This window comes from Colius striatus, chromosome 2, assembly GCF_028858725.1.
Source record: "Colius striatus isolate bColStr4 chromosome 2, bColStr4.1.hap1, whole genome shotgun sequence".
In the NCBI taxonomy this organism is placed as follows: Eukaryota; Metazoa; Chordata; class Aves; order Coliiformes; family Coliidae; genus Colius; species Colius striatus.
Window position 1 is genome coordinate 93,892,125 of NC_084760.1, and position 71,716 is coordinate 93,963,840.

Here is a 71,716-nt window from a genome sequence, read left to right on the forward strand (position 1 = left end):
TTAATATGAAAACACTGGAAGCTTGATACAAGGGATACTGCATTAAAGCACTATCTTGGAACTCTTTATTTACTCTCTACTTTACTGAACCACTTATAAATCCCTCCCCAGAGCTGCCTGTACTTTCTTCCCTCTCATTTCCCACAAGAGAAACATAAGAACAAAGCAACAAATGTTCTCACCTTTGTTTAATACTTGTGGCATTGGTTTGTTGTTGTACTAATTCTGGCAGTAAATTCATTAGGCAAGAATGGTTTTTCTGTAAATTTCACTGTATAGAGCTATGCATATGATCACCTGTGGAACAGATTATCATTATGACTGCAACAGCCAGGTCTGTGTGGTTAACCAGTCTGAGTGAGAAAAGCCATCTGCTTTTTAAAAACAATTTTTATTATTCTCAACCAATGCCAGCTGTTTCTTGAGCTCTTTAATGAGTGAGACTGCAGGGAACTTTGAACTTCTAAAACATACCCATTTCTGAGCTATGAATGGGCAAAGGGATCATTTCTAAAATGGGAAACCTGCTAGACTTTAACTACTCAGTAAGTCAGAATACTTTGTCTTACATACAGTTTGTGTTTGATTGACAAAAGGGTTTCATTTTAGCTTACTTAAGGGTGTTCTATGCTAATGGAGATGTTCTTATGTTTTACAAGTTTACTAAGGGTTGGGATTGATTGGGGTTTTGCTTGTGTTTTTTTTCACTTTTCTGTCATTTCTGGTAATCCTCTATTCTCCTTAGGGTGGGATTTGCATAAGCAGCTAGGAGGCTTCAATAGCACAAGCTTTGAAGCTCCAGAGTTATTTAGAGGATTTGTGAAATTCCTATTCTATGTGTCTTGGTTGAAACGGGTATAGACTGTCCTGTCAGAGTAGTGAGAGAATGAATGAATTTGGTATTGCACGATCAGTGACTGTTGAGCTGAGGTCCAAAGTTTTACATTACTGTGTAATCTACATGTAGAGGTAACTGTCATGGAAGTACTTATCTTTATTTTTAATTTACCTGTGTAGTAGTCTTATGGGTCAAAACCAAACATTATGATGGACTATTGTAAGATACTGTTTACTGATTTAGCAGAAAGGGATAATTTAGCTGCAAGGTTATCACCAAGACTAGGCAAAAATTTATGCATGGGATTCCTTAAAAAAGAGATGACATGATTCCAAGTGTTCTTTAAACCTAATAAGAACTTTATGCATGATGGAAAGCAGATTAGGAAACGAAATGTGTTTGATTTTGGTGTTAATGCTGTAATGGCTACTTGCTTTAAGATTGCTGTAACATGTTACCTGTGGTTATGAGTAATAATTATTATTTAAAGTATTACAAAACTATTTATGAGCACTAAGCTTGAGTACACTAATTTTGAGATTGATGCTTGCTTTTTGAGAGTAGAGCTCGTGTAAATTTGCACATTGATTTCAAAGCAACAGCGTTAGAGATTTCTTGGAGAAAAATGTTGGTTTCTAAAACTCTTGTATTACAGAATGGGAGGTGCCAGACAATAGGTGTCAGCACTGGTTCAGCTATGCACAGCTTCACTGCAAACATAGATTAAGGCAACTGGTGTTAAGCACAAGTTTACTGTGAACTATGTTTTCAACAAACTGAATGCCTGTAAAAAAGTGCTGGGATGACATTTGACACTTGTTATAAAGCAGCAATTCTAGGGGAGTGGCTGGGCAATAGAATACATGAGTCAGAAGATAAAAGCTGGTTGAAATAATGTATGTATTGTGTTCACTCTGATGTATTTTCTAAATACTGAAGGAAAGCCGCTTTTGGAAAATGACAATGTAATTAGGTTTTGTTGGTTTGTAAACCATTCAGAGAGGTCCCTGAGAGGGAGATATAGTGCTTTCCCAGAGATTATAAGAAGAGAAAACAAACCCAATTTAAACTAATCAACGTGGTATGCTGAAGAGGAAAAGAAAAGTCACAAAAATCAGAATGGAGCAGACAGGATTAAGTACTAGGAAACTTCCATGAGGCTTTGGAATTGTACTGTTTTTTGGAGGAATTTTAAACTGGATGTGAGAATTTACATATCTTGTTCTAGGGGTCTGTGGACAATTCTGTGACAACTTTGGAAGAAAAAACAGGAAGATTTAAACAATCCAAACTGTGCGCTTGCATAATGGAATAACCAGAAGAAACCACCACCAAGGAAATGGAAAACAAAAAATTGTCCAAAGAATTGCCTTTCTTCTGTGTTTCACAGGCAACATGCACCTAAAATCCAGGATATGAGGATTAAGCCAAATGAGGTAAGCTTATATCAAGAGCCCAGTGAAAACATTACCATCTTAGCCCAGCACCTCTTTTGAGGTGCTGGATCAAAATGTCAGTTCTCTAGTTTTATCTGCTAAATATCTAACTGTGTAAATGATGGCCTTGCAGGTGTATGGTACTGTAGCTTTAAGACTGTAAGAAAAAATGGTGACATAAGTCTTGCAGTCAGTCTGCTAGCTGAGGAGTTTTGAAATAAGCAGGTGCTCTCATTCGTGACCTCTGTGTGGTGAATGCCAGGTGGATGGCGATGCACAGAGCAAGGAAAACAGAGCTTTTTCTTGTCAATATTCAGTGAGAGATAGTTGAGAGAACTTCCCCCTCCACTGGAGTTTGCATTGTATTGCAAAATACTGTGAATTCCTGGCAGCCGTTGCAGTGGCACACTCAGAGTGGTGCCCCAAGCCTGGCAGTATAATCTAAAGGGAATGCAGTTGAATTATGATCTATTGCTATATAAAAGGGGGCGGGTCCCTCTGCTCATTCCAGCTCCTTTTCTGTCATAACTGCTGCAGAAGCACCAACCAAATGCAGCTGGCACGCCTCTTCCTTGGCTCTTATATAATATGGGGTTTCACAGGGCACTGATGTAGAAATAAAGTCAAACATTCTTGAGGAAGACTCATATTACTTGTCATATTGCTGGTGCTGACTTCACTGTGGGGAGTAGGGCTGCTCTCAGAAGGGTGATCTATGACCCTACTTGAGTGAATTTTGGAAGGTGTGCAGCATGGCTCCAAACCAGACAGGAGATGAACTTGTTTTCTTCGTGAATGGCAAAAAGGTAAGGAGGATTCCAGCTTTCTGTCTGGCTTGCTTCTGGATTGTGGCTTGATTGCTTATTTTTCTAGTCAACTTTTTTCTTCCTCTGAAGACATTTTCTAATGCCAGCACAATTGTCATGGCTTTTAAATATCAATTTGTGAAGACTATTCATTGCTTTGCTAAGTGGCTTTTTCTCTTCTTTGACTTTACCTCGTGAGTTATTCAAAGAGTAACACAACTTTATAATATTCTTTTTACATTTCAGATTTGTTGGCAATTATCTACTGCAATTCTGAAGTAACTACTTCTAAATAAAGGTGCACAGGCATTTCTACTAGAAATAATTTCAATAATAACAACAGATCTATGTAACTCAAATGTAATCATCCATATATATTTCATATGTTCAGTAAGTAATTCTGACACTTGATTTTTAAAAGGGATTTAAGTAAACTGTTCACTCCATTTTCATTTCAGAAGCCAGAAAACTTTTAAAATCAAAGCCCATTAACTCATACTGTTTCCTAGATCAACTGCTGACAATTGCCTAAGAACTGACTGTGTTTCACAGCAAGGTGGGGTGGTCCTTGTGTACACTGGACACCTTTGAACAATTTGTCCCAGAGTCCTGTTTCTCAGTTTGGATTTCTCCTGACTAGCATTGCAGCCTTGACTCTTGAAAAGCTTGTAACAAGTTGAGGCTGCCTATTTTTTGAACTATGAGTACTAAGTGAGTTCTGTTTCTGAGCTCAGCTCAATATTCAGTCTTGTCCTGCTACCTTCTCCTTGCCTAGATACTTGGCCAGGTAAACTTGTGCCAAAGCAGCTTCCAACTGGGAAATCTGGCGACGGGAGAGGGTTTTGTATCCACTGTAGAGCCAAGTTTGTGGACATTCCCTGTGCACTGCTTAGGGGTAAATCACATGCAGCAGTAGTTTTGAGCTATAGATTTTTTTTTTATTGTTATATTTTTTTATCCCATGAGGGACCAGACAATATTCTCAGTTGGTTAAAAAGCTCTGTGTTTTTTAACCTACAGACTGGCACAGTATTGCTATCAATTTGGCTTTTGTTGATCTTTCATCCTAATTTAATGAAATGTAAATGCGAATGAGATTGTTGCTACAATTAGGGTGTTTCAGTTATGAATTTGGATCCTAAATTAGATTGGAATTTGAACTTTCCAAGGTGCATTTAATATCAAAGTTTTGTTTTATTTACTTATCAATAGTTGAAGAATGAAGTTTATGTAGTGTGGACTACTTGTTATTCAAAGAGCTCTTGTATGTAATGACGTAGAACCCAGCCCTAGTTCTGAGGTTTGGTAAAGAAGGATGACAACTCAAGACTTGGTCACATAGATCAGTAGTGTTAATCTTAAGTGACATATCAGCCATTAATTGTTTCTAGAGGGAGGTGAAAACTTGAAGCTCCAAGTTAATCAAGACTAGCTAATTGAGCCTAGTAATCAAGATTGTGAAGCAGTGACACAGGATGATCTTTGAATTTCATCTGACGAATTTTCTGCTATCATGGGGGCACAAGCGATGTACCATTAAATTGTTTTCCTCCCTCTTTGTGAAGGTTTTAATGACTTCAGATCCCTTCTCTGTGAACCATGATTATTAGAGGATGATCTGGGAGCTTTTTGAGACTTGCAACAGGAGGTTGCCAAAAACATGTTGAGCAATCCAGACCCTGGTACATGCCAAGTGTACTATCTTGATTTCTTTTTCTGATATGCTCTAATGAAAGAAGATTGTAGTCCTGGTGCTAGACCAGCTAAGGTTCAAAACCAATATGCCACTCATGGCAGATATGAAGAGTCTATAAACATGACAGAGCCCTGGCACAGGCTGCCCAGAGGGGTTGTGGAGTCTCCTTCCTTTTGAGGTCTTTAAGACCCGCCTGGACATGTTCCTATACGACCTGATCTAGGTGACTCTGCTTCTGCAGGGGGGTTGGACTAGATGATCGCTAAAGGTCCCTTCCAACCCTACCATTCTACGATTCCTATATACATTAACAGCTGGTGCTTTGTCATTGGTTGGTGCTCAGGTATCACAGGAGCATTGCACCATAGTAAGTCCATAGAAAAGCCCTTCTTCCTGGAGGAGGCTCTTGATTAACATGAAAATGTGTATTAGACAAAGCAAAACAAGAGGCTGAACTGAATAGAACGGGTTCTGTAGGACTCTTGTATGTGTGTGGAAAGAGGCAAAGAAGGGGAGAAACAGCAGCCCAGACCCTGAAGACTAGTTGCAGAAGACAACCAGATCCTGTTGTATCTGCTATCTGTTCTCGCTATGTCCTGGAGCTAACAAACATGCTGTGAATGGCATTGACCTTGGTACATTTCAGCAATTTTAATGGAACTGCAGTTCTTGTTTACAAAAGCCACAACTTGGAGCTGACCTTGTACACCCTTGTAAAGGGGTTTATCCCAGTGTGATCTTGACAGTTTCTGGCTAAAACAAAACCCACCTGAGAACTCTTAATCCTAGTGTCAGGGGTGTCTCAGCTTCTTTCCCTGATGGCTCATGGAATTGGCAGTGCTAGCAAAGGAGCAGGTTCTGCTTTATCAGAGAGGAGAAGGCTTCCTGTATTGTGCTTTATGCAGAACCTCCAATGGCATCTTTTTTTGTTCCCTTTTTGGATGTGCTACCAAAGTGGCTTGATTTACATCTCCACCAAGTACAGGTTTAAGAGAGAGAACTGGACTTGTGGAGTAATCCTATCTGTGTCAACAAATGTGGAATTTGTTGGGACATTTTCTGCACATGAAAGGTTGTGTGATGGAAGCAGTAGTGGGAAATGTCTGGCCAACGCTACTGAAACAGCAGATAGAAAGTTAGGTTATATTTCCATCCATCTGGAGTCCTGACTAAATATTCCACTCAATTCGCTGCAAAGAACGTATTAGCAAGGCTAGTGAGAAAGGTTACTTCTGTGTGAGTTTGTGACAGCTTGACATTGCCAATAGGCTGCTGATATTCTGTCATAGTACAAAACTGCATGATAAGAGGTAGTTGATAAGATAGGGACTTTCATGGCAGAAAATCCTTCTCTATTGCATTAGCCCAGTCTGTAATGTTGTCAAGGACAAGCCTCCCCAGAACAGCTGAGCATACTTCACATTCAGAATTGTTTATTTTAAGCACCTGTTTACTTCACTGGATATAAAGCTTGGCATGCACAGTTATCTTGATAGTCTGCCTAGAGTTGAAAAACAACGTGTCCAATTTAAAGCTAATAGCGGCAATTTTGTTTTCCTCGATTGACAAGTCTGTCCCATGCATATGTGTAGCATGTAATTCTAGTTCAAACATGCAGAGTTAATATTTCTGTTTTTATCCTGGATGTTAAGAGGAGGACTGTGCTGGAAGCCACGCTAGACCACTTCCAAAGCTTGTGGGTGTTTGATAGCAGATGAGACCAGGCAAAGTATAGGATTTTTTGGGGACCCTCTGGGTACTATATGAACAGTGAACTACAAGTTTTCAGTGTGCTGGTTTAAAGCAGAACACAATGTTCTCATGACCAATGGCAGATTTACATTATGTGCTTATATTCAGTTTGTTCATCTGTATTCTAATCCTTTTCCCTAGTAAATGAATTTGAATTCTCTCATTGACTTCAGGAATACACATTCACAGATTTTAAGGCCCTAGGGGACCTTTACTGTTGACTACTCTGACTTTCTGCGTGGCACTCTGGTTAAAACCTTTCACCTTCTCTTGTTGCAACTAGTTGAGTGACTAGGGACTAGTTACTGAATGAGAGCTTGTCATTCAGAAAGGCATCTGTTTTGCATTTAAAGACCCTAGCTTAGCATGTTGTCTGGTAAACTGGGAAACTTTCTGTTTTCTTTTCCTTTTGTTCCTTCATTTACATTGCTCAACTATTGTTCTTTTAAATTGAAAAAAATATTTCTTTAAATTTCTAGGAACACTAATTTAAATATAATGCTTTATATGGTCAAGGCAAAGTTGTCTGAGTTAGTGAAAGGCAGGTAGAGAAGACAGCAAACAATATTTATTGAGATCCAAGTCTTGTGCATGAAATCACTGGGAAGTGTCTTGGCTCAACCCCAGCTGGCAACCGGGCACCATGCAGCCACTTGCTCACTGCCTCTGGTGTGATGGGGAAGAGAACTGGAAGGGTAAAAGGGACAAAACTAGTGGCTTGAGAGAAAGACAATTTTTATAGGTAAAGTAACAGCAGTGCACGCAAGCAAAGCAAAACAAGGAATTAATTCACTGGGCAGCCAGGTGTTCAGCCATCTTCAGGACAGCAGGGCTCTATCGCATGTAGCAGTTACTTGGGAAGACAAACACCATCACTCTAAGCATCTCTCAGTTTCTTCTTTTTCCCCTAGCTCTTATTGCTAAACATGATGTCATATGGTGTGGAATATCCCTTGGGTCAGTTGGGATCAGCTATCCCAGCCTACTTGCTGGCAGGATGGTGTGAGAAGCAGTAAAGGCCTTGACTCTGTGTAAACGCTGCTCAGCAATAACAAAAACATCCCTGAATTATCAATGCTGTTTCCAGCACAAATCCCAACCATAGCCCCATACTAGCTACTACGAAGAAAATTAACTCCATATCAGCTGTAGCCAGTACATTTTCCACCGCTTATTCTGTATCATACTCAGGTTCCACATCCTCATTAACAGCCGTCCACCCCTACCTCCCATCCTTTGATACAATACACACATATCATACCCTTGATCTATGGACCGCTGCTGTGGAATGTCTGTAAAATGTCAACAAATCTCCACAAAATGTCCACTGAGTTCATTTAGTCTGTGACCTTGGACTTGATCTCTTACAGTGGTCACTCAGGACAGGAAAGGTGGTGCAAGGAGTTACTGGGCACCAAATCCATTTCAGCTTGAGTCACTGCTACACTTGCACTTCTTGGGAGACTTGTCCTTCACTGGTTCAGGTGGTCTCTTCTATAGTAGTTCCCATAACATACAACAGTTTAAAGCTGTATTGTTACAATTTCCACCGCTGGTCCCTTTGGACCAGACCATAGGGTTTAACATTGCCCTTGGCCCCAGCTCTGGCTTGGACTTTCCCACAGACTACTGTGAACCACAGTCTCTTCAGAGACATATCTGCTCCAGCATGTCTTTAGTCACAGTCACAGTCCCTTCAGAAGGAAGTGTGCTCCGACAAGGCCTTACCCGTGGCTGTGGTCCATTCAGGGGTGTACTTGCTTTGTTGTGAGCTTATCCATGGCCATACACTGTGAGGTGCTCCAGCATGACATCACACACAGCCACTGATGCTTCAAGGTATACTTGCCGTAGCATGGACTTATCCACAGCCACAAATACTTCAAGACACTTTGTCCACAAATCCCTTCAACTGGAGTTCACATTGGAGTTGAGTTCCATCCCGTCCAGTACAGCAGCATACAAACAACAGCAATGCCCTGGGCATCTGCCAGTCCAGGCACATGGCCATTGTTGTTATCAAAATGTTCCCAAGCACAGCAGTGTAGGGTGATAAGCAGTGCTGCAGTACAACAAGCTGTGAAAGCAAAAAGCAGACACTAATGAGCACTAGACTCTAATGTACAGGAAGGCAAGCAAGCCCTATAGCAAGCACAGGAGATTGCCAACTAATAGCTAAACAGCAATAACTGCTATATATTTGATCTAGCACATTCTAATCAAATTTGTTGCTATCTCAAGCCATTTGAGACCTATGTTAGGTTCCAAACAGGACTGTCATCGCTCAACCCCAGCTGGTAATGAAGCACTGTATAGCCCTTCCCTCACTCCTCCCAGGTGCAATAGAAAAGAGAATCCAAAGGGTAAAAGTGAGAGAACTTGTGGGTTGAGATAAAGACAGTTTAACAGGTAAAACAACAGCTGTGCATGCAAGCAAAGCAAAACAAAGAATTCATTCATTACTTTAAAAATAATTTCTTTCTGCATTTGGTTAATATTTAAGCTACGATGTGCAGTAAAATCTACAGTTTTAAGTCTGTCAGAATGCAGCCGTGAATCTGACATACAGTTCAAAAAGGCTCCAAAGCTTAAAAACTAGTAACTGAGCAAAGATCTCTTTAATTGCAGTATCTAAGTAGGCTGATCCTAGTCTCCTTGAAGGTAATGAATATAACTCAGTTTCCGTCAGTACAAAGGACATTGGGGAAGGTAAGCAAGAATTGTTTTGATGGGCAAAATATTGAGCTGTGAGTCGTGTTGTTCTAGGCATTAGACAAGATAAGATATTATCCACACCCACAGAATTTTAAAATATTTTAAGAACAAATCACGACATGTAACAAACCACTGGAGAAATGACACATTGGAGGACAAAACCAGCAACGATGACAAAGAACAGAAGGCAGGAATGGTGAAAAGTTCTTATTCTGTGTCAAGCAAGAGAACCTTATAAACAAACATTGTCACACCAGGAATCTGGGTGCAAAGAAATGACTCCTTGCTCTCTGATGTGAGATTTGGTGTAATCCAGAATGTCCTTCAAACTCTTACCCCTTATTTCTGTGAGGTGCCAAGTCTCTGTCAGCATAGCAGATATATACCTACAGTGGAGCAGTTTGGAGTGACTGAAGCAGGAATCCTGGGCTATTGGTTTGAACAGGGTAAGAGCAGGGATTGTTCATGACATGTTCTACTGTGTAGTGGGAGACACTTTTTGGTAAAGTTGAGCAAAAGTTGACTTTGTGACTTAACACACATTTAAGTACTTCACTAAAAGTATGTGGTGCTGAGTGGCTAAATGCTTTGCTGAATGAAGGCTTAGGCCTGTGTTTTATTTCTTATTAACTTCCTGAAAAGGAGCCATTGGGCCAAACTTTCTACTGATTGGTTTGAGTACATAATGGAATATTTATTGGATTCTTTCAAGAAAACTCTTTGAGATGTTTTCTTTGATCTAAGCATAGAATAATCTTGCTAGCCTTTAACTAGCTGGAAAACTATTCTGAAGCTTTTTCTCTGTGCCTGGATATCTTGGGAGCTTTCTTGAAAAGCTTTGAAGTGGTCATTGGCACAGCCCTGAGGAGAAAACTCAGCTTGACAGTGAGAGTATGAGCTGCTGGGAAGGCTTTTTGCCTGTGTAATGGTTGCAAAAGACCTTTTCTCACAGGCATCATGTCTGCAAGTTTTCCAGACTACTGCAGAGAATATATGTGCTACACAGAACCAATTGATTGTGAGAGAGCCACTACCTTATGCTCTTATTGTATCTATGCACCCAGAAGGTGAGGGAACAGAAGCACTTTGCTCTGAATAGCAGTGATATGAGTGCTGCATGATTTACTATAAGACATCCCTGAGCTAGAAGAATGAACTTGCTTTTCTTTTAGATTATCCCTAGCACAGGAATGAGACATGCAAAAATTGGCTAGTTCTGTTTTGTAGCAGCAGCTTTATCTGATACTTCTAAAAACGTGAACTCAAATAGGAAGCACGAACCTTGCCTCTTTAGAATAACTCTATCACGTGTCAAAGGCATAATTGAAGCAGTACAGAGGTTGTGAAGGTTTCTTAGTAAGAAAAAAGGCTTACACAATTAACCTCTGTTTAAATTTGTCCTTCAAACTGGGAGTGATTAATTTAAATAAACTGTAACTATTGTACTTAGGACTTTAACAATGTAAGAGCCAAGAACACAGATTACATTCTGTCACACAGTAAATTTGGAAAAGTTTCTTGATGCTCTATTAATGACATAAAAGGAAGAAGACAAGCTCTGAGGCTATTTGGAGGCAGAACTTTGGTTTCTGACCATTGAACAGAGGTTGAAGTAAAATCTAATTTTATGTCTAATAGATAACTGCTAATAGTGTTGCTCATTAATAGGATGAAACTGACTCAAAATATGCAAGTACAATTTCTCCTTGATAGGAATTCCACATTCCCACATTTAGGATGGCTACTAATGTCACACTAATGGATTTAATGTTAGCAGGGAAGAGAGGGACACTTCAAGATGATTGGCATTTGCTCTCTGTCCTGCAGCACCTGTATTGGTCATGTTAGAGTTTCTACGGTTGTTTTTTTTCTCTGCAAAGCCTATTATGGATGCTCTTTCTGTCATTCTGTTTACCTGTTCATTTTCTCTATCTCTTCTTGTGAGACGGAGAAGGGACAGAGGTCAGTTATGCATGGTCAATAAAGATGAGATGCAGTTTGGGAAGATGTGAGGAATTCAGAACTCTAGCAGAAAAAACAGTTCTTTCTCTCTCTGCCCACTACTAATTCTGTTTGCCTTTTTTGATGACTTTTTTTTTAAAGATTTGCCTCCACGTGCCATGGCTGAAGAGATCTGACATTTGTAACGTATACTTTTCTCTGTCACAATAAATTCAAGGAAACGTGCCTGGATATGTGACCAACATTGCTGAACCTACTAAGGGGAGTTAACTAGTGGGTCTGCTCCCTGCTTGGGAAAAGAAGTTTCAGAAAGGCTGAACTTTGTCCTTCCAACTAACATATCGGTGTTGTGAAGTTTTCTGTGTGTAACGGTACCTTTCTCTTCTTGCAGGTGGTGGAAAAAGATGTGGACCCAGAAACAACTCTGTTAACCTACCTACGAAGAAAACGTATCCAATGTCAGAAGAAAGCTTGCAGAAGGCTTTAAATGCTTACAGCATTTCATAATTGTTTACTGTTCTGCCTGTCACTTGAGTGTTAAGCAGAACTTGCACATGGAGTATAAGAGGGAGTGCACTGCATGGTCTAGTGTCTTTTACTGGCAAAGATTACAGCTGGTATTCCAAACTTTACAAATAGCATTTTTTAACATTATACTTTAAATAAACTTTAAATATGTTATTCATACTTTAAAGTGAAAACTTTCAGAATTACTAGAATTCGAATATGATGGAAAGAAAGCAATATTGAGATGACAATACAAATGAAGGAAATTTAGGTTTGTCCCACACAAATTGTGAAGAATTTTCTGGCCAAAACTTTACAGTCACTTGAGCTGCTTGTTGGGTTATACGATATTTTGGATATTACTGAATAGTTAATATCCATAAACTTGTTTATCCTGTGGCCTATTTTTCAGATGACCCAGGGATGCAAACTCAGAGGCAGGGGTTTCCCACTGTGTATTGAGGGCATATTTTATATGAGCAGATGCAAGCAGTCATGTTTCACTCCTGTTTGGAGCTTGTCAACATGTGAGTCAGATTAGCTTCAAGAGCTGGGTAGCTATTACTCTGATGACCAGGCTGGCTATATTAGGTCTGGTTCAGTAGGTAGTGTCATTCCATGTTTTTCTGAGTTTTTGCTTGAACAACTGGGTGGGTACATATGCCAAATGGTTCTTATCTGTGTTGCTATATTCCTTTAAAACAATCATGGACACTTATTTCACCATGCTGCCATGTTGTATTTGTCTGGGATCTGAAAAAAGTGTGGGAATATAAATCATACCCCTCTTTGGGGTTTCCAAAAGAACTACCAATAGCCCTATTTTTTCTGATTATACCTTGTGTGGATAAAATTCAAGAGGAAAAATAAGTGTCACGACTCTTCTGCTGGTGTGCACTTCTTATCACTAGACCTTTTATGTTTAAGCTTGTTAACACCTAATGCAAACAGTTTTGCAAGAAGATAATTGGAGCTCTTCAAAACCTTCTGATCTTCTACATAAACATTCTGCTGAACTTATTTTGTAGATGTCTTGTTAAAGACAGACAAATACTTTGAGAAACATGTTTTATTGAGGCAGATAAATGCTGTTGGCAAGATAAACATTGGATGGCATAGGAAAGCTACATTTCTGCTGAAACAGGCACATGACTGTATGAAAAGTAGATGTACTTACAGACGTGGTTTAGTGTTGGACTTGTCAGAGTTACATTTATAGTTTGACTCAACCTTAAAGGTCTTTTTCAACGTAAATGATTCTATGATTTCTAATTCTATGAAAATAATCAGTTCCAGAATATTTGCCTTGAAGGCAAAGATGATTTGAGTTACCTAAATCATGATGCCTGTTGCTTTTCCACATACTTAAGTCAATTATCTCAGTGCAGGCATGTATCCATTGCCAATGAAAGCAGTTGTTCTTCTCCCACCAAAATACTCTCAACAGTGGCCAATCCTCTTAACAGTAAATAACAGTGCCTGACTGCTTTCTAATGAGTGAAGGAACCCAAACCAGAAGTGGCTCGAGGAATAACCTCCTGAAATTCCTTTGCAGAACATTTGATGTCATGCCTGATTGTAAAGTGCAGACATTGCAGCCTGAGGAGTTATCTGCCAGTCTGCAAATTTCGTGAGTTCCCCAGTGTCTGTGCTGTGGTCCTGTGCATCTCTGCTAGTTCTGGCTTTCAGTGTCTCACTCCTGTGATTTAATGGAAACCAGACTATCTAGGAGTATGCTTGTCTGGTTTTGTATGGGAAGTCATCATACATGGGGCCAAGAGAGATTCTTGAGATGGAGGTAGTTTGTGAGCAGTTCAAGTGAAGGTGTCATGTCAGTACTAATCTGTGTGACCTGTAGCACTGCATGACTGCCCTGCCTGTGCCTTCTAAGCGGTAGGGATCAGCAAGTTTAGGAAGAAGTCAACTACCATTGGCAAGAGGTGCTGAAGATGTCATCACATGTCTCAGGGATGTGGCTGCATGCCTGGACAGCTCCTGGTCAGCAATTACCAAGTGCTTTGTCTCCCTTATGTAATTTATTTTTCTGAGTCTAATGGAACATGGGAACTACTGAAGTTCAGAAATGTTTTATTTATTCTAAAATTCTACAGAAATATGCACTGCTCCCTTATTAGGGCTTTGGGTATTGATCTTAAAACTCATATGTCAGAATTTGAAACCTTGCTTATGTTAAATTATGCTGGTAAGCAGAAAAAATAAGCGCTTGGTTTCCAGCAAGAACTTGTTGCTAAGCCTTGATTGACAACTGTTAGAGCATGTCTCTGCAAGTACTCTTCATATTTTCCTTGATTCCTGCTCTCTCAGTGGGCCTATGTGGAACAAAACTAGGCTGTGGAGAAGGTGGATGTGGTGCTTGCACTGTTATGATATCCAAGTATGATCCCTTTCGGAAGAAAATCCTGTATCCTTTGCAATCTGTACTTGTCAACAGAAAAATGAAATGGGGACTTTCCAGACTCTTGACATTCCAGACATGGTACTATTTAAAAAGAGAAAATTAAAAAAAGTAAGTTATATAATGTATGTTTCTGCTAAAGCATAATTTTTCTCTTTTTGAACATAAACTCAGAAGACTAAGATAAGTTTTGGTTTTTTTCCTACAGTGTTGCATGGTGCTGATAAGGAACTATTTCATTGTGCCCTGAAATATCTGACTCTAGCAAGCAGGCTATCTACCTTTTCTCAATTCAGAAAACTTTTATGTTCTTTTCTTGCAATGTAATTTAACTTTTTGCTGTGATGACCGGAATGATTATTATTGTGATAAAATCTTTATTGCCATTGTATTACTACCATAATCTGGTTTCTGTGTGTCAGCAGATATTCTCTTTTTCTCTACTTCTGTTGTAACATTCAGAATGACTCTTATTTCTTGGGACATAAAAATGCCTCCTGTTCTCTCTTTAATTAATTGAAGGGTGAAGCAATGGAATCCAACAAAAAGAGGGATGGAGAGAAAAAATAAGGCAGGAAGACTGGCCCCAGTTTATTTTTACTATGGGGAATGGAAAGCAATGAAATCTTGAATGTATTTGGATTAATGCTTAGAGATACTTCTACTTGGGATCACCTGACTTAGAGGTTCTTTGTAGTAACATGGTCTTGAAAAGTATATCTTTAGGGTCATTATTCTGTCTTGATCGAAATTAAATGCACTATCTAGTTCCCATAAAAATTTTGGCAACATTATTCTATTTTAACTTCAGCCTGGGTTTATTCCCCATGTGTACCATCTAGAAATGGTTTCTTAGGTAAAAGGCCAAGAGCTGCCTGCTCTTATGTAACTTTGCAAGTGGGCCAGGCCAGCAGCATAGCATCTTGGTATTGGTAGTCTGCCCCTATAAATTACTTATTTGAATTCTGTAGCTTAACACGCCACAGATGTTTCTAGGATGTTTCTAGGATGTTTCTAGGTCAAATCCTATGGTGATTACTCAGTTTAAACTTCAGGTAAACTTGATGAAAACTTTGGCTGTGCAAGTGCTCTATGATTTGACTTGTAACAAATACCTGTGTCACATCTATTTAGGTTCTCCCATTGTGTCCAGTCGTTCTGTTCCCTTTTTTCTTTGTTGAGCAACACTGTCAAGTGAAATGACCTTAATGTATTATTTTAGTCACCATACTGCCAATGCCTGCCTCTTCCCTATCTGTTCCCTGCATCATGTAGCTGTAACTACTGTTGAAGGCATAGGAAACACAAAATCCAGGCTGCACCCAGCCCAGGTAAGCTGGTAATACTGGTAACTTTAAAACCTTCTATCTGTGTTTTCTTCTGATGTTTGTTAATCCTGTTTCAGAGTGTTCAGGTGTATTGGAATTCCATCACATTTAAAGTCAGGAGTTTGATTTCCCACATGAGTAGTCTTTACTTACAGGAATGACTAAGTGATCAAACTCCCAGGTCAATACTGTTGCTCTGTTATGCTTTAAGAAGTTGATTGCTCCTATCTTGGGTGAATTGCTACTGCTTATGTTTTAGGGATACATGGCTGTATTTGGTCCACAGCCTGGACTGAATCCCAGGAACTGGAAAACTGATGTTGAGGCAAAAGTCTGTATAATGACTTGGAGCCAGGAAATTTGAGTTAGGCTTTGACTTTCCTATGACCTCTATGAATGGCATTGGTTTCTCAACCTACATAGTTATGAACCTTCACTGCAGTGGTGCAGTAACTTTTGGTTCAGCAATGTTTCTAGAATCCCAAAATATTCTTGGTAGGGAGTAGTGACAGGAATGTGAACCCTTGCTCTTCTAGCAAGGTGTTATAATGCACTTTTTATAGAAGTAGCCTTGTCTCAGCTTTGTCAGAGATACTGCTTCTTTAAGAGAAACTGTAATTCATCTCAGCTTCTACAATGGATAGGACTTGTGCCAATATCTGTCTCAGATAGTAAACAACAAAGTGAAAAATAAGTTAGACACACATGAACAAATGACAGCTAGTCTGACATTTATTTGCTTGTCTTCCATTCCTTTCCTCCACTGAAGATTCTAACAGCTAAGCTTTGAAAATCAAACTCTGGTCTATACAGGTAGCATCAACCTTTCTAGTATAGTAAGTCTGAAGAAATCCTGATCTCATTGGAGACTTCTAGTTGCTTTCAGTTATGTTGAAAGTTCAAACACTAGATGCAAACTTTTCAGAGTATTCTCTTCTTTGAAGTCTACTTCTCAGATTACTTGATCATTTTATCAGAGAAAATCTGGTGATAGCTACACTGGAGAGATTTTTTTTTTTTAAAGAAAAAAGCACAACAAGAGACTGTCCTTGATACTATGAACTGATGGTTGTTGTTATTTTTTCTTAGGAGAGAATAGCAAAAAGTCATGGGTCCCAATGTGGCTTTTGCACTCCAGGCATTGTCATGTCCATGTATACATTGCTTCGGAACAAAACGGAGCCCAAAATGGAGGAGATAGAAGATGCTTTCCAAGGTAATACAGCCCTGCAGAGATGTAACCTGTTCTGCTTTCATTACACCTGCTTCACCAATGAGATGGAGGTGTGCCTTTGTTTAATGTATTTCATTAAAGAGAGCTGATTGTTATGAGGTTAAGCTAGTTTTTCCACTAGGAGCCTGGCCGGGAGCTATGAAGTGAATAAAAATGGCCTATGGAAAAACTCCCAGAAGCTCACTGTTTATCCTGAAGCAGGGACAAGTCCTGGATTACAGCTCCATAAAGCTTAACAGAAAACAAAAGATGGCCTATCCCTAGGGGGTAGTTATAAGAGGCTACAGATCTCCTTGTTTATTCATTGCTGTCACAAGAGCCTGCAAAGGTGACAGAGAGCATCTGGGCCAGTCAATCTCAAGTAAAGAACTAAGACAAAATATATATAATAGAGTGGGGAAGAATCCAACTTTATAAGTTATATGAGAGGCTGCTGTTATTGCAGACATCAGAGCTGGTACCAGCAGTGACCAGAAAAGAAATCAGATGCAGGAGAATGCAACCTCTTCATAATTCAGGAGACTGGATAGTTGGTAGACTTACACAATTGAGGTAAATGAATACTGAATAAGGCAGATTGATTTTTTTTTTCTAAATGAATATAAATTGAAAACTTCAACAGAAAGAGATGGTAGGATTGTTGCAAAATTATTAACAAAATTTTCCTCCTCATTTTTTTCATTACCTTTATTAGATTTGACAAACTTTTGTAAGAAACAGTAATATTTTCTACAAGGAGTTCTCAGCCTAATGACACTAAATCTATATCCTTTTGCTCTGTCAATGCAGGGAACTTGTGTCGATGTACAGGGTACAGACCTATTCTGGAAGGATACAGGACATTTGCTAAGGTAAGTGGTTTCAGGTAATCATAGAATAGTAGAATGGTTTGGAGGGGACCATAAAGATCATCTTGTTCCAACTCCCCTTCCAATAGACCAGGTTTCTCAAAGCCCCATCCAACTTGGCCTTGAACACTTCCAGGGATGGGGCATCCACAGCCTCTCTGGGCAAACTGTGCCAGTGCCTCACCACCCTCACAGGGAAGAACTTCTTCCTAATACCTAATCTAAACTCACCCTCTTTCAATGTGAAGCCATCACCCCTTGTATTGTTAAAAAAAAAACCCCTAGAAGACTGGCTGTATTCCTCTCTGTTACTGAAATACACAATGACCTGAAATGGAAAGGAAGGAAGGAAATACATACGCTACAAAAACCAAGCTCCCAACTCTTGACCCCTTTGTGTGTGCTTCATGCACTAAGAATGCACAAAGACTAATTCCTTTACTCACTCCAGTTGCTGTAAGTGGAACACTTTAATAAGATCCACTTGATGGTCCCTTTTTGGATCACAAAATGACTCTGCCATTCTTTTCTGTAAGTCTCTGAAAAAATCAGCATCTTTGCATAATACAGCTTGCAAATGGTCCCTGACGTGGAAAAAGCACAAAGATATGGTATATGAATAGGGACATACTGTGGGGGAACCTGACAAAGTTGCTTTCCTGAAAGATCAGCTGCAGAGCTGAAATAGCTCTGTAAAGAAGTTAAATTCATTGCTGTAGAGCTGTTGCCCAGAACTAATCTGCTGGTTTGAGTGAGATACAAAGCTTTGATGTAAGTATTCTCTAGTCCCTTTGTTCCTGAAAGACTTCTAGAGACTGTGAGGAAAGACAGATTATTAGGTCTTCAGTGATTACTAACAACTTATGGGGCTACACTGATATTAAATATCAAAGTAAAGAACTTAAAACACTGTCCATTAATTTCATTTTATTACCCAGAATTACAATCAAGAAAATAGACTATAAGCAGGAATAAGATCCATTAGAAATGATTGATAAACCCATTTTGATAGAGTCAACTTGGATTTCCAACAGGCTTTCAGCAGAGTCTCACCGAAAGCTTTTAAAGACAATAGGCAGCCATAGGGTAAGAAGAAGAATCTCTGTATGGATGAAAGATTGGTTAAAAGGCAGGAAATAGCAGATAGGAGAAAACGACGTATTTTTGCAACAGAGGGAGGTCACTGTTGGAGTTCTGTTGAGACCTGTGGTAGGAGCAAGTCTGTTCAAGGTATTCATAAATGAGGTGCAAAAGACAGCGGGCAGTGATGTGAGAAAAAGAGTTAACTGATATCATGTTAGTCTGGGTATTGTATATTCCTGTCCATTTTACACTTCTCTGGGTATCTCCTCACAGCTCCAGCTGGAACAGAGGTACAGGCCAAATGTTCAGAGTTGTTCTAAACCAGAATAAGAGGTCTTAGTAGACTGGACATAACCTAGCCATCACATGCAGTGTGTTGCCTTCCATTGGCAAGGGAAACACCTACTTGCTTGGCATCTTCCATCTCCTATTTCTACTTTGAACATAATAAATGTGGGATCAATTAATCTTAAAAGGGAGTCAAGTCTACTTAATTTCCTTGGAATCTGCACATTTGTCTCAGAACAGTTTTTGTCCCCACAGGACTCAAATTGCTGTGGCAGAGTAGCCAATGGCACTGGATGCTGTCGTAGTGAGAGGGAAGCTAGCATGGTATGCTGATTTTTAAAAGCCATAACCTCAATTTGCAATAAAGTGTTAAAGTTTTTATGTATTAGTCACCTCTCTGGCTCTACTGTGGTGCAGATATTCAGAGTTGTCTGAGCCAGTTTGAACATCTGTGTCTCAGAAAATGCTGCAACTGTGTATGTCCTGGTTTGCATGACTAGCCATCATGACTCAGGTTTTACAATAGCGAGCTAAATACGTTCCTTCTGCATCTGTGAGATGCAACACTTGTGAAATAACATGGTGACAACTGTTGGCAATGTGTTACCAGCTTCTGATATATTGAAGTGGTTAATCTGTGAAAGCAGACCGAAAAAAGAGATAATTCCCCAGTATGATCTCTCCCAAACCTTGAAGTCTGACGACAAATTAAGTAATTTAATCACCATTCCAATAAATTGTACAATTGGAACCTTTTGGAATATCTGGAGAAAAAAGTTAATCACATTTTATGTACCAGTTGATGTACAAACATGACAAGGATGAAAACAAAGAGTTAAGCTATAAGCTACTGTAAATAGAAAATTAATTTAGGAAAGAGAGAATATGTTTAAATTATTTGCCAGGGATTCCAGTGACTTCCTGTATATTCTTTGTGGGGAACCATCCAATGTTGCATGTACAATTAAGACTGCTTGGAGTTCTTGCATCAAAGTAGATTATTACTGAAAAAAGTTACTGCAAATTTCTGAAATACAGGTATTGTTAAAAGGGGAGGAATATACCCTATTGTCGTGGTTTAGGCCCATCAGGGAACAAAGGCCACGATTAGCCTCGAGTACCGAAGAGGCTGAGGATTGCTCGAGGGCAGGGAGGGCTTAATTGCCGCTTAAGGTTCAGGACAAAACAGACCAGGCTACTCGGTTTTGGGGAAGAAAACAGAAAATAATTTAATGCAAAATCAACCAAAACATAACCAAAATGAAACAACCCAGAGTAATACATCAATGGAGAGTCCAACCAGCCTTTTTAAGAACACCTTCTTGCCACCCCTCCCCTCTTCCCGGGTTCAGAGCCCTGATCCCGGTGTTTTTACCTTGCCCCCCCCTGAACGGTTCGGGGGGGCAGGCAGTGGGGGGTTCAGTCAGTCGGTTTCCGAGAGCTTCTGCCGTTTGTCCCTCCTCAGGACGGGTGAACTCCACACCAGTCCTCCCTGCAAGTCCGTGGGGTAACTCACAAGCATGGCAGACTTGCACGGGCTGCTCCGATGCCCACTTATTCCAAAGGCTGCAGCTCCTCTCTGCCTCTCGTGTGGGGCTGCTCTGCGGCACACAGGCTCTCCAACACGGCCTGGGCCATGGCCATCTCCCCACACAGTCCCCCGCCCGTCCGGGCTCACCCACACGGAGCTGTTGGTGGCTCTCAGTCCTGCCACGAATCTCCATAGGTTTCAGGGGCACAGCTTGTATTCTCGCCACGGCTTGCAGAGGGGTCTCCGGTCTACTGCTTCTCGTTCCTTCCTCCTTCTCTGGCTGAAGGGTCCGCGTGGTGGCCTCCATCTTGTATCACTCTCCACCTCCCGACTCGCATTTCAAATTCCCGTCCCCTAAATAGTGATCGCAGAGGCGCCAGATTGGCCCAGCCGGGCCGGAGGTGGGTCTGAACCTAGGAGCCGGGGGAGGGTCTTCACTGCAACCCGCTCCCCCTGTTACCAAGCCAAAAGCTGCTCCTGGCTAAACCAGGACACCTATAAAAGCCAGAATGTTCTGAATTTGTGTAGAATAGCTGAAGCATGCTTGTTTCCTTCTTCAGAATGGCGGCTGCTGTGGAGGAAAAGCCAATGGTCCAGGCTGCTGCATGAATGGAAAAGAAGACAGTGTGGTAAGGTGCCTCTCAACTATTTATTTTTAATCTGTTTCTGATGTTTTGAAGTCTTCAGTCTGGCTTGTTGTATGCAAAAGACCAATGCTTTTAATTTAGCTGTATTTATGCAAAGCAATTTAGACTCATCTAATAGTCTTACCTGACAAAATGTACATTTGTTGTAATTTAACATGCCAATGTGAAAGTGATGTCACTCTTGATTGGCAAAAAGCTGTTAGTGTGTTGAGGGTTCAGGTTTCTGACAAGACATACATTGCGGTCAGAAAAGAAGAACCTGAACTGATAGATCAGGTGTCATCTTTTCACAGTGTTTGCCGTTCTTTGCTCCATGAAATAGTAGAAAGGTATTGATTGGAAAGAGGAATGAGTTAGACTGTATGTGGATAGCTTCTTCTGCCACCTAGCCATTTGCATTTTCTCTGCCATAGACAATGACATCCTCCAGCCTATTCAATTCTTCTGAGTTCCAGCCATTGGACCCTACACAGGAGCCAATCTTCCCACCAGAGTTAATGGTAAGTTCATTCAAGTAGAAATAATGTGTCCATTAGCTTCGTTGTTCTGCACAGGGTTTGAGTGTCCATAGTGTCTCTGCCCTGAGGAAATGGCAGTGCAAAAGACAGCTGCTAGTAAAAGAAGATGCACAGGCATGCACGCTTCCCTGTTTTATACCAGGGAAGTCTTTTAAGAAAGGCTGGCTTAGACATGCAAGCCAAGTGCCTGCCCTAGCTGGCTGGTTTTCCTCTCTATTTATCACCATATATGCCTGCTCTTTGGTTGCCTTCCTTTCTGGTCACTGCCCACACAGGGGTGGAACTGTTGCAGATAGAGCGATTTCAATTTACTCGGTCAGATATGAACTTTGACATTAAATACAGCCATAGATGAGCTTATCACACTGTGCTCCCTTCATAGCATTGGAAGAGAACTAGGAGCTATGAGGTGTAGCCGGGTATATGTTTCAACTAGATGACTTCCCAAAAGCATCAACTTCTCTCCACAGTGTAACAGCAGTAGAAGTTGACTGACTCACACTGACAAAAAAGTTAGATGATATTAGTTTTCCTCCATGTTTCATTCCTGTGCTTTTTGGGGTAGTTTTCGCCTAAACATGTGTTCCAGACAGGAATCTAGTCCAGCACATGGCATGTTTAAAGCTTCCTTCACATTTTACAAACACCTGAAATTCAATCATTCATTCTGCTGCTGCACCTGGCCTAAATGTGTCATCAGCTACAGCATGAGTAGGTTCTCATGGACCGCAGCATACTATATATTAAGCTTGAGATTAAGGGGACTTAACAAAGTCCCCTTTGTTTCTTCTCTAAAATGTCCTGCCTAAGGGTTGATCTGGTGTTGCTGAGAGGCAGCCATGTTAGTCTGTTTTCTTCAATCACTGAATGATGGAATTAAGAAGGGAACTAGAATCTGGCCTTACAGCTGATGACTCAAATTCAGCAGTGCTAAAGGCTGACATTTTTGCAGTAAGATGAGAACAGAAAACTTGTTGCTTCCAAGATGGCCGAAACCACAAGCATCTGCCAGAACTTTGATCAGATGGAGGTTACTGACAGAGATCTTGCTAGGGAGATATGGCAGCAGGATGCACCTGACAGCATCAGGAAGGGAAAACTTTTGTCAGCATGAAAAAGACTCTTGTCACCACTAGTGGAAGAGTGGGGAATGGCTATCTGCCAACAACAGTGTGGATATCGTAACCACATGTCAGTATTTTGACTGATGGAGCCTGGCCTGGCATAGGCATAGGCAGCTTGTGAGCAGGGATTTTTGGCTTTGATGTAGGGTCTGAGCTCTATCTGAATTTCCTTTTCCAGACTCAGAGTGACAAACAGCAGAAACAGCTGTGTTTCAAAGGTGAGCGTGTCATGTGGATCCAGCCTACAACTCTCAAGGAATTGGTGGCTCTCAAATCCCAGTACCCCAATGCCAAGCTCGTTGTGGGGAACACAGAAGTGGGTAAGAGAAAGAACTGATGCTCATTATGAGCTGTTGGAAAACTTTCCATGGAATATTTTTGTGTCAACAGTGCAGATGTGAATCTCCTTCACACCAATACTGTTCAATATCTGTTTAATCTTCAGGTTCTATGTAGGAATAAATTTTCTTCTGAGGTAGATTAATCTCACAGTGAATGATTTTCCCTTTGCTTTGCTGTGTTGGGAGAGGAAAAAATGCTTACCTAGACTTCTGAGCTTTTGTGCTAGTTCTATGGAATTTTGAGAGAGGGGAGTGACACAACATAAATGTTCCCATAATCAATTCAGTTGTGAAACCTGCATTTTGAAAGATTTTTCCGTGAGTAAACACTCAAGACTTGAAATCTTATTGAGGGATTTTTGTTTGTTTGTTTGTTTTGTTTGGATTGGCTAGGGTTTGGTTTTGTTTTGTTTCTTGTTTTGTTTTTTTCCTCCAAAATATGTACTTCTGCAAAGATAAGTGCTGAGGAAAAGAGTTCAGATATATGTAATAATTCTGTTATCTTGAGTAATTGGTTCAGGAGACAATCTGCAAACTTTCTGTGGGTCATTGTTTGTTCCTGAAGGATTATGTACAACAATAGCCAGGTTTCACAACTACTAAACAGTGCATTTAAGGTTATTGTATGCCTTGAGTCTGTAAAACTTCCCTTTGGGAATTACGGTATTGGTGGAAAACAGCTTTTAGTATGGTATCTATGTAACTTTACATAATCTGTGTAACAGATAGTCAACAGGCCTGCTGCCATTTCATTGGGAAATTGTTAGGTTGGGCTGTCTGTCACCTGGCTATCACTGAAGGAGTCTTACTTTTCCTTAAGGTATCGAGATGAGGTTAAAGAACATGTTGTACCCAGTGATAATAGCACCAGCATGGATCTCTGAAATGAACGCTGTTCAGCACACTGAAACAGGTGAGCAAGTTGCCTATGAAGTGAATGGGGACTCCACAGAATAATAGAGAGGATATGAAGGAAAATTCCCAGATGAAAAATGCCTTTCTATGAGCATTAATGCCTCTCCCATGCAGGGAATCAAGTGAGTGATATTTAAAAATAATTTGAGAATCAAATAGGGCTTTCACTAGAATGTGTTAGATATTTTATCTGTTTCATGCATAGTGTTTTACCTATATTAACTGGGTTAATAATGGGTTTCAGTGGGCAATGTTTTTATTTTGAAAGATTTAAAAACTAATAACTAGGGAAAAGATGCTGGATTTGACAGTCTCTGTGTCCAAGTATTGCATTCATCTTCATGGTGGAAACAAGTCAACCTTACAAATAGAAGTAATTAGGACAATGTAATACATTTGACCCAGTACTTGGGGGCATGTTTAAGGTGTAGAAACTAGAGAGGAATTGGAGTTCACTTCTCAAAGGACAAACTAATACCTACAGGAGGGCAATATTGCTCATTACAGACTAAGGCAAAAGGGTGGTGGGTTACTGTCATGTGAGAGGCAGTACCATCATGAGCTGTGATTTAAAGGTGACTGTTTTTTCTGTGATGTTTACATGCAGTGCATGCAAAATAGTCTAGTATGCCTGAATATCTTATCTCAATTCTGCTGTCTAAACTCAGCAGCATCTGAGCTTTGTAGAGGCAATTATAACAGTCTTTCTGTACCTGCATGTGTGGGAGAACAACTCTTTTCATCTGTTTGTTTTCAGGGATCACCTTTGGTGCTGCCTGTACTCTAAGCAGAGTAGAGGAGGTGCTGAGAAAAGTGGTGTCAGAGCTCCCTCCTTACAAAACAGAGATCTTCCAGGCTGTCCTTGAACAGCTGCGGTGGTTTGCAGGGCCACAGATCAGGAATGTTGCTGTAAGTGACTCAAGAACATCAGAGACTGGAACTGAAAGCTCAGGCTGAGGAGCCAGCCTGCCTCACCCAGTGTTGGTGTGCTTTGTGCTTCTCACACGAGAACGTTTGCAAGCCTAGGCAAAGAAGCTAGTACACATAAACCAATCACAGGAACTGACAGAAACAAGGGTCTCAGCTGGTGTCTATGCTACACCAATACCACCATTTTAGCAAGCAAAGGAAACATGGCAGTTGTTGAAGTCTTTCATTGCTGTTATCAGGATAAGTGGGGGAAACTGTAAGTGATATTTGACTAGTTTAACAAAAATGTATTTAGAGTGCTGGACAAACTTCAAAGAAGCAAGTGTGCAGATTTTTGCCAGCACAGCTATGGTAGTCATAGTGTTAATACATCATATCTGGCAAATTGTCCTCTACTTCTAAGGGGAAAGAGGAGGTGGGTTTTGTGTGTTCAAACTCAGTGTACTAAAAGATAAAAAAGTCAAGCAAGCAGACAGGCCAACCTACTGAATTTTGTTCCACAAGATACTATGCCATACATTTGTATTGCAGCCAAAAAACTTGGGTTCCTGAGTGTTACTGAAAAGATGCTCTCTACTTTCATGGATCTTCCCTTAATTGCAACTACAGTGATTGAATTTTGGCATTGCTGTGCATACGTGATTTGAACATAAGATAGTTTTGATGCATTACCCAAAGACTATTCCTAAAACTGTTTCAGGCAAGTGTTGATATCGACTGGGACAGCAATTGATTTCATGTTTCACACTTTGCCACTTTATTAAACTTCTAAAATTGTTGAGTGAGCAAAAAGAATTTATCAAAGCCAGCTCAAGCAGAGCTCACCACTACTGCACTGTGCACAGAATAATACAGGATTACAAGACCCTAAGGCTGTATTTTCAGGTATTTAAGTACTTAATCTGATGCATATATTATTGCTCCAGGCTCTTGGTGGGAACATAATGACAGCAAGCCCAATTTCTGACTTAAATCCTGTGTTAATGGCAAGTGGAAGCCAACTGACTCTGATATCAAGTGGTAAGTTTCTTATATTTCCTCGTGGCACCACAGGGAGTGGGATAGTCAACAGTCCTCTGCCATGGTTTGTTAGGACAAGTCAGAACTTCAAAGTGAAAGTTAACATTACATAAAAGAGGATTAGTCTGAGTATTCAGGGCTTTTGCTCTTTTTGACACTGAAGTCCTACGGGTAGGCTTAAGGTGTGCCTCCTAAAGAATTGATGACTTTCCTACTGATCTGTGTGTAGGCTAAGGAAAGTGAAAAGAGGGAATAACATTGAGATGCTGGAAACTGATTTACCTGGATGCTCAGCTGTAATTAGATGAAGAAGGAGAGAAGTGTCTTTGATAATTTCCTGTGCAAATAAAACTTCATGTGTAGGCAGAAGCTGTCATAGATTCCATAAAGACCAAAGCAAATCTGAGAAAATCCTACCTGATTTCGTAAAACAGAGTGGAAAAAGAAAAACTGGTATCATATGAAGAGTGATTTGTGTAGGGTGAAGGCTCTTTCACATGTGCTATTGCCATCTTCCATCCAAGTTATTAATTTGTCTGCTTTTGCTCTCTCCTTGCTCCACAGAGGGCAAAAGGACTATCACAATGGATGAGAAGTTTTTCACTGGATACAGAAAGACAATAGTTAAGCCTGAAGAAATACTTCTCTCTGTTGAAATACCCTACAGCAAGAAGGTAGGCTTGTAGGAAAATACTTCAAAGTCCATGGAGCTGAAATGATGTTATTTGCGTGTTATTTTCAATGTTAGGTATGTTCTTGGAGACTGACCTCCAAATGTTTATGTAGTCCCAAGGAAGCAAGTAAATTACTTGGTGAAAATCTAGCAACATCCTCCTTTTTGACAAGAAAGGGGAACTGGGTTCTGTGATAAAGTTTTCTAGTGCAAGAAATATAAATTTCACTTTATTGCCTGGAACTTTTTGAGTGTATTCAGTAATGATGAAAGGTGACCAGGTGATGTTTCCAGAGGTCTAAGTTCTGTTTGTAAAACAGTAAAGCAAAGATGCTACCAGTTCTTGAAGTAAAGTGAAGGTTCCTCCTTCATTTCTGTGAACTGAAATGGGGAAAAAAGTGTGTACAGGGAAGAGTGAAGTTCAGCTACTGTATCCTTGCCTTGCAAGAGAGAAGCTACAAGGGCTGATTGTTTTGGCAGGGTGGACTTGCACCTTCAAATGAGCCTGCAAAACTTCCTTTTAATAGAACAATGAACACTTCTGTAGCAGCATTAACCATAATTGATTCAGAGATTTTTTGCCTTTAGAGATGAGAACATCAGACTGTAATTTTATGGCTGTGAAAGTATTTACCTTTTTGGGGCTTGAGGCTGCTACAGGTTGTAAGATACAACAATTCATAGTATAGTGACATGTTTTCTATATAAATGGAAAAAACACAATTTACTTAAAATGCCATTGTATTATGGGTTAGAACCAATAAATCCTTTGCCTATCGGCTTAATTTTTGTATCTGCCTACTAAAGGAACACATCTATTTTATTTGTGGTGTTTTTCCATCTATTTCTGAGAGATTCTTCTTTGGTTTTGTGATAACTCCAGGAAGCATTGCTTTTTGCCAGAAATGAGAAACACACTTGAGTTAGTTAACAGAAAACACCATATTCCTCCATCCACACAACAGTTCACATGGCAATTTCACAAAACAAACAAATGTTTACCAGGAGGGCAATGGTTTTGTCTCTAGGTTATATGCAGCTCATTGATCTGAAAAACTAAAACAACTTTTGAACTCTCTACTTCATGGTTTCTTGGCTGATCTTTGCTCTCAAATACAAAGTCAAGGAGACTAAAGTTCTTCAGAGGATGTCTGAAGCTGATGGTATGTGGCAGGCAAAGTCTGTGATTTTCTTACAACTGGAAGCAGGACTGTCAGCACACAGCTGTATTGATTTTTTTTTGGTTTATGTTTGTTAAAAATTGATATTACCACTTACATTGATGTGACTTGCCACACCAAGGGTAAGACTGGCCTGACAACAGAAAGAATTAGACTAGAGAAATTTATCATTTTCCTCAATTCAGTGTTACTGTAGTGGGACTATGTTCAGGGGTAGGCTTTATTACAGAGAGGCTGTTAAGTGAGAGGTGGTAACACCTTCTTCTCCTGATAATTTCTGAGTCAGATATGTAAGATACTCATGGAACAAAGATTTTTGAGTCCATACTCATAAGGGGATTGCAGCTGAGCAAAGACAGTATTTAGAAAAGGAAACAGATCACTGGATTAAAGATAAAATATAAACAGATTCTAGAAAAGAAAACTGCTTAGCTTTTTGTATGTAACAAGGCATTCCTGGAACAGGACATATCCTTTCTTTAACAACCATTTTTCTCTTCTGGACTATAAAAATGTTCCTTGTGTTCCAGATAATGTTGCCAAACATAATGTACCACTTACATTATACTCATTTAGCGACCATCACTTTCTCATGTTCTTTCCCTTGCATACATCTTTATCACATTTGTCACAGTTACTTAATTTTAATGATAATAGTATTCTGCTTCACATAGACATTTACTGCTTTTCAAATAGAAAAAGCCTGACAACAAAATGTATATTTGTCTCCCACTGTTTGCTCAGTATTGCCATCAGAGGCTCATAGTATGACAATTTTTGCTGTGCTTGAAGAGACAGAATGTGGTCATGGAGCCTTATTTCATCCTTTTAATTAGTACCTTCCAACCTTCATCCATTATTGATCTCTATATTCCACAGTGGTGGAATGACATGGAAACAATGTTCTTGTAGTTGTGAATATTGCTTATAATTTTTTTTAGAGCCTATGGATTTCTTAATGTGCTCCTACTTAGCCTTGCATGTTGTCCAGAAAGGGAGAGGGGAGATTAATCCAGGTCTCTAAAATGCAACACTTAAGGGTTTCTTGATTTTCCTATGAGAATAGCTAACACCTAGAAACTTTCACTGTGATAATTTAGAGAGGACATGCCTTGTTGTTTGACTAAGAGGTAGGGCAGACAAGGGCTGCTGATGTGATAGTTACCATACCTGCACTCCTAGTGAGGAAAAAGAGCAAGGGCCTTTTCTCTGTGCAGGACTCTGTACCAAGAAAACTGAGGTGTCGTGTGAGAAGTAAAGGCAAATAATTGCCTTTTTATTGCATTCATGTTGTGGGAAATCTTCTCTGAAGTAGGCAATAAGAGAAGAGGCTGCTTTTCCTCTTCTTTGAAAACTAATTGATTTAACAAGCAGAATGGCAGTGAGGATGCTATTGATGCTCTTCTATTATCTGCTAGCTGCCCACTAATTACTTGAATTCAGGAAATGAAACACCCTTCAGTTACATCTCCAGTAACAAGTTCTATATGTACAAAAGGAGCCTCTTGTGAAACTGTGCTCATCGTCAACAACAGAGAAATTGTTTTTCACAACAATGAAAGAATTGCTGTCTACTTCTGATTACACATAATTAACAGAACAGACTGATGTGCTGCACAGAGTCATTTGGCTAAGCATTTAGAGAAGGAACTTGGCAGAAAACTCTCCAGAAGGACCATGCAAAGACATCAGGTCTGTTTCCTCTCTTACTCTGCAGGATGCCTGAATAGCAATTTGGCATAATCCGCAAGACAGGCAAGGGGAAAACTCTTTCCAGGGTGACACTGTCACTCGGTGTATACTGGTGGAATGTTAATCTCATATTTACTGCCACTCTTCATAGGAGAGCTGCTGAGTTTTGTGAGTTACAGTTGCTGGTGCATTAAAAAGAATTTCGTCACTCTGTGGAGACCAGTAGAGGTTTCAGGATAGTTACTGAGATTTGTATCTGCACTAACAGATCGAAATTGTCTTATATTAATTATTTTGGTTTAGTCTAGAACTGAGACCTTTGTGATTATTGATTTAAATTCTTCCTCTTACTGAGGAACTGTAAGCTTGTTTATGTATTAAAAATCTATCATGATTATTCCTGTCAAGATTTGGAAAAGATGTGGCAGGTAAAAGCAGATCTTCCCCACACAGTCCTAGGTTGGCTAATAACTGCTGGTCTAATACATTAGAATTAATTGTTGAATCATGTGAAAACACACAGTGCTGCCTGAACAAATATATCCTGCTTGGCCCTGCAAGATGAATCAACCAGACACAGTTCCCTGGAATCTTATCCATGTAGAGATAGATTAACAGATTGTCCATTTTTATACTCCAAAACATGCCAGGGAGAACAATAAAGAAATATTTTTGTGTCTTCTAGGGTGAATACTTCTCAGCCTTCAAGCAGGCTTCCCGTCGGGAGGATGACATTGCTATTGTGACCTGTGGGATGAGAGTCCTCTTCCAGGATGGTACTAGTCAAGTGAAGGAGATAAAACTAAGCTATGGAGGAATGGCTCCTACAACTGTCCTGGCACTAAAAACTTGCCAGGAGCTCACTGGCAGGTAAGAGTTTTTCTGTGATAGAAAGGCTGTCTAATGGAATAGTGCTCATTTTTACAAGAGCAGTTTAAATACCCTAGATCTCTTCTGACAGTACACAGAAGGAGAAAGGAGAAGAAATGTAGCTATGCTTCTGCAGCAGTCTGTGTTTTGTGTGATGCCTTGCTTCCTTCAGCAGTCCTTACCCTCAAAGATCCATAGAGAGCCATTTCCTTGCTAAATTCACTGATCTATTAAAGTAGGCAGAAACTAGATATGAGCATGACCTACAAAACTGGTTTTCTTTCAAACTGGATTGAGAAATCTGTGCTCTTATCATTTAACAGCTTTGCCACTTCTTTAGAAAAGATGACATGAGCTCAAGATGAGAGCAAGGCTGACATGTATACTATAAACAGAGACAGATCAAGTGATCGTTGCTTAAGAGCTCATGAGGCTGCCATGTCAGATGAGTTAGTCTGCCTCAGTGATATTTAGGTCTGAGCAAGGTCTCTGTGTTACTTTTGTTCCCTTGCAGAGACTGGAATGAGAAGCTGCTGCAAGATGCCTGCCGCTTACTGGCAGGTGAGATGGATCTGTCTCCTTCCGCTCCTGGTGGGATGGTGGATTTCCGACGCACGCTCACGCTCAGCTTCTTCTTCAAGTTCTACCTGACAGTCCTTCAGAAACTGAGCAAGAATCACAATGGCACTGTGAGTGCTGCTAAGGAAGGTAGATTTGGGGAAGGAAGATCTTTACTTGCTGTTTTGATGGGAAAGGCATGGCGAGAACTCACATTCAAGACGAGTCATGCCTGATAACAAACTCCATGTGGCAACAGCTGCCAGAACTACTCTTCTCATTACCTGCATGGAAGTTACTGGTGTGTCTTCGCACTCGCTTCCTTGTGGCATCCCTACCTTACTGGGAAAGGATGCTTATCTGTGGGTTCACAGGAAGATTCCTGTGAACTTCTCCCCTTCATTGCATTACAACTGTTTTCATGCCTCTGGCCATTCTTTGCATAGAGGATGAGCCCTGTTTGCCTCTCACCCAGTAAAAGAGGAATTATGTTCACTGGAGGATGGAAAATGTCCTGGGCTACTGGGGAATGTGAAAAAGAGAGTGGTAGGGAAAATGACTGTTCTTTAATGCGTTTCTGGCAGAACAATCTGTGCGAGCCCATCTCCTCGAACTACATGAGTGCTACAGAGCAGTTTCACAAAGATCCCATTGCAAATGCTCAGCTTTTCCAAGTAAGTAGCAGTGTCTGCTTGATGTGGATCTGGGATTTGCCATACCTCAAACTATGCTTCTTGCCTTGTTATTTCCCCGAGTATGGGCAATACATGAACTGATATAATGCCATTCCTGAGGCTTGTATTAGGGTCTTGATCCCTTCCTTGCTTTAGGATGCAATATTCTTTCCTGTCATCACCTAAGACTATTCCTACATGCACAGCTTCATAAAAATTGCTGTAGGCAGCACTTTCTTCCTGCAGCCAGTTCCATATCCAAACTGAAATTGCCTTTTTGCTTTCCCCAGTTACAGCCTGCCTTTCTTCGCATCTCTCAGGCTTCAGATTCAGGATTTATCTTCTTTCTCTGTTAATAACATATTATTTGCAGCTTTGAGAGGGGAAGTTAGCTTCAGAACTTGAACCTTTTATGCAAGCTGTCGCATCAAACCCTTGTCTTCCATAGCAGTTTCAAAACTCAAATCCCTTTCACTTCATTCTCCTCAGCCCCCTCTGTGTAGCCACTCTGTCTTGGTTACCTTCCTTTCCCACAGCACTGAGCCTCCATCCCGTTCCGCATCTCACTAGAATGTCTCACCGTGCCTTTGACTGTCCCGTCCATGCTTCTCTCACCTGCAATCTAAGCAGGAGCAGTCAGTCATGTGTTTTATTCCAGGAAGTGCCCAGGGGGCAGGCAGTTGAAGATATGGTGGGCCGGCCTTTGATGCACGTTTCAGCAGCCAAACAAGCATGTGGAGAAGCTGTTTACTGCGATGACATCCCTCACTATGAGAATGAGCTGTACCTAACACTGGTGACCAGCACCAAAGCCCATGCTAAGATCCTGTAAGTGTTGCTTCTGAGTTTCAGATGTTGGAAGTATCAGGTGCCTGGTGGCTTAGAAAACATTGACCTGTCAAGTTGTAGGTGATAAAAGTTTTTTTGCATTACTGGCAACTCCAGTTCATTGTACATTGTCACGTGAAGGTGAGCCATGTGTGATTTGCCTTGCAAATCTGCATTGGTGGGAGTATGAGAAAATTAACACCAATCTTGGAGCTTTGCTAAAGCACAAAGCCCTCAGCCTTGTGCCAGTGACCACCATATGCAGTATTTTCTAGAGGCTGCTGTCCATGTTCTGTTGCGTTTGCATTGTGCACTCACATTTCAAGCTGCAAGCCTATATTGTTCTGCAGAGGAAATAGCAGAATATTTCATCAACTGACAGAAGCAGCTCAGCCTGTGATTTTGGCAGTCAAAATATTGGCTCTGAAAACTTCCACTTCACTCAAGTCAGATTTTGACTACCATCTGTATTTCTAAACTAAAAGAAATTGTCAAGAGTTTGTTTTTGAAGCATTACTGCAGAAGCACTGGAAAGTGAACTTTCCAAACAAAAGTAGCATTGTCTTCAGTTCCTGCTGTTGAAGAGTGAGAAAGTTAGTTTATACATTTAATGGCTTTTAAAAATACTCTGTAGCTCACTGGGATGCATAAATAGCTACTTTCAGGCACAGTTTGTATCAGAGCTTCAGGAATCTAAACAAGCATGCTGAAAAAAATGCAGCAATTTACAGAAGACAATAAATCATTCCAGTTAGCAGGAACAAAGCCATAGCTTTTCTATTCACAACAGTTCCCATGTAGAGAAAGCCAATGTACACAATATTGCAAAAGGAACTTGAAAGTCTTTTGTAATACATTTTTTATGCACTGCTCTGTATAAAAACTAAATTATACTGAAATTTTCTAGTTATTTTCTGTCCTGCTTGTCTCTTAGTTTTAAATCTGTATATGATTGACGCAGATAAGAATTTTGGTTAGATGCCTCTTTTGTTGATTACCAAAGAAAGCCTTTCACGAAGCCTTTTTGACTCTGATGGCATAATTTCTTTTGCATCCTTTAAAATACCTTACAACTTCCTTGTCACTGATACTCAACAACTTATCCTTACCTCACAGCCACATTTTTCTCTAGAGGTGAACCCACAGCAGATTACATGTCTGCAGTAAAATTCTGTGATTATCAATGGACAGAGAGCGATCTTGCCTTCACAGAATCATGGCAGCTAAGAAGACAGTGGAGACACATCAGCACTAACACCAACCTGTCTTTATTGTAGGGTGTCATGGCATCTTTAATACATGTGATGATATGTCTTAGGGAAAAGATGTATGATGCAATATAGTCCAAAGAAGCAGACCAGTGATCAGACTCACAGTCAGGATTTAGATTATCATGTAGATCCCAAATTATTTTAGTCTAATTTGTTGCCCTTTCTGCCTTTGTCTCACATGATATTCAGGTAACAAACTTCTCTTTTGCACAGCCAGACTTCAGGGAATCAGGCCTGAAAATGTATTGTCTCATAAGCACTGATAAAAAGATAAATGAGAAATAATAACACCACCTCTCCTCCTTCCTTTCTTCAGTTCTGTAGATGCATCTGAAGCTCAGAACGTTCCTGGGTTTGTGTGTTTTGTCTCCGCCAAGGATGTTCCTGGTAGTAACATCACTGGCATCGCTAATGATGAGACTGTCTTTGCTGAGGATGTGGTATGTGGTTAAAAATAGCCTTTTTCAGTCACACTGCCCAGGAGATAAGATTTCTCATATTGTCCAGTGAAGTCCTCTACCTTATAGAGGGATAAATCTGAACTAGAAGTCAACAGAAATCTTGGAGCCAAATTCAAGAAGGCCGGAGTCCCTTCACCCCATGCCCATCTCATGTGTTATTTGTACTACTTTCCTCTAAGCTGCAGGCCACTGAGACAGGCTCACTCGCTTGATTACTGTCCAAAGATGTTTGTGATCATTTTCCTTTGACTGGTTTTAAATAGAACAGGCCTGAACAGACAAAAGACTGCACAAAAGGACTAGATGAAGAGAATTATCATGAGTTAATTAAATTATCATTTACTGCATATATACACAGCAAATGATGGTGGGCCCTAATCTTGCCTGTAGGTCACTTGTGTTGGTCATATCATCGGTGCAGTTCTTGCAGACACACAAGAACATTCCAGAAGAGCAGCTAAATCTGTGAAGATTAAGTATGAAGAGCTCAAACCTATTGTCACAATTCAGGTAAGATGTCTCAGATCTGCTTCTGCAGTTAGCTGGGCACTCCTTGATGTCTAGTTAACTTCTGTTCTTATACCTGTGCTTATTTAGCCACATGCTTTGTTAGTCTTTGAGGGTGCAGCAGGATATGGATAGGAAAAAATATTTCTATATTTAAATATAAAGAGGACGCACCTCATCAAACTTCTTTTGTGTTATTTAAAGCTAAGCCAGACAAACCAAACTATGGTAGATGTGCTCAGCACAATTTTTGATTTAGATTAACAAGGTTACTGCAAGGTACATTCTTACCCACAGGTAGGTGCTTTCTTTCAGTATTCTCTGATATGAATCTGCTGGCTTCATTGGTATTCATTCATGCTTCATTTTGTGATTTTTAACACTCAATAACAGGGTGTGAAAACATCTCTTCTAGCTCTGTCACTGCATCGCTTCTCTGCAATTTCTGCAGACTGCTGGTCTAGTTTCTAAGCTGATGAAATTAATTTTCCAGAGTTCACGCTCCACTGCAGACATTTCCACAGACTGCGTGGACATAGCCCTTAAGCAGCTTTCCCCAAAGCTTCCCCAAAGGCTTTCATGTGGTTTTTTTTTTTAGCTAGAATGCGTGTTTACGAGATTTCCTTATATGAGAGTAAAAGCAAATGATAATGCCTAACACAGCAGTCACATATAGAAATGACCAAAATAAAAAAAAGTATGAAGTGGTTCTTCCTGGGGAGAAATTAGAACCGTGGAGTTCTAATTAATTTTTGTAATGCTCAGTATTTCATATCATGTGTTTTTTAAAGTGAATTGTATTAATGCAAGTACCAAGAGTCTGTGCATTGCCTAGTAGACACATTGGTACTGTAATCTCTGGAGAGAGGTTTTGATTTATTATGCGATTTGTAGTTTCACAAACAACATGTGAGAACTTTTCTTAGGCTTCTAGTTATTTATTAAACCATGGAAGATAGATATGGACCAAATATGTTCCGATTTTTTTGTTGTTACTGTTTGGTTTGGGTTTTTTTTTTCATTATGGAAAGCTTCAGTTTTAGCAAAAGTGAAATGTGTTTGTAAAACATCTCAAAGAAATATTATTATATATTAGCTCAGAAGTGAAATATTTCTACAGAAGTTCTCATCCCATCTGAGAGACCTCTTTTTCTCCATCTTTTTTCATTTTTCTTTCTTTTTCTTTTTTTTCCCAATGTTCTAGACTGCACACTACAGTTAATGCAAGTTCTAAGTTATAGATCTGGTAGTGACATACTGTAGGCACAAATGTGGCGTGGACCAGCCAGGTTGAATAAAGATGGTAGGAACACGTTAATGCAGCTGGCAAGCTACTTCCAATTATCAGAAGCAGGTGCTGCAAGTTAATCGATAGGGCCCTGGGTGATCACATGGGCAGAAGCAGCATATAAGGAAGTAGCTAGCACAGGAAGGGTGGCTTTGAGTCTACTGTGTTGGTTGTACTATGTTGCCTGTGTATGTCTCTGCATGTGCATTGCCTAGATTCTCTATGTCTTTGAATGACTATTACTTGCACAGCTACAACAACAGACCTTGAGGTTCTGAGTCTATAATGTAAAACAGTTAACAAGGAGCAATCTAAGATTGTTCAATTGTGGTGTTTCTTGTGAAATTGCTGTGTTCCCAAAAATTGTTTTGTACTACTTTAAGTCTAGCCACTTGGCTATTGCCATAATTACTGTCTGATAAGTTCTTGTTCTATTTATGTTGGGTATTTCTTCTTCAGTCAGAGGAAGCTTTGATTTGCTCTGCTTCCACAAAAATTTTATTGTGTCATTGTGTTTCCTAGGAAGCTATTGAGAAACAATCTTTTCTTAAGCCTATAAAAAGGATAAATAAGGGAGATGTGAAGAAAGGCTTTGAAGAATCTGATCACATTTTGAAAGGTGAGAGTAAGCATTAATACTTTTCAAAATAGGATAGTTTGTGTGAAACTAAGTCAAGCTATCAAACACCGTTTTATGCATATGAACTGAACTCATGAAAGTAAGGCTTGCGGGGCTGAATTATTTAATATTAAGTTTTGACTAGCTATTTACATACAAACAGCTTGTGAAAGATTTTATTCCAGTTTCAAACAGACTTGGATGCTCTTATTTATGCCCCTATAAATGTTCTCTTCTAATGTAAGGACACATTTTTTCTCAAGCAAATATTCTACAAAATGATCTTTTTCTTGAAATGTATCCATATAGGAGCTTTTCCATGCACAGACATAGTCTGGTCTGAGTCTTACAGATAGTCAATATCCTTTAACTTGGTATACCACCGTGTTGTATGGAAATGGGACGTACATGCATCTGAGCACTGGTGGCTGTAGGCATCATGAAGAACATGGTGCAGCCCCTGTAACACTTTCTCAACAATGATCTTTGGTCTGTCTCTGAGGATGGCTTCTTTGGTGTGCTTAGTTTCATTCAGTTGGAGTTTGCCAAGCAAGTTGTGGAGACATGGGTACACATAACAATTATCAACAACTGCTTAAAACCTCTATGAATTGGAGGTGAAACTGCCAGACCTGTCAACAGGAATGCTTCAGGCCCATGTTGTGGCTTGGTGTAAATACCACCAAGCGATAGCTCCTGAGAGGAAGAATCTCAAACATCAGACCTTTTGGAGAACTCTTAATCGATAAGAGGGAGTTATATCCCTTTTACAGACCTGAGAGGGAAGTTAAATCAGTTACAGACACAAAGCCTAGTATGAAGGGATTATTCCCAAAGATCACGGAGAAGCATGTCTCCCTTATCTCCTCATGGGAGAAGTGAAGAATTATTTAACTGAAACACCCTTTTCCAGGTCTGTTATTTGTTCTGTTTCGGTGAGTCTTCCCTCTGCAGTTGGTGATTGGTGATGGCACATCAAAAGTGTCATAAGCTGTTGTTAACTGTTTCTTATAATCTACTGTACTATGCAAAATGAAAACACTGTGCCAGACAAGGCAGAAATGACCTAGAAGAACAGGCTATTTAAAAGGCTGCAATACTATGTGAAGGCAAGACGAATCCTTTCCAGGAGACAAGAGAAAGGCCGTTGCTACATATCAGAATAGGCATCGTCTCATGCAAATGTGTATTTCTCACTTAACGAAGGCAGCTCTTTTGTTTTTGCCAAACTCAATAAAGGAAGAGAGGAACGGGATGTTGAGAACTGCTCTGAATATCATTTTTCATGGTAGCCAAATAGACCAGGGACATGACTTAGAAAGGCAGATGATTCTGCCATTTAATAGTATTTAGCATGAATGGAAATTGTACCTTCATCACTGCCAGGTAAGATGTCCTGGGAGAGCACCTCATGCAGTGGCAGGGAGTTGATTTCCAGTTAGATCTTTTAAAGGCATTTTGGATTTCTGTTTTTGTTTCCCTGCTTCAAAGTCTGTATTTGATCTGCTCATCTAGTCTGTACTTGATTTATTTTTATCCTCCATCTCATTGGTGTTATCAGGGCAGTCTGAAACGCACCAAAGACTGCATCTCAAGGGATGCTGTGTCAATGGCATGGTGTACGGGCTTAGTTTTGAAATGTCAGCCACTTGTGTTGCACTGGAGATTTTGTAGAAGCGAGAGGGGAGAATGGCTGTTTTTCTTTTCATTTTGTTTGTTTTTTTAAAGCAGAACCAGAAGCACTAATTTTAGAGCTAGGGACATCCAATGCTGGGCAGTGCAAAGGGTTTTCCATTAACACACGTCAAAATGGCAATAGCTTGCAGGTAATGCATGACAGGACACACTTTATAACACCACAGACACTCTATCTTTGGGACATTTCTTTCCATTTTCCAGGAGAGATGTACCTTGGTGGGCAGGAGCATTTCTATTTGGAAACACACTCTACTGTGGCTGTACCAAAGGGGGAAGATGGTGAGATGGAACTCTTTGTGTCAACCCAAAACCTAACAAAGACACAGGTACTGTCTCCTTGACCTGCTACCTAAAAGACATTTGTTTCTCAGTTTCAGACTAGATAAATGTTCCTGGGTTGTTTTTTTTTTACAGTTGGTCCTATCTTGTCTTGACTAAAAAGACCACATAGTCCTAGAGTTGTGTACAGCGTGCAAAGTGCATATCCTTCCCACTGGTGTCTTGAATCTGCTTCCCAGTGACAGAGATGTTTCTGCTGGCAGCACATCTTTGTCACCAGGGATTACATGCTTAACCTTTTCTGGAGAGGGTGCCAGCTGATCAGTAGGCATGATTGTTGAATGACATGTAAGAAAGGGAATTAGTGTAAACACTATGTACACCAACTCTGCCATCTTGTAAGATAGGCTACTGGGACTATGGGGTATCTTTGACCTGTTTACTGACTCACCAAGACCATCCAAGGGGCTCATAATAGAGTGAGTAGAATGAAGAGAGTGGTATGAACATCAGACCCTGTGCTAAAAGAGACCTATGTCTTCATAACCTCATCTCGCATCAATCTCTACCTGAATCTAGTGCTGTTTGCTGAAGCACTGTGAGCCTTCCCACTTCATCTCTGAAGTACTGAGTTTATTGACTCCAATTGCATCAAATTCAGTTGCAGGACCAATAAGACCTGCAACATAACAGAGTATTTGCACTGTTGCAATGGTTGCAGAAAAGCATTGTGTTGGTATCTAGTCCTTAACAACAGCTCAGCTCTGTACACGTTCTGCTCTTCTGTTTTCCTGTAGGAGTTTGCTGCTAATGCATTGGGAGTCCCTTCAAATCGGATTGTGGTTCGAGTGAAAAGACTGGGAGGAGGATTTGGAGGAAAAGAAACTAGGAATACTATTTTGACAACTGCAGTGGCTGTTGCAGCCTTCAAGTAAGTCTGGATGTGGGGGACAGGCCTTTTTCCTTCCAATCCATCCCAACCTGCCTCTTTCTGAAGTACCATTTGCACCAAAGCACTTTCAAAACTCTTCATGTATTGTTACTGTACAGCTTATAGCAAGCCTGGGATTTCTCAAAGTAAGTGTCTAATGGGAAGGAGGAATTAGACCTGCTCTGAAGGCCTAAGCTTATGCACGAATGTCATCTTTTAATAGGAAAGGGGGAGAACCCCTTTACTGTGCTGGTCCTTTGGTGATCTCTGAAGACTCTTGTATCTTAAATTATCTGCCTCTCCCCTTCACCCCAAACCCTTTCAAAATCCAACACTAGCCATGCTTTTGTGTAAGAGACGTATAAAAGTCTCCTCATCTCTCAAAGCTCTGCTACATCAGCCCTGCACTGCTCTTTCTCTGCTTTTCTGCAAACTCTTTTTGGACTTTTCCTTAGGAAGCATGGCAGGCCACTGAACAGAAATACATACTTTTCAGACCCCTAAAAGTTCAGGGAGTGAACCTGAACTGCAACCATTTGTGAAGCATAGATTGGAGAGGTGCTTCTGGTTATTGCAGTTTTGATATGTGCAAGTTTCTGTGGTTGTGAGGGGACATGGCCTCTGAGGTGGTATTTGTGCATTGCCTGTAACACTGCTTTTCCCAAGGCTGCCCTTGTAGGTGAGGATCCACTCTTCTGGCAATGCTGGATGGATCTTGTAACACATCAGCAATTTGATAAAATATCTTTGGAAGAACACAGCCAAAATGAATCTACTGTACTTAAACTAGCTTTATTTTCCCTGTGCTGAGCAAACCACCCGCTTTATCTAATCAGTAATACACATGCATTTTTTTCCTTCCTTTATCTCTGACAGACAAATCACTGTTTTTTATCTGGTTATGAAATATCATCTATGGCATTCCCTAGATATTTGTACGAGCTAATGAGAGGCACTGGGAAGTCAGAATTGTTAGAAAATGAAGACTAACTCCTCCTCTCTCCCTTGTTTTCCTCCTTGGATAATAAATAAGCAAATAGAAAACAAGATCAAAATGAAAGCTACTTAGTCCTCAGCAATATTATATAATTCATATGACATTCTATCATGCAAAGCAAAGAGGGTGAGCTGAGAAATAGTCTGGAAAACAATGGTTGCCCAGTCATTAGTGTCTGTCTCTATTTGAAACTATCCTTCTTATTAATATAAGAGCCTTCACAAGAGTTTTCACAATCAAGTCTCAACTTCTAAGATTTTTTAGAATTTTCTAGTGGGAGGTTTTACTCAATCATGACATTTTCTTAAGAGGAAGAGACATAAACCAGGCTGTTTACCTCCAGCTCCCCATTGCCACTCTGGAAAGACAGTGCTTGCCAAAATGAAGAGCTTGTTCTAGAGGGACTGTGTTGTGCATTTCAGGCTTTGGCTGATAAATGTATTCTTTAACAGAGCTGGCCGTCCAGTAAGGTGCATGCTGGATCGGGATGAGGACATGCTGATAAGTGGTGGGAGACATCCCTTCCTGGGGAGGTACAAGGTATGCATACATATGAGATGAATGCATGTTGTCTTCTTGTTTTCACCTGAAACATCAGTGACTCTGGAAAAGTTGCTGCTCTGGTTATTTCACTGCTGATCTCGCCTACTGCAAATGGATCAGGTCAGCTGGGTTGTAACATTTTTCCTGTTGATGTCCTGCAGAAGTTCTTTTGGCTCAGATGGTACCCTTCTTGTGACCTCAGCATAAATTCTTCCCTCTTTCTTTCAACTAAGACTTTACCCCTGCTGCCAATCACATTGCTCTTAGCTACTCCCCATCTGTACACATACCATACTATGTGCTTGCATTGTTAACTTCCTCTCCTCTTCAATCCCTATCCAACCACTTCTACTTTTCAAAGCAAAAACCTGTTAAGGTGTGGCAGTGACAAGTAGCCAACACTTATTTTAGAAGAGTCTCTGGGGCAAGATCAAGATGCATACACAGACTGTTTACTGGGAAGCTTCCTCAGTTGCTGCCTGTGTTTGTCCTATGCTGCAGCAGAGGACAGTCAGCCTTTTGCCTGTGTGAAGTCCATTCAGTTTTTGGAGGGTAACATGAAGCAGAACGTTTTGTAGAAAACTGATTCTTGAGGAAACTCTCTTGACAGGTTGGTTTCATGAAGAATGGGAAAGTCAAGAGTCTGGAAGTGTCATACTACGCCAATGGGGGCAACTCTGTAGATCTCTCTTATGGTGTAAGTAAAGTGGAAGATATTTCCCTGTGCAACCTTTGACTTCAGAGAGTTGGTGTCTACAGCATTGTTTGCGCATCCTAGTCTCTGACATGTCCGAAAACAGACCTTGATGGGTTTTTGGAGCCTATACAACTGCTGTCTGAGCCAACTGATCTGCCTTGGCATGTGCCACATAATACTTATTGATGCTGTAATAACTTAGATTAGGCAAAAAGGTCAAGAATGCTTCTATGCATTACAGAGGGCTGTGATGGCAAACTTGTTGCTCAACACAAGATGACTGATAGTTCCCCAGCTTTAGGGAAAGCTATTTCCTTGGAATAAGAAACATTCAAGTAAATAGGCTAATCAAGGCAGAGCACCTATCAAGCTTGTTAAGGACTGGCTAAAGCTAGTGTTGTGTTTGCAAGCACTCAGGACGAGAATGGACGTGAGTTCTGAGCTCGTCTCCAAGAATTTTGGTGCGAAGGTGTAAAAACCTCTCCCCTGCTGTCATGTAAGTGACCAATCCAATAGCCTAGTGTCAGTCATCCTTATTCTAGCTCCCTTTCAGTAACAGATTACTCACTACGATGAAGAATCTGGTTCTCTCAGGTGGATAATAGTATTTAACAGGAGTTTGGCTCAGCATGAGCCGTGAGCCAGCAAAAAACTTTGAAGCTTAATCTGTCACAGGTTCATAAGTGTCAAGAAAGATGTGTGCTTATTGTCTTGTCCTTCAGGAGGATATCAATTGACACCCCATTGCAAATGGGAGCGAGTACTGGCTGCACCTCAGTGCTCATCCAGCTATGTTTCCTACAGAACCTCAGGATGCAAGAGAAAGTGCTGGTTGTCGTAAATTAGCTTCAGAGCTTTCCATACTGGCTTTGGCAGCCAGTGAGAAGTCTGACGTGATTCATGTAAAATGTGTTCACTCCCATTTCTTTTCTTCATCAGGTTATGGACAGAGCCCTGTTACATTTGGACAATGCCTACAATATCCCCAATGTCAGCAGCGTGGGCACCATTTGCAAGACCAACTTGCCTTCCAACACAGCCTTCCGTGGCTTTGGAGGGCCCCAAGGAATGATGATTGCTGAGTGCTGGATGAGCGACATTGCTCGGAAGTGTGGCCTGCCACCTGAGGAGGTATCAATCCACTGACACATTTCAGGATGGTGCTGCTTTTGAACAAACTCTGAGAACTGGGCACAATCACAGGAAATTATTCAGCATAAGAACTTTTGCTTCATTTTTGCTAAGCAGGATCTCAAACATTCTCTTCTATTATAGTAAATTTCCTCAGTAGCCTCAAATGTGTAACACCTGATTTAGACAGAAGTTTTTTAAAATGTCTAAAGTCACTAGGTACCTTAATCTTACTAACAATGGGCTTCAGTCCCAGTCTCTCTTGAAAATTCCCAGCCTTAATGCCCTAGTCCCCATTTTCCAATTAACAGATATATGTACATTAATTCTACTGTTCTGTAAAGTGAGAATAGGATTAAAAAATAGGAACCAACATGTTTTTGTGTCTTCCATTAGAAAGATCTAGTCTGAAGCATTAAACTTGTCATGTCCTTTATATGTCTCTTTTGTAAGGTAAGGAAGCTCAATCTTTATCATGAAGGCGACTTGACTCATTTTAACCAAAAGCTGGAGGGATTTACTCTACGAAGATGCTGGGATGAATGTTTGTCAAGCTCCAGCTATCATGCCAGGAAGAAACTAATTGAAGAATTCAACAAGTAGGTGTTCTGCAGCTGTCTCGTTACTGGGTGCACTCATTGCCTACTAACTTCTGAAGTTCTCTTCACAACTGGAGTGGTATGAAGTCAGACCTTATATTTGCAGAGTGACTTCTAAAAATTTCTTCCTGTCAGTGAGCTGGTAGCTTAAATAAGGGAGGAGACAGACCTAGCATGACAGGAAAGGAAATGTAGCAAAGGAGCAGGAATCTGTAAAGTCCAGTTAGGACTCGCAATTTGTTATAGGCTTTCCACTGCTTTATAGTCTTTTTTTGGTTGGCTTGTATATACAGATAATAGTTAACAGACAATTGCTGCTATAAGCCTGGGGGAGCATCTTTAGTTCGGATTTCTTCTTATTGGGACCCATAAACAAAGCCAATCTTTCATTAAAAAATTCTGGTTAACCCCAGGTATTTCAGGTATTTATTCTCAGCTTTGCTACCTGAGCTGTTGGAGGGAAGCATAGTCTTGAGTCATGATGAAAGCCTTGAGAGTATATTTGTACCTCTTTTTCCTTTCAGGCAGAATCGCTGGAAGAAGAGAGGCATGTGCATCATTCCTACCAAATTTGGCATCAGTTTCACTGTCCCATTTCTGAACCAGGTCTGTAAGTGTCATTTATCTTTCCAGTAGAGAAGTTAGACGTATGCTGCCTCCTCTGTATCAAACCGGAGCTTTTCAGGGAAGTAGTAGATTAGTTAACGAAGAGCACACATTTTTCAGACCAAAATGAGCAACACAACAGTTACCAGTTTCTACTGTCCAAAAAACAGCACAATGCAGCTGCGTTTCCATGGTACTGTGTTATTATTCCCTCTTCCTCAATAGTTGAAAGACTCTTCCTGTGTTTGACCCACCTTGATAGACTGTCAGCGCTATTAGCAAGTTCAGGTGAAGGATGCGTCTCTTCTGTCTCTCACAGGGGCAAGTTTGGGTTACTTCTCCTGCTTTCTGAGCTGAAAATACTGACTGAGGTTTGTTATGCCATTGGAACTTCTACTGAGTTGGTGAGACTAAACCAAACTCACCTCAAGTGTGAACTAATGGCTTTAATTACACTGAACACTGGTCTAGTTCCAAACCAATTCTCTGTAGTTTATAAGTAAAATCTGCTAAGTGCTTCCCTATTTCATTTATGGTGACTCTTGGGTTAATGTTCCCTTTTGTAGGCTGGAGCTCTGGTCCATGTGTATACAGATGGCTCTGTGTTACTTACACATGGGGGGACTGAGATGGGTCAAGGGCTTCACACCAAAATGATTCAGGTAATAATGAGTTTGGGCTTAACTAAATGAGACATCTTTTCTGGAAAATTACACTCACTTTATAGTATTGCTTGGGACAGCCTGACACTTCCTCTATGTGCATACATAGGGTAAGAAATTCTAATTCCCCTTAATTTTTTCAGCAGCAGTGCTGGATTTCCAAGGCATTATCACAATTGAGTATGAGAATGAAAATTTTTTCATCATCTTAACTCTTATTATGTAAATAATAAAAGTTATGCTTACCATCTAACTTCTCCAAAGGTGTATTGTCATCCCATAAAGCTACAGTTCGCATATACTTTATACAAAAATTAGTCATATTGCAAACATTTATCTACATATGCTACTCTCTTTATACTTAAAAAAAACCTAGGGGAGCAACGTTGCTTTGGCAGGGAAATGAAATCGAATTCATAATAGGGCTCTATCTTCTGATTCTTAAAAATGTTGAGGGAAGAACTTAGTGTCACAATAGTGAACATCTGTCATTGTGGCAAAATTGTACATGTATGTGCTCACACACATTCAGTCTGTGAAGGGTAAATGTAACAATATTCTGACTAGCTCTCAGTCACCAAATCAACTGAGTCTTAAAGAAAACTGAAACTTTGGATGGGAGAGTATAGAGGTTGCATTGTGGATCCTAGCAGTGTAAGCAATAAATGAAAATGCTCATGTATAAGAAGAGCTTCTTACCAATTATTTACCTTTTGCTCTGCAGGTTGCTAGCAAGTCACTGGGAATCCCCACCTCCAAAATTTACATCAGTGAGACCAGCACAAACACCGTCCCAAACACTTCCCCAACAGCTGCATCTGTCAGCGCAGACATCAACGGAATGGCTGTCCATGTACGGAAACTCAGTTACTTAAACTAGTGGGTTATAACCTCAGACTCCAGAACATGGAAATTGATGTGTACTTATCTATTGCTTAATAAAAACAAAACCATCAAAAGGCAATTCCAGGCTAAGACTATCTCATAACTTTGTCACCTGCAGTAGCTGCTGGTGGAGTTCAGTGATCAATGATCAATTTTCAAGTTGGGTGAAACTCCCCTGCAGTCCTTTTGTAGTTCTAATATGAAATGTTATGATTACAATGAACAGAACAAAGCAGACATTTAAATAACTATCTTATTAGTAATTAATGTGGCCTTATCTAGAATAAGTATATTATACTGCAGATATTAGTGGAAGGTGGTATGTGGGCTTCTCCATTGAAAAGAGGAGTTTAGTACTGGTCATTCTCAGGTTTAAAGAAAAAAGGAAGTATAACTTGTAAAGTCATCAGGCTGTTTTTATTCTCTGCACAGCTTATCTGAGTAGGTTGACTTTTGTTAAGAATGGTGGTTTTTTTCAGTGTTATAGGATCATTTTGATAGATATGAGAAGATGTCTTGCTGTGACTTGGTTCAGATAAGGTTACTGTATAAATGGAGGCTTCTGATATTTTGTGTTATGGTCTGTAAAGTTGTGCGCCACATTTGGGATTCCTTTCTGCTGTCAGCACAGACAGTCTGCTTTAAAATCCTTTTCAGTCAACATTTCTTCCCGTATAGCAAGACATCTGTTAGTGAACTTTGTTCCTGTTTATGATATGCCAAAGTCCTAAAGGCAATATTGATTGAAAGAGAAGGTTCTTTGAAACTCTTATATAGGACTCTTAATATTATAAGCTGATTTTTCAAGTCTTAAAATATTGCTTTTCTCTCTCTTTGTAGAATGCGTGTCAGACTATCTTAAAAAGACTTGAGCCGATCAAACAGTCTAATCCCAAAGGATCCTGGGAAAATTGGGTAAGCTGTTTGTCATGTCGGGACACCAATGGGCATTGTCAGAGATTGTTTTAATTGGCAAACCTTATATGCATGTATATCCTCCAGGCCTTCTGCACCTCGCTAGCAAAGGCAGTGAAACACAAATTTGTCAAGAGAAGTAACCAAAACTTGCAAGAGGTCATCCTCAAAACATCATCGCTTTAATACTGAAATTTCCTGGAGCTTGCCTATGATGAACTTGACCAAATAGAAGTCTTGAGTGGTTACACTTATTTTTCTAGTCAGGATACAGTCTTGTACAGGAAGAAATCTGATTTGTAGTGAAGTGGTTCTGTGACAAAGATTAATTTTTGTTGCGCTGCCAGCCACCTCTTGTAGTGCTCTTGGACTGCAATATCTCTGTACCCTCAATAGTAGAGATGGGTGTGCTGTAAGACTCTCAAGCATTTTCAGATCCATGCTCTTCTCTTCTTTGTAAGAGCTTTGACTTTGTGATTTGGAAGTCAAGATAGGATTTCCCTTGGCCTTTCTGAACCCAAGATGACTGGCAGTTTAACCTTTGTCTATGAGGCTGAAAGGCTAACCTGTAGCTGAAAGCCAAACACGAGCAAGTCTTATCCCTATTCCAGTGGGCAACTTCTGCCCTTGGGAGCTGCTGATGGGGCTATTTGGAGAAGCAGCTGCCTCATGATGTTTCCCTTGGCACTGCTGGTGCTGGGTAGCATGACAGTTGTCTGTCACTGGACACCTTCTGTTCATGCTCTCCTGAAAAAATGTTTGGGGTAGATATTTTGCAGGGACTGGTTGGACAATTACTGTTTTCAAACTCTTGTTCAATTTGCCAGATTAAAACTGCCTATGAGAACTGTGTCAGCCTGTCAGCCACTGGGTTTTATAGGTGAGTGAATATTCATACTGCAGAGACACAGCTCTTACTTGATTGCATGGGTTGCATCCAGGGAAATTCAGGGAGGATTTACTGCCACTGTCCCCTTGCAACTGCTTTAACTTAGGGCTGCATTCCCTTCTCTACAGACAAGTGTAAAGCTGAGGTTAACACTTTCCTGGCTGGGAAGAATTGGTTCCTGATGGAGTGCAGCTCTTGGGACCAAGCTCAGATTTGAATCTGAAGCAGATTTAACTTCACTCTAGCTGACCTAGGTCTGAGAATGCATAAATGAAATCAGAGCTTTGCCTAGAACTCTGCTCTTTGTCAGCCTCGTGACTTAGTGTTGCACTAGACCCGTCATGCAGGGCAAAAGGAGGTAAGGGTTGTCCTTGAGGACAAAGCTACTGACTGCAGTTGGCTGCAGTGGTATCCTGTCTGTTGTGATATGCACGAGCAGACACCACTGTTTTCAACTTCATTCTCCCACTTTAAACTCTTTCTGGATCCGGTGCAGTTCTGAAATGAGGCACTTTTCTTAGTCAGCTTGACTGCTGGAGGAAAACGGAGATCCATCATCTTTGAGGCAGAGGAGCTGACATGAAAAAACTAAACACAGCTGAGAAGAGCCCGTTTAGGACTAAAATACAATATGAGCTCATTTCTGTTCCATCTCTGAAATGCGTTTTTCTCTTAACCAAGTGACTGTCAGTATTTTAATAAACAACTTTTCAGATGCACTGTTTAAGTAGACAGGTACAGAGTTTGCCATGAACTGTGCTTAGAATCAGTTCTTAGCTTAATTCACTTTCTGGTTCAACTTGATTAGGCTCTGAAATGTAATGACCTCTAAGAAACATTCAACTGCACTCTAAAAGCAAAATATTTGCTGCTGTACTGGTGGCGATGAGTTCATAATAGTCATCAAAAGCTCTGAGAGTCATAGGAAAATAGAGATTTAGTTTGATAGTTTCAGGCAAGTTTTGGAATACAGAGCATATTAAGGAAATTTCTATTTATAGCTGTTTACACTTTTCTGCATGGGGTTGACAGAAGGGATGGAGAAAAATGAATAAGGATTTTGATAAGTTGCAGTGTTTTTGTATTCATTTTGACTGTTCATGGAATGAAATATGTTCTTGTTTTCTCTTGTGTCAAGAATTCCTGACCTTGGCTATGACTTTGAAAAGAATGAAGGGAAACCATTCTGCTACTTCAGTTATGGTGTTGCTTGCTCTGAGGTTGAGATAGATTGCCTGACAGGTGACCACAAGGTGAGGAGGTCAGCAGTGAAATACCCTTCTGTGTTTAGGCAAAGGAAACATTCACAGGGAGTTAGAACAAATACTGGGTGTCAGCTTATTCCTCTCTCTGTCATTGGTCTAGAGTGACCTTCAGTAAATTTCTTAACTCCTCTGTTCCACAGTTCAACAATCTGTAAAGTATACTGAAATGATAACTATCTACCCCGTGGGGATATTAGGAGGCTTAATGAACGATTGCAAAAGTTATTGCATTTGCTTAAGTACGAGATAGCAGCACTGTGTTAGCACAAAAGAACATAAATATACTGGAACTGAGTTAATTATTAAACATAGCACTGAAGACTTTTAGAAAGAAAGAAAAAAGGTAAAAAATACTAATCAGAATTTGACCTAGATGGTTCTGCTCAGGTACAGAGCGTTGACGCTGGTAGCTTGGAGCTATTGAGCTACTGGATTATTGGGTCAATTGAATCTCTGGAGTTTCTTTGGGAACCTTTGATTTACCATGGGGATGAAGTCACATTAGAAGTCGGTATAAAGAGCTGAGCACTGGCCAAGCATGGGAAATGGTTAGATATGTTACTCCTCCTCATACAAGGCCATGACGTACCATTTTCCGTGTTCTGTGATGATCTGTGTTTTGTTTCTACCTTTTAGAACATTCGCACAGACATTGTTATGGATGTTGGTACCAGTCTGAACCCAGCCATAGATATAGGACAGGTAAGTGAAATAGCGCTGTTATTTCCACTATGTTAAAGCCATCACACTACTCTTAGGCTTTTCTAGATGAGCCATTATCTCCCTCCAGGTTGTGCATTTGAAGCTTGGGTATCCAGTGAGACATATCAGGCTAGCTATGAAAACCAGTTTGACCTACATTTAACTATGCAATAGACACAGAATTTTATTGGAAAATATCCTGTTGGGTTTTCTTTTTGCCTTGGATATCAAGATTACAGGATATTCTCCAGTTACCACCACAGTGATGCTTTTCAGCATCTGCCTTACCTAAGAAATGAATACATATAATACTAATGCGATGGAATATACTCATTCTGGGCTCATTTACTACAACACAGCATGTGAGACTATATCGCACATCTGATTTTTTTAATACTCCTATCAATATCAAGTCACATATAATTCATTGAAAATTCTGTGAATAAAGAGTTTAGGGTAGTAGATCCTGTCCTGCAGCTCCTGCTGTGTAGGGATTTCAATAGGAAGCTGGACCAGTCACTTCGGCAAATTCCTTGGCCAGGGGCAAGCTTACTTTCATATTTTGTGCAGTAATAATCACAGTGACACCTCTCAGCAAATAAAGGTGATAAACCTTTACTTCTTCTTGTCCTTTGAATTACCAGCAAATACAACTCATTCAGTCTTAATCTGCCTGTGAAGGAATCAATATTTCGGCATCAATTTTTTTTTCTTTTCTTGTTTTTGCTTCCTTGTTTCATCAGAAAATTCCTGTCCTGTGTTTACAGCATGTGCTTGCCCGTGTTTGTAAATTGCCTCACCTGCCAGGGAAATGCAGCCACATCTATATGGGAACACAGATATTGTGCAAAGGTGCCAAGCTGTACTCAACAGAAGGGGCAAGGGCTAAGAGATGGAAAGTGGGGAAACTGGTCAGGAGGAGAGGTCTGAAAACTCTGGTGAAAATCATCACTACTTATGCTTGTGAAAGGTGGAACATCAACAAAAAGAATGTAACCTTGTTTGGATGTGTTTGTAGATAGAAGGGGCATTTGTCCAAGGTCTGGGACTCTTCACCATGGAGGAACTGCGCTATTCTCCTGAAGGGAACTTGTACACTCGAGGGCCTGGGATGTACAAAATCCCAGCATTTGGAGACATCCCGACAGAGTTCTATGTGTCCCTTCTCCGTGACTGTCCAAACAGCAAGGCGGTTTATTCATCCAAGGTATACCAGGGAGGTCTGCAGGCCTCCTGCTGCCCTGTAATTCTGTGAAGCTGAGTGTGATAAAGTAATGATGCGTGTGTCTAAATAATTAATCTTTTTATGCTGGCTTTATTTTGGGGTCAAGATGTATCCCCACTCCTTACCAGAAACATGTATCCTATCCTTTAGAGTTAGGAAGAACTGAAATGACCCACACGTTGCCCCCCTGATTGTCTGTCCATTAGAGAGAGCTGAGGTGGCTTTGCTGTGCTGGTTTTGCTGTAACAGAGGCCGCCAGCCCCACCTGCATGTCAGCTACCTGCTTGCCCTCCCCTGGCACCAGAGCCATCACTGTGGATAACACTTCCAGCAGTATCATTTCCCTAGATCTGGTATACCAAGGCCTTGTGTCTGAGTTTTTAATGTTTGCTTTCTTTGCTGTTTTACAGTGTTCATGCCACCCTTAAAGGTCTGTTATTAACCCACGTGTCCTTCAGCTGTTACCACTGCAGTCAGTGCTGTTCTCTACAGTTAGTGAGGGCTGCATAGAGCAGAACTGGATGTGCAGCATCAATTAATTTGCTTTATTTATGGTTCAGCAGAGCATTTAGAGAGGTCATCCAGCGTCTGTATTTGCCCGGCCTGCCTTCCTACAGTTTCTTATCTTCCCTTCATCCACAGGAACATTTTCATCAATGAGGAGAACTTTTTGAGTAATTAGTGCTAATGACAGAATTAAGAAAAAAGAATCTGGCAGAGACCTCTTATACTTGTGTAAACTCTGAAGGAGTCATTTATGCTAGTTTGTAAGGAGCTCCAGTGCTGAAGGATCGTGCTCTCTGCTCAACGAGTTAATCTATTTTTTCCTTCATAGCAGCCTTGCTATGTCAGAAACCTTGAGTTTTCCTACTGTTTCTTCTTTAAATGGACTGGGGGTTGTTTTAGCTCAGTCTTTCCTCACTGACCACACCTGGCAGACTAGAGGCTGTTTTAGCTTTGTGTTTCCTCACTCATCATATCTGGTAAGTGAGGTTCCCATCTGGAATGCAAAGGACTGGTTTGACTTGATCTTTCCTTCCTGATCGCATTTGGGAGACTGAGAAGGTACACAGAAGGAATGTGAAATGCAAATAATTCCTGATTGTCACATAGTGCTTGCTCATTTTTCTGTCAGCCTCATCAGTCTTTCCAGGATGAGGACTGTTTTGGGCTGCAGCCTCACTCTTGCTTGTGCTCCGTCTAGGCTGTGGGAGAACCACCTCTGTTCCTGTCAGCCTCAGTGTTTTATGCCATTAAAGATGCCATCTACTCAGCACGGAAGGATTCTGGTGTGAATGAACCATTTAGGTTGGACAGCCCTGCCACCCCAGAGAGGATCCGCAATGCTTGTGTGGACATCTTCACCAAAATGGTAACAGTTTTTGGTTTTGTAGTCTGCTCTTTAGCCAGTTTCCCCTCTATGGCCCTCCAGCGGCCCAGATCTGGGACGAGGACAGGATGGGGAGGCTGTGGCCCTGCTGAAGCAGATGAGTTTTATTTCATAGGTATTATCCTTCATTTAAAGTGCCACTAAATCAGAGGCAAATCCACAGACTTGCATTGCTAGGGCCTCCATTGCAGGAAGGGCTGACACGCAGTATCACTGGAGTTGGAGTTCATCCCTTCATTCTCCAAGTGCTGTCTGTAGAACCAAGGCACCAATTTGTCCTGATGCTTCTGACTATTATCCCTTAGGGGATCACCACCACTAACATATCTTGGAGGCCCACTTTGTGATTTAGTGGTGCTCTTCAGGGAGGGCGGGAGAAGAGACTGCTTATGAAAATGCTCACTTCTCCTGAATGACATAACCACAGGAGTCTCTTTAGAGGCTGTGGGCCTGATCTGAAGGATTGCAGGAGTTAACCCTGCCACTGTCCCTTCATGGTCTCCTCCTGTGTGACAGTTGTGCAGGGCTGCGTAGGAGTGGGGCCCTACACAGAGTCCTGCTCATTCCTATGTGACTCAGAAGACACAAACTATCTGTCTGCATGGGTATTCCCAGGTTTTTGTCAGCTTGAGTCCCACTGTGGTTAACAGCAAAACTTGGATCTCTTAGTCCTTCTCACCTAACGCCTGCATCCCTGTCTGGGGAGAAGGTCTCGGAAACAGTTTTGAGAACGGGCACAAACTGTTGCCTGTCAGGCCTTTGGCTAGAGCCAGGCACAACCTCTTACCAGAAGTGCCATGAGACATGTCTCTGCATTTTGAAAGACTGGGATACAAGCTCAGACCTTCAATGGTTCAAAGTCACTCACCTCAAAGGGTGCATGATGAGGCATGCCAAACCCTGGCCGCGACCCTCATCTGTTGCTAACTCTTGGTTTTGTTTTGTTGTTTTTTCTCTTTGCAGTGCCCTTCTGCTGAGCCAGGGACCTTTAAGCCATGGTCTGTTCGTGTGTAAAAGCGAAGTTTGAGGAGCAAACTCTCCTCATGAAACTGAGCTTACATCGGAGGGACCACAAGGCAGGACTATAAAGGAAAAAAACCCACATCTGTGTTCACATGGCTCATCCACTGATTCACAGAGCTTTCACATTTAATTGTCCAATCATTGTTCTCTAGGAGAGGGAATTGCTGCCAGATTGTAGCTGTGACGTAAATTCTGATGAAGAGTAAGTGGAAGGTGATGTTACTCAGGTGTAATTGAAAAAAAAAATGTTGCAGGTTTAATTTTAGGTTTCTGCCAGGATGGGACACATGCTTATTACAGTCGATGTGAAATGGCAGGGTGGTTGTTTCCTTTTTTTCTGCTATGGGGAAAAGATGGATCACCTTGTGATATTATGCCAAGAAGGACTTCAATGCATTAAACATAGACAAATAGTCCTTTAGCTGAGATGGGGGAAGGCATGAGAGGCACTGAGGGCTGGACCCCAATGTGTTCCCTCTGCACACAGAGCCAGATATGCACTGGAGGAAGATGAGGAGGAGTTTTTATGTTACCCAACACAGATGGTCTTTCCTATGTAACAAAAGCAGTTCAGAGGAGAATCCTAAAATGTGACCAACAGCTGTTTCTAAGCTTTGCTTTGTACTGAGGCTTTAATGACTTCTTAGTTAATGTACTATGTCTTATCTGATTAAACACTAGAGATATTTAGAGGACTTCCAGCCAGATACTGCTTTGTTTGACACAGCCTTTTCCTGCTTCACGCTTCTGCATCATCTCCCATCTTTTAAATAGAAAAGGGCATCAGAGACTTGGAGTAACTGAGAAAGTTACTCTTTGTTGTTCCCAAGGCAATTTTATACCAGCCTAGGCAAGGGACAGGAGGAAGAGGGATACAGCTGGGACTAGTTGGCTCTGGGTGTTCTGTAGGGCCAATGCCTTACTGTCATGCAATGATCTTAGCCTTCTTATACATCCCTTTTTTCTGTTGTAGCTAGCAACAGGACAAGGGGTAATGGGATGAAGTTGGAACACAAAAAGTTGCACTTCAACATAAGAAAAAACTATTTCACTGTTCAGGTGAGGGAGCCCTGGCACAGGCTGCCCAGAGGAATTGTGGAATCTCCTTCCTTGGAGGTCTTCAAGACCCGCCTGGACATGTTCCTATGCAACCTGATCTAGGTGACCCTGCTTCTGCAGAGGGGTTGGACTAGATAATCTCTAAAGGTCCCTTCCAACCCCTACCATTCTATGATTCTTTTCAAGACAACTCTTAGCTTTGCTGAATGTAAGAGAGTAAGTACGTTTTGCTACAGGGACTGCTTGTCTGAAAAATGTGCTATGAGCTGACTTCATGCTGTCTGGGTTGAATGCGTTTTTCATGTTGGGTTTAGCATAGTGTCATCCCTTTTGTCACTGACAGGTTAACACTATAGCATCATGTTATCTCTAGATGATGTCAGCCATGTACTGTACCTGCTCATCATGTGCCAACTTTTGTCCATTTCTCCGGCCCATAGTTTTATGAAAATGTTCTTTTCTATTTTTGCACTCCTAGGGCCATCAAAATATCTATGGTGCAAGAGGATGTAACTCCATTGCCTTATATACAGTTTCACTCACATACAACCTGCTTAAAATTGGTCTCCATATTATATCTTCACCATGTGTGCTCAGTTTGACATATTTTTTGTTAAGCACTCCAGGGCATAAAGCTTGGAAATGTGTAGATTTATTTCTCAGCTTAAAACATTATGGTTCTACCATCTAGAAGAGGGCCATTTGCATTTGTGAATTGCGGGAAGTATTTTGTGCCTGTTGGGCTTGCTATCTAATTGTTAATTGAAATATGATACCAATGTTTCTTAAGCTCTGAAGTACTGGACAAGAGCATTAATTTGTGCATTAATTTGAAGCATATTTGCCAAGTTATGAGTACATGCAATGGTCAGAGCAGGCTAGTTCAGTGCAAACTGTAGCCTGTGGAGCCATTATTGCTGCAGCATCAGTGAGCCACTGTGGCTCAGGCCCCAGTCCTTGCCCTTAAGCCCACTTCAACTCAGGATCCTCTTATTACCCTTGCACAGTCACTAGCTGATGGAAGGAGGAAACACCTTCCTTTGGGGTGCACTGGAATTGAATGTAAATAATATCAAACACCTGAGGAGGGCGGACAATGGTATAAAATCAGAGTTGCAAGGTAATAACAGAAACTGATTTTCAGTGTGTAGGAAAAGGGAAGCTTGGAGACTAATAGGGATTTAAAAGAGATATCATTGTACTACCTGTCTGGGATGCAGGTGAGACAGGGACCTTCAGGGACATGAAGCTGAGATTTTCATTTCACTGCTCAGTGTCTTAACATTTCATACATTGCTTTTCCATGGAACTAAGCATCAGACACCTTGGGAAAGACTGCGACCCGCTGTGGAGGGCTGGGAAGAAGATATGACACTGTTACAGGCTAGCCTGACCTTAAAACGTGGTCTGCATGGCAGAGCTGTCAGAGAATGGCTCTCTTGTCCCCTGCTAGGCGCTGTGTCAGAGCCCACGCCGTGACATTTCAGCTTGCCATCGCTGGAGGGAAGGCTGCTTACAGAGAGAAAAACGTTCCTTCACTAGTACTTTTCAGCAGAATACAGCATCAATGACGCATGACTCTAATGTTACCTATAATTGGAAATGTGCTGCTTCTCTCCTTCCAGAACTGTATCCTCAGAAGAGGAACTGCGCCATCTTGCTAGTTTGGACAGTATTACACACAATAACGGCACTTGGGTAATACCTGCTGTAGCTGGATTGTTTGTGGGAGGGTGAAGGGGAGGGCATCTGATCTGATGTCTTAGTGCTATTAATCCCACGTCCCTCTGAGAGAGGTAGGCCAAGTTTTTGGTAATTATTTTAGGTCAGTTCCGATCAGCAGCTTCCACTCTCGTTCCTTAATGAGCATTCTCAAATCAGTGTCTTTGTCACATGAATGTGTGCAGAATTCTTTGTGAATGTCACAACACTGCAAAATAAAGCTAAAAAATATCTGGAAGCTAGTATGCTATGGTAAAAGTCTGCTATGATTCAAAAGCTGGACAACTTCAGCTCATCCTTGCTGTTTGGCAAGAATGGACCTTTCCCAGGGCCTGATAGGCAGGTCAGATCAAGTGGCCAAGGCTGGGCTACCTGGCTAGAGCCAGCTGGAGAGGCTGAGCCTCTGCATGGCCATGCTGGCAGCCAAATTCAAAAGAAAGCAAAGTCAATCCTCGCATGTTTCTGCCAGGAGGAGCTTGCAGTAGCCGTATTGTATTTTCCACAGCAGCACAGTGATGCACACTTCTAGCCACTTCCACTGGGCCCCACCAGCTGCGGAGACAAGGTGGAAGACTGGCTGGCTGCAGGGCATATGTGGTACCTGGTCCTCATTTTCTCATTGCTAAGGAGTAGAGCTGAAAGCCAGGCTTGGCGCATTTGAGTCAGTCCTGTAAAGGGAGGAATCTCATTCAAAACTTGCAAATAGAGCAAGCATCATGTCACATCCCCAGGGCCCTTTTGAGCCTAAACATGCAGGAGACACGAGGTTGTAAAACAGGAACAGTTCACACAAAACAGAAAAGACCAAATGATGGGCTGGGCTGGGCTGGGCCTGGCCTCCTCTGAGCATGGAAGGATTTGGAATGTCCCCAGTGGTTCCCCAGGAGTAGAGAAGTGCTCCTGGGAGCACTTCTTGTATCTGTGTGGGGAGTTTTGTCATGAAGAAGTTGGTTCCCTTTTGGGCCAAGAGGTTTGGCAACATGAGTATAAAATGGCAGTGCAGGCAGAGCATGTGCCGATTCTGCTGTGGTTTGCAGCAGGTCCAACCCACACTTCCCCAAAACGCCAGGTTTGCTGTGAGCCGTTGATCCCATCACAGTTCTACTCATGCAGTTTTTTAAGCCCTGATGCCACGCGCTTCCCTAGTGCCTGCTCTTGCTGTACTTAAACACAGTTCAGCTGCAAGAAGAGCCTTGACACCCTCTGTCCCTGGCAGTAGTCTCTGTCAGCTCTCTGACATGCCTGTTGGAGCTGTGACATGGACAAGTGTGCAACATGCAGCTGTGGAGCCAGTGTCTGGCTATGACCCAGCTGATATCTCAAGCAGGTGCATTTGGATTAGTATTCTCTGAAACAGTCCCTCCAGCTGGGGCACTTCTACCAGGTCTCTGGGGTGCTGAGAAGGCCTGACAGAAAACTCCTAGAAAATGGGAAAGCAGCAAGGTCTCGGTGATAGAAACGAGTCAGCCGCTTCTTCTGTTGGAAGGACAGCTCGCTGAACATCTGCTCTGATAACCAGCTGTAGGTCCACCGCACTTGTGTGTCGGAGAACTCGGGGAGGAGGCTGTCTGCAGACAGCCCAGCCCGCCGCAGCACGTGGCCCAGCTCCTGCCTGAGGAAGCCAAACATCACCACGTAGTCGTACTGGACGAGACAGGGCCGGCAGAGGCTGACGAGCGGTTTCCAAGCCACGCTCGCGTTGTGCTGGCTGCTGTCTAGAACGTCCTGAACAAAGCTGCTGAAGGAAGAGCTGCTGCCTAGGCTTTGCATGAACGTAGAGATCAGCCTCTGGAAAGGGTCTCTGACAAATAGCACCTTGGTGTAAGACCCTAACATGGCCTCTATCTCTGTCAGGTTGAACTTGCTCAGCTGTGTCTCTGAAGTGTGCTGCCGAGGGTAGGGAAGCGGCACTGGGTGTGTCATGTTTTCCTTCTCCTCTAGCTTCTCCAAAAGCTGCTGCCATTCCTCCACCCCTGTTGATGGCACTTCACAGTAAAGGAGGTCCAGCTTGGTGCTAACCCGCAAACTTGAGAGCAGGTGGGCTCTCTCCTCCCGACTCCTTGGCAGCGTGGTGACTTTGCCTGATTGGCTGCAGAAAGCTCTCAGTCTCTTCTTTCTGAGCTGCTGAGCATGAAGGAAGGTGTCCAGTGTCAAAGTGAAGCCTTCCTCCACCTTGGGGGCCAGGTCACCTGGGAAACAACATTTGAAGATGGGCGTGAGGAAAGCCCGTAGTAGACTTCTGCTCCAAGCCAGCACCTTAGTGTAGGATGCTGTGGCAGGCTCTTTTCCAGATATTCCAGTTTAGAAAAGATACAGCATGAACAAAGAAGATGTGTAGGAGAGGGGAGGGCAGACCTGCCTGGCAAAGAGCTCAGTTTTGCCAGGAAGTGCGTTTCTGTCCTCTTGAACACGTGAGATCACGGCCATGCGGATCCCGCTTCCCTCAAACTGCCATGTCTGAGCACTGATGGGATCATAGCTTTGTGCTCATGGATCCCATTCTCCACTAATATATAGAATTTTTCCTTTTAACTCTTCTGTTTTCACTGATCTTAACCCAGGTGACCCAAGAGAGTCAGAAACATTCTGAGAGACTGAGTAGTAGTAAATTGGTTCGTACAAATATGTGATTCCCTGCAAACCTTTCAGGATCTGTTAACTGGTTAACATCGTCTATCAAACATATGCAAGAGCAAGAGATTATTCTTAATGGCTCAGGGCGATACTGGGATCCAAGTGACATAACTTCTTGCATCACTTCCATATGTAAATTTTTCTTCCTGGAGATAAAAAGGCCAAAGCAAATAAAAAGCAAAAAGCAAACAGAAGCGAGAAGACAACAAAGCAAACATAAAAGGCAAAAGCACATGAAAAGCGTCTATGCCAGTCAGTTTAAATGATCAGATTTCAGCTTTGATTTTTACTCTTTAGCTTCTTATTTTTGCAGTGGCCATAGTGGGTTGGAATGTAGAGGATGAATGCCTGCCTCACTACTTTATTTTTTTTCTAGCAGCAGCACATCTGCCACAGCTGCTCAGTGTAGGCATTTAGAAACCCTGGGCACACAGTTTGATGGTTTCTCCCGGGTCCCCAGGAAGTTAAGTGTTTCCCATTAACTCAGGGAGGCTGTCACACAGGGAAGAGAAGCACTGTTAAAACTAGGAAAAGGACACCGGGAGTGCAGGAAGAAACACTGTGCTGTCTGAAGCTACCCTGGGCTGCTCTGCCTCTCACCCAGTCCCAGAGTGATGGTATCTGCAAAATCTAGGGATGACTTTGCCCTGGACTGACTGGGACTGGAGGGGAGAGATGCATTTTTTAGTGAAGAGAGGCATTAATTATGCTTCTGCTCCCTCCTGCCTCCCCAACAGCATGTCACCCTTCCCAGCAAAGATTTTGGGAGTTACCTTCAGCAGTCTGATGCCTGGATTCCCCACCACACCTGAGATCAATCATAGAATCATTTTGGTTGCAAAAGACCTTTAAGATCATCCAGTCAAACCATTTCAGTAAGGACATATAACTTCAGTGTTCCACAGCAGGGGCCATCTCTGCAGGTTATCCTGCCCCTAGGGCTGTACAAACAGTATTTTTCTATTTTATAGGCATTTTCCCACCAAGAACCTTCCAAAAAAGCTCCAGGTCAATTCCCCTACGGTAAAGAAATGCTGCTGCCAGCCATGCAGAACTGCTACTGTGCCCAGGTGTTACCTCCTTGGCCGGCAATCAGGCTCTGGAGAAGCATCCTCCAGCTCAGGAAGGTGGCAATGCCCAGGGCAGCTGAGATGATGAAGCGGGGAAGGAAACGCATTTCTCGGGTGCCGCTGTGGCGCTGGGAGCCCAATGCTGTGCCAGGGAGCAGGTGGGGACCTGGAGGGAGGGTGTTTGGGAACTTCCTGTGTTTGTTTAAGAAGAAACACACCCAGAGCTGGGTTAAAGTACTATTTGGGGAGGGAAATAGCCTGAGGCTCAAAAGGTGCCTCCCTCCCTGTGTTTACAATGGGAGCATTTGAGGCAAAAAGCTGAGCTTTTTATTCAATATCCATGCCTCTCTCAACATTCTGCCACACCAGGTGACTGTGGTCCCTGTGAGAAACGAGGGCTGCACCCACAGCCCTGTGCAGAGCCAGTTACGTGGGATGAGATGTCTCAGGTCCCCTGATACACCCTGCTCTCGAAGCACCGCTTAGGAGAGCGGTGTGCCCCAGGAATCCAGCTGCACAGTGAGTGTCTGGCCATGGCTCCGTGGTGCTGGTGGGTTTTTTAAGGCTGAAGCTGGGGCAGCGGAGGTGATATGATGGAGCACGTATAGTGTCATGTGGCAGGTCCATGACTAACCAGGGTTCTGGTTAACCATGACTAACTGGAAGCAGTGAACTTCTGCCTGTGTCCGTTTTGCTGAGGGCTGCTTAAAATTTGTGACTGCTGCTTGTTTTATGAGAGCAGCTGGAGATCCTGGGCAGACCAGAGGCCGCATGATGCAAAAGGGGTGCACGGGCACGCAGGAAGGCACACATGCTGCTCCTCCCCGTCCCCAAGAAGCTGCAGCCTGGCCAGGGAGCGTGAGAACCGTGGAAAGCAAGACAGGGGGGACTCAGCAGTCTGGGGAGCAGGGCCTGCTCCTGTCCAGCCCCATGGCTATCACAGCTAAAAAGACCTCAGGGTCAGGGATTATTCACTGGCAGCGAAGCAACGCGGAGAGGTGGAAGGCTTCCTGTGGGAGGTGTTGGCGGAGCTCAGCGTTGTGGCCTGGGCTGGCCAGGCGTGCCTTCCCCGGCAGAGGGTGCTCCGTGCCCGAGGAAGCGCTGCCCGCAGCCGCTGCCCATGGCGCCGGCCCGCCGCGCGTTTCAGAGGTGGCGGCGCGGCCCGCACGGACGCGCCTCTCGCCTATAAGAGCTCTGCTGGGTCTCCCGTGCGCCCGAGGAAAGGCTGTGAAGTGCTTCTCGTCTGTCGGCGAGGAGGACGTGTGATGGGATCCCCGTGTTGGGAGGTGAGGTGCTGCAGCCAGACACAGCTGCACCTGCCCCTGCAACCTGTCACCACACATCCAGGAGAAGCACGGTACGGCCCGAGGTCAGGGTGCATGGGGGTGGGAGTCAATGGCTGCCCTTCGCTTCCCTTTCCAGCACAAGATAGGTGTTTTACTTTGAGCTGCAGTGATTTGGTTGGAAAAGACCTTTAAGATGTCAGGTCCAAGCACTAACCAAACACTGCTGAGCCCATCCCTAAACCGCATCCCTCAGCACCTCAGCTACACATTTCTTACATATCTCCAGGGAGGGTGACTCCACCACGTCCCTGGGCAGCCTGTTCTTCTGTTTAACAACCCTCTCGGTGAAAAAGGCTTTTTTTCTAATCTCCAATCTAAACCTCCCCGGGCACAACTTGAGGCCATTTCCTCGTCCTACCACTTGTTACTTAGGAGACTCAGCCCTCCTAGCCCCATAGGTCTTAAAGCAGGAGGTGCCTGAGTGAAGGCTAACTGAATTAACTGGAAGGAAGCATTTCTGTGTTACTTGTAGTACTGACCACCCCACAAGGGCTGCATGATCCTTGGGAAAGGACTCTCTACAAGACAGCCTGCCTTCCTTTTTCCCCAGCGCAAGTTAGCTGGTGTAGAGAGCAGTGCCATCTGCCTTCCCTGCTCCAGCTGCCCAAACTGATGATGTTCAGCCGTTCCCAAAGCTGCTCTTAGGCAGCCATGGCCTGGCCGTGTGCCTGAGCAGCAGAGCTCTGCAGGGGCTGCCACAGGAGCCGATGCAGCCTCCAGTGAACTCACCTTGAGTGCTAGGATGCCATTTTTATTATCAGTCTGCTGTAAGGGTAATAACTAAAAGGGTGGAAGCAACTCTAAGTTCTCTTGGTTAAGCAGGTGGCAGCAGCGTGTGCCTTCCTGTGTTAAACTGTGACATTTCAGCAGGGACTGTCCCAACCACAACCCTGGTGACCCAAAGTACAGCTGAAACTGTTAGGGAGAAACACAGTTTATTTTTATATTACAGTCACAAGGTGAAAGCACCTCTGTCTGGGGGGGAAAAAAAGTGAAAAAACCCCTTTGCTTTGCATTGCAAAGAAACGGCACTTAGAAAGTTTTATGGGTATGGATCTCTTCAGAGGAGCACAAGGTGCAGCATGAGATGGGGAGCAGCTGCTTTGCAATGGGGCTGCCTATGTCCACGTGCCCCAGCTGCAGATTTCCCTTTGTGTGTAACTGGTGTTCATTAACTGGAGGTAGAACTCCCTCTCAGTGGCAGGCAGCGTGGGGCTGTGCTAAGCTCTTCGGGTCAGTGGTGCTCTGTGGGGCCTCCTGATGCTTAGCATCCAAAGACAGATCAGATGCCCCTGTGAAACCCCTGTGTTGGTATCTGTGTTCCTCCTAATCGACAGCAGGGCTGTCAGGCTGAGGAGTGGGAGAGGGTGGTGCAAAGACCTCACATGTGGCTGCAGAGCCATGTCCCAAATAGACTCAAGGCTGCTGTGGTGAGGGGTATGGGGAAGAGAGAAGCAAGAAATATCTCCTCTCTCTCTCATATCTGCCATTCAAATGGCCAATTCAGTGATTTTTTTTCCTTTTCACATAGATTTTTCTTTTTTTTTTTTTTTTGGCACTAAAAAGCTTTCTAAAGGGTCTGTAGACACTTTAAACTTACTGCTAGGCTTTCCATGCTTATACTGACCACTCAGAAGTGATCAACAAGACTGAGACTACACCTCTGAAGGCTTCCTGCTCCATGCTGGAAGGAGGCAGCATGCTGTTTAGGCACAGAGGTTGAGCCAGGCATGCAAATGCACCTGCATCCTATTAATTATTGCAATCACACAGTGAATTAATCAGGGGATCCACCTGAAGCTTCACCTTATTTAGGAAAACACCGACTGCTGTGAATGTGAGAAGAAAAGCTTTTTTCTTTCCACCAGCAATAGGATTGCCTGAAAGAGGATTTCCAGACTTAGCCCCACTGATGGCTTGAACTGGATTACTTCGGGCTCCCTTGTTTTTACCTTGTGGGACACAAACTTTGGAGATATTCTTACATGTAAATAAACATCCTCGTCTTCAGCCTTCCCTCATTCCTCCCACGCCTCCAAATTTTGCAAAGCATTGTCTGTGTGACCGTGACCTGCGGGCGCTGCTGAGCTGGTGTCCCCCTCCTTGTTCCTTGTTCCACGTCATGCCTGCCTGTGCTTGTGGGAATGTGAACTTTGCAGACTGATGGCAAATGCTGCCTCATTTGTCCAGAGATGTTTTTACATTGCGATGAAAGGAGAGCTGTTAGAAAGCCGCTGCCTTCTCCTGCTTCTTGTTTGGAAACTCAGATATGACGTCTCCATTTGGCGTGTGAAGTTGGGCTTGTTGCTTGGCAGCAATGTGACAGCAGCCGGAGGAGGAATGAGCTGCCCTGGCCTCAGAGCATCATTTAATATATGAAGATTGCCCAGGTGGGCTGTTGAGTCTCCTTCTCTGGGGACATTCAAAACCCACCTGGATGAGTTTCTATGTGACCTACTCTAGAAGGTCCTGCTCTGGCAAGGGGGTTGGACTAGATGATCTTTTGAGGTCCCTTCCAACCCTTAAGATTCTGTGAAGGAGAGTCCTAAGAGCAGGGCTATTGGGCTACTGGCTGGGGATGCGTTGCATGGAGTGGAGGGGCATTCCTCAAAATCAAACCAAAAAAGTTGAGGGGGAGAGTGGGTATTTGTGGATAAACAGGGTGCTGCAAGCTGAGTATGTGGCCTCCTGATTCCCCAAGCTCCTCTCTGTATGCCTGTCAAGAAGTTTGACTGCCCAGCTTGCTTCATCACTGGGGCAGAGATTTACCCCATTGCCTACCCGCAGGACTGCCTTAGCCACAGAGGCTGCACTTTGATGCGTGAACTGCAGCACAGCTGCAAATATTGGCTTCTTTAGTCTCATGATCATTTAAGAGATTTCACCAAAAGGATCACTTCTTGGCTGCTTCCTGGTAGGGAGGACTTGGGATTTTCTTCCATCTGGCTAGATGTGGGCAGCTGTGGGGTAAGGAACCTGCCCCACACCCTAGGCCCATCTCCCTCTCCTTCAGCACTTGCATTCAGTGCCGCCACCAAGGTGCCAGTGCTGGCAGTGGGTTAGAAAGGTGGGTGTTTGGCCTTCTGCACTGGACAGAGAACACAACTGCATGCTGGCTTTAGGCAGACGGGGAGAAGCCAGAGGCTGCAGAGACTGCCCCATGCAGCAGCATCCTGGGACTGGCCAGTGCTGAAACAGGACTAGTTATGCAATGCAGAAAGGACAGGAAAGGAAAGCAAGTTTACATTGCACCTAAGGAGCAGAGCAGGTAGGACAATGTTTGGAGTGGTTGTACAACTTCAGCGCTTCCTGTTTTCCTGCGGGCAGGAGCTGTGATTGTCACTTCTTATTCAGCTCCTCATCCTGGGAGGAAGACGGTATCGGGCTGTCCAGGGGCAGCAGGATGTTTATGTGGTAGGCTGAGTTAAGGTTCTGCTTTTAATACTCCCTGGAGCAGAATCATTGGGGGAAATGTACATTTTAGATTTTAATTTTTTTAACTTAAAAAACCAAATAAACAAACACACAAACGAAAAGGGCTCATAAATGCCCAAAGTGCTTTGCAATTGCCAGTCGGGCTGCGTGGCGGAATGCCAGCGCTGTCGCTTTCTTCTGAGGCTCTTACACGAGGATTTTACGAGGTGGCATGAACTATTGGTAATTTAGGGAGGATTCATGTAATTAGGGATGCTGCATTGAGAGGAGACTTTGCTTAATTACCATGTAAGCTGTTAAACTTTGTGTTGGCTCAGCGGTGACTTGCATCAAGCAACCTCTAAGCGTGGTGGAGGGAGGCTGATGCAGATGTGCATCCTCCTCCCAGAGGACTCCTCCTCTCCCTGCTTTATTAGGGACAAGGGCATTTTCCTGAGAGAGGTGAAGACCAGGGGACTCGATGAGCCTGAATGTCTTAAAAACTAAGGGGATTACAGCCATCATCTCTCTGCGGTGGCAGATGGGGATCCCATGGAAAAAATCCCATGTGCAGGGGAGGGATGTTCATGGTGCTGGTGGCCATCACCTCCATCCCAGCAGCTCCTCCCGTGGGACTAGCTACTGTCCATCCCATCATCTACCCGCAGGCCTAGATGTCATCACCTCCATCCCAGCAGCTTCCCATGGAGCTTCACGGTGGCACCCAAACAATGCAGGACTTCTCACCGCTGAGCATTTCTCTAACCAGATCCCAGTCTTGCTTTGTGTCCCAAGTACCTTCTAGCTCTGCCTGGCCTTCCTTTCTCTTCCTCTGGCTGTTAAAATGCAGTAGCACCTCAGGGAGAAACCTATAGCTCTCACAGACAAACCTGGCAGTGCCTATGCATGACTACTAATTCAGAAAATCCAGTCCTCCACCATTTCTTTCTCGTTTATTTTTAATATGAAGCAAGTCTTGTCCTGCTGTTACGTTTCTTAACAACTTGTGCTTGGGGTGTGACTCTTGGCCACACTTTACGTTTTAAGGCCTTGACTGCAAGCAATGACCATAGGCAGAAGTTTATTTATTCCATCCAGACATTCTCCCCTTTGGGACCAGAGTAAGAGGGAGATCCAGAAAGTGCCTTTGGGATCCACTTCTCCAGCCCACCAACGTGGGGGCAGACCCTGTGCTTGCCCCCCGGTTTCATGGACATTGTACTCTTGTTTTTTCCTGAGAGCTGCAAAGAAGAGATTTGGGTCTGAAAGCTCTCAAGACCTCCTGGAAAAAAGGTAATGGGGGTAATGAAAAACATTGGGATGGCAGGAAGGAAACCTCAGATGTAAATGATCTCTTGTGGAGCCAGACTTCAGTCTTCCTCCTGTGGTCCCTGAAGGGAAGGGGAGGTGTGGGCTGAGGGCAGATGGGTAAAGCAAAACGAGATGTCACAGGAATTGGGCTTCTGTCTCCCATGATTCCTCTTCTCCTGAGCCTCAGCTCCCTCACTTCAGAGGGGTTACCACTTCTCCAGCTTGACACCCTGAGCCTGCCCTATTTTGGAGGGAAGAAGTACTTTTGCTTTGTGTTTACAGCAGTGTTTCCCCCTTTTTACCTCAATTTTTTGTGCTGCCGCCTGGCCAGGCGAGGAAGGCTGTGGCACGTGTCAGTTGCTGGATGTGGGGGGAAAGGTTTCTCCATCAGCTTTTGGCCCAGGGACTGGCTTTTGCTGAGGCTCCCTGAAAGCTGAGCTTGAGCTTGCTTGAGGGCTCACCCAGCCATCCGCCCATTGCTCCCGGCCTCTCCTGAGGGAGTGCTGCCGTGTTACGCTGCTGGCTATCACATTTTCTTCATGGCTCGTTGTTTCTATTATTCATGTAGCAACTTTTTGGAGATCTCTGATTTTTCTGAGTGCTTTTCAGAGGAGATGGCAGGGTGGCTTGCTTGGGCTACCTCCACACCTGCGGGATGTTGTTTCTGACGAGTGAGGTTGTCGGGAACTCTGGAGTCTCTGGTCCTGACTGTTTTACTGTACCAGAAGTGTCAGGGGGAAAAGGGTTTAAGGTCTGTTTGTTTTGCTTTTTTTGTCCAGACAATAAGCCAGCAAATACTCCCAGGTTGTTTATATTTGGATAAGGCTGCTCCATGTCCTGTGAAAGGAAAATGACACATCTACTTCTCATGGGGAGAGACAGTGTGGGACAAATCGAGCCAGACGCAGGCAGGCATGGCTTCCAGAAGCCTGTTGGTGCCACTTGTTTGATGCATGGAGTGACCTGGGTGCTTTGATCCAGTCAGAGAGAGCATGTCAGGGACATGAAGGCCTGTTTTTTCATTGTTGGAGGCATTAAGGTTGGGGGCAGATGCACAGGAAAGGCAGAGCTTGGCCCCCAGTGCCAGCTCCATTGGACCATCTTCCCTTCCCTTCCCTTCCCTTCCCTTCCCTTCCCTTCCCTTCCCTTCCCTTCCCTTCCCTTCCCTTCCCTTCCCTTCCCTTCCCTTCCCTTCCCTTCCCTTCCCTTCCCTTCCCTCTTTCTTTTTCCCCTCCTCTTTTCTCTCCTGTGTTCTTCCTTATCTTCTTCTTGTGCTTTCATTTTCAAAGTGGGATTGATGCGAGGATGCTGCCACAGCCCTTGGGGTTTTACTGGAGCATAGCACAGGTCCTCCTCAGACTTTTTTAAACCCTTGGGTGGTTATTTGGTGTTGCTGCAGCACAGTCCCTCTTCTTTATTCCTTCGCTGCATCTCCTTTGTGGAAGACATTGCTAGGAGAGCTGCCAGTTCCAGCTGCCTCTATAAATACTCCTGCTATAAATTCAGAGAGCTTGGTCCCTGGCAGGCACAGCCATGTCTCCAATCACCCCGTTGTAAGGTGCTTGCTGGAAACTTTCAGGCTGTGAGCACTGCCACAAAAGAAAAAGCTATTAATGTGTTGTTAGAAGGCTTATGTTTTGATTTTCAATTGATTAACAAAAGTGATGCAATAGTGGCTTACTGGAGCTGCAACATTTCCATTCCCTTGATCTTACTTCAGTCAACTATTTTAAGATTTGTACCAGGATAAATTGCTTTTGGAAAGCAAACTAAACCACACGTGTGAGCAAGAGCACTGCGGGGTCTGTGGCAATGGGCTTGGGAGCTGAGGTTTACTCTTGGTGTGCTGAGATAAGACCTGTGGGTCTTTGTTTCCCCATTTCATGCAGGAGTCCAGGCTGAAGCCTCCCTGTCATGATTTGCCATGGAGCCATTCCTGGTAATGGGGAAGGGGCTATAAAGATAGCTCGTGTAAGAAGCTGCTTGAAACTCTCCCCAGCTCTGAGCCAAATTCACTTCTGGGGCTGAGTCAATTAGGTGCCTCAGTGATCACTTTGTAAGAAGAAGAACCCAGAAGAGGGTTCTTCTTGTTCCTTCTTGTTCCGTCCTTCCTTTTTTCCCAGCTGACGGTGGTGCAAGGAGTTGGGGGAGAGCGAGAAGTGACCATGCAGATCCCAAGGTCAGTGAGGGAAGGGAGGAGAAGGTGTGCTGGAGCAGAGATCCCTCTGCATCCTGTGAGGAGGGAAGAACCCACACCAGAGAAGTTCATTAAGGACTGTGTCCTGGGGGAAGGACCCCGTATCAGAGCAGAGGAAGAGTGCAAGGAGTTGTCCTCCTCTGAGAAGACAGAAGCGGCAGAGCCCATCTGTGAGAGACTGACCACATCCCCCATTCCCTGCCTCCCTGCGCTGTTGAGGTGGGGAGAAGGTAGAGATATCAGGAGCAGTGAGCTGGGCCTGGGAAGAAAGGAGGGATGGGGGAGGGAGATCTTAAAGTGCTGGTTGTAATTTTCTCATCTTTTTTTCCTTCTGTTCTGTTTCTTGTAGCCACAGGATACACCCATTTCGAAGGCCTGAGCTTTGGCAGTGGGCTGAAGGCAGTTCTCGCGCCCCTGGCACCCCTCGCTCTTTCCATCCTGGGAAGGGACATTTCTTCACACTGTCCTTACCCCCAGATTGTCTTTCTGAGCCTTTTCACATGTCGAGGCCAAGTCCCTGGGAATGGTCCTGTTGGACTCAAACCTGTGTGAGGAGGAGGAAAGCCTCTCCTCTCTGACAGTGTCCTGCAACATTAAAAGGTATCTCCGGGATGGGCTGCAGCCAGAGCTGGGCTCAGTCCCAACTGACTCATTTTCTGCATCACAGCCCCAGTGAGAGAATAGATTTATTCTTAAAAAGAAAAAAAAGGTGCACTTTGCCTCTTCTCCGGGAAAACTCTCACTCCCTTTTACTCACTTGCCAGGAAAGGCTTGCTAGGAGGTGAAGGAAGCTTCTACTTGAGATCCAGTAAATTCCTTTTCACGTTCTTCTTGGCACATCTCTTTTTAGCACTTGAAGATTTCTTTCCTGACTGCAGAGAAAAGCAGGCAAGAAGAAAGTAGGAGCTGGTGGATGGCAAAGCCCTCGTCAGAATTTTCATTTCAGAAACGATTCCAGTGACCTCAGTGACCGTGGAATAAGGTTTTGGTGTGTGAGTACCCACCCAAGGCCCATATAGCCAAGAACAGTGATGCTTTTGCGTTACAGGAGACTGCAAGTAATTGACATTCAGGCTCAAAACAGACTGTCCTGAAATGATGGTTCTCCTGTGTCCCGCAGAGCGTGGGCAGAGGTGGGGAACAACCCCTGAGGCAGTCCCGTACATCCCGCTTCTCCCCGTAGCTCCAGGAGCTGTTCAGGGGACTGTAGACACTGTGTCATGGGGGAGTGGGAAAGGTGGGAGGAATAGCTGTTCTCCTGCACTCATATTTATCTCCTCGTCGATTGACCAGGTTCAAAAGGCAGGATATGTCTCCCTGGAGCCCATCAAACTCACAAACATCTACCTGGGAAGGATGCAAACCCGAACCCTGCTACTAAAAATACCCAGGCCAACTGAGATTTTCCAAAACAGAGTTCCAGAAATGCTAAATTTGGTGGTGACTCGTCAAGGGAGGGAGGCACAACTGCTTTACTTCCCCTCACTCCCCCCAAGGCAAGGGGGAACAATGTAAATCCCAAATGCCATTGGTCCTACCCCCTCGGCTGGGCTGCTGCGCTTTGAAGTGCCCTTCAATAACATGTTAGGTACTGGCTTCCCAAGAAGGCAGAACTGCTGTAAAAACAGGAATCCTTTATTGGGCAGCAGGAAATCCTATTTTTACATGATTAAAAATAAAAGGGAAATATACGCACCACGGGCACAGGCTAAAATTAAACCTCGAGATTCTCCCCCGATGCCTGGCTCCTGCAGCTTGCCTGAGTGAGAAGCTGATGGTGGACACCCAGAAGGAGTTTGCTGTCACTGCCTACCCTCAGTGGGATTTGCTCTGCTGAGGTTCTTTTCTCCTCCCAGCAAGCTTTATGAGCATGGCTTAAATAAACCGCTTTGGACCCCCGCTGTGGCCAAGGACCGTGTCCTAGGCAAGCAGGAAGAGGCTTTTTTACATCTTCTTCGTGTGTCTCCTTGACACATTTCTGAGACAAAGGCTTCAGTTTCTGACTGCCCTTTGCGCTGACCTACATCCAGCTCAAGCTTTCCTCTGAGCAGAATTCCTGCATGCAGGCAGTCCAACATCATGTGCTGATACATCACAGGGGGTTCGTCTTGCCCAAGTGACACCATTGATGCCAGCTTTGCATCTATTCCCTTGCAAAGGAACAGACTGGTACATCTGGTCTGGATTTTGAGCACTGCACCACAAAGTTCTTTGGGTCTGTAGCCGTAGAGCCATAAGCCTCAAACATGCCCTGAGCCACAGTTCCCAAATCTCTTCCTTTCCTGCAGTCCAATACTTAAAAGCAACTGCCAAAGCAGCTCTGTGGCTGTGTGTTTTCATCACCACTCTGCCTTGGATGACAAATGTAACTCATTTGCAGCCACTCATCTGTTGTTTAGCACCTCGGGGCTCTGCCAGTTGAGGCAGTGCTCAGGGCTTTCCTCTGAGCTGCACTAGCTTTACCGTCTCTTCAGGCAGTGTGGCACTGGGGCAAGTTGTTGGTCACAAAGGTGGCCCTGATGGCATCTTGCCAGCAGTTCTGTCAGGCTTATCTGTATTGAACCTTGGACCAAAAAGCTTTTTGCTTAGCTTGCAAAGAGAAACTAGAATGTATCCAGAGAATTCACATGGTAAAATGAAAGCACGAGGTGCACATGTCCTGACTGATCATGCTGGCATTTTTTAATGTGTGTGTATACATATATGTATCTATGTAAAGGCACAATCTACTTCTTGCCTGAGAGAAGCCCCTTTCAGATGTCCATGGAAAGCATTTGAGCTCAGATGGGGGCTCTTTGCACCACAACAGAGTTTGCAGCTGGGTGAAGGATGCCCAAATCTCATGGAGAGATATAACCAGTTCCTTGGGGGCTTTATTGTTGCGTGGCCAAGGATGGGGGTTTTGGGGATCAGAGGATGAGCAGAAGGGGAGCACAGACCATGAAACTTAACACAACCCAGAAAAGAAGCAAGTCTCCCAAAGGTGGTGAGAGGAATGCAAATGGTAGTCAGACCACAAACTGCATGTGAAACTTAAATGTTTTGAAGCTCAGTAAGAACAACAGAACAAACGTGCTGAGCCAGAGGGGTCTTGGCCATCATTTGCCTTAGAGGTACCACTGCCAGCTCTACCCAGGCTAACCCTACACAAACTTTACCCAGTAACTCCTCTAATTTTCCTATTCTGAGAAGGGATAAAGCAAAACCATGCAATCACCTTTTTGTACAGCAGAGCTATGCTGTAGGATATACCTAGAGAAGCTATTTGCTTGGAAGAAATGCTTGAAGGCATTTGCAGCCTTCATCAGGAGAGAAAAGCCCAGAACAAATTGATTGAGGCAACCTGGGTTATCCATCCCTCTACAAATGCTTAGCAGAGGTTTGGCTTGCCAGGTGAACAGCAGTTTGAGCACAATTTCTTTCACCTGTACTGGTCTCCTCCTACTTAATGCAATTATAGGCAGGTTTGGAAGGCTGGGGAGCAGATGACAGTATTGGGTCGTTGCTAAGACAGAGGCTGTGTGAAGAGAGAACAGGTAGGAAATGTGGGAAAGGCGAGGATGAATGATGAGAAAACATTTGATGCTGTTCTTGAATACCTGGGTCTGGAGAGAGCTGCCTGGCTTGTTGATGCATGTTAGTTTTAGAAGATGGTTTTTTGCGGGGGGAGATGGTAAGTCTGCAGCATCCATCACTGCTTGTGCTTGTGACTGGCCTGGTCAGCTGCATGTGTTGAACTGTAGTGTTGGAGCAGCATTTGCTTTGCCTGCCTCCTTGAAGAGGGTATGTGGGAAGAGCTGCTGTCAGCCTTGCTAGCTAATACGGACAAGAAATTAAATTGTGTTGGGCAGCCTGGCAGTGAGTGACTGCATGTGGCTCACACACAGTGAAAATGAACGTCTGAAAGCCCGCAAAAATGCAAGTCTCTGATCTCTGCTATGTTGTGTAAGTGTTTCTCGCTTCTGTCAT

General features: G+C 42.8%; 1 protein-coding gene across 1 annotated transcript; it reads left to right on the top strand.

The window, feature by feature from the left end:
- Positions 1 to 3,026: 3,026 nt before the first annotated feature.
- On the top strand, positions 3,027 to 52,985 carry XDH (xanthine dehydrogenase). The gene is made up of 37 exons (XM_061989640.1): positions 3,027 to 3,080; positions 11,597 to 11,654; positions 14,038 to 14,134; positions 15,351 to 15,459; positions 16,546 to 16,672; positions 17,480 to 17,541; positions 19,165 to 19,233; positions 21,001 to 21,069; positions 21,501 to 21,587; positions 22,908 to 23,049; positions 23,891 to 23,983; positions 24,743 to 24,894; positions 25,842 to 25,935; positions 26,500 to 26,609; positions 30,167 to 30,351; positions 30,866 to 31,040; positions 31,494 to 31,583; positions 32,242 to 32,411; positions 33,999 to 34,122; positions 34,534 to 34,653; positions 36,461 to 36,557; positions 38,457 to 38,581; positions 39,332 to 39,465; positions 40,915 to 41,002; positions 41,616 to 41,702; positions 42,642 to 42,833; positions 43,287 to 43,432; positions 43,957 to 44,038; positions 44,605 to 44,700; positions 45,425 to 45,553; positions 46,426 to 46,500; positions 47,328 to 47,380; positions 48,528 to 48,642; positions 49,291 to 49,356; positions 50,375 to 50,563; positions 51,786 to 51,953; positions 52,935 to 52,985. Exons 1-37 carry the CDS (start codon positions 3,027 to 3,029, stop codon positions 52,983 to 52,985), a joined length of 4,080 nt encoding a protein of 1,359 aa, XP_061845624.1.
- Positions 52,986 to 71,716: the final 18,731 nt, after the last annotated feature.

Bases quoted from the DNA above. Each gene is read 5' to 3' on its own strand.
- XDH (XM_061989640.1), top strand. From the start codon at position 3,027: ATGGCTCCAAACCAGACAGGAGATGAACTTGTTTTCTTCGTGAATGGC. The intron at 3,081-11,596 runs GTAAGGAGGATT...CTCTTCTTGCAG, and splicing joins TCTTCGTGAATGGCAAAAAG to GTGGTGGAAAAAGATGTGGA. The intron at 31,584-32,241 runs GTAAGTAGCAGT...GTTTTATTCCAG, and splicing joins CAAATGCTCAGCTTTTCCAA to GAAGTGCCCAGGGGGCAGGC.